Below are 69690 nucleotides of genomic sequence, written 5' to 3'. Positions count from 1 at the left end.
CTATATTTCGTCTTAACTTTGAAAATGCCCTCTGGCTCCCTCAAAGAACAAGCCTGGAGCGACCAGCCCTGATTTCTTCCGCTGAAATAGACCTCGTCGAGTTTACCGCAGAGCACTTCATTGACTTTCCGATACAAGAGCCTTACAAAAACAGATTCGCCGAACTCGGCAGCCGTCTTCAAATCGTAAGAGAATGGATTGAGCTCGCTGGACGAGCCTCAGGGGAAGAGAAGGAGCGAATACAAGTTGCGATCGAGGAGTCGATACGGTCCATGGTGCCCTTTATCACCAGGAACAAAAAAACGCAAACACCATTTCAAGACTTACAACAGAGATTCAATGAATCTAGAGGAATTGTCATTCCCACGGGTTCGAAAACATTCCGCTTTGCTTGCCATCTGGTCACCAATCTTCGCCGAGCCTTGAAGACGAATCTTCCAATACAAATCGTATACGCCGGGGATGAGGATCTGCCCGCAGAGAAACGAGAAGCAATTGCATCGTTGAATCTACCTGGCGAGGAGAAAATCGAATTCCTCAATATTTTGGACATATTTGACGATGCAACACTAAACCTTACATCAGGGGGATGGGCCATCAAGGCCTTTGCAGCTTTGGGAAGCCGATTCAAAGAAGTCATCTTGCTGGACGCCGACGCAGTCTTTCTTCAAGACCCTGAAGTCGTGTTTCAACAGCAGGCTTACATCGACAAGGGTGTCCTGCTGTTTCATGATCGAAAGCTTTGGCAGTATACATTCCCAGAGCGTCACCAATGGTGGCATTCGCAAATCATACATCCTAGTGCCGAGATGGGCAAAAGCTTGGCATGGACCCAGCAGTATGGAGAGGAGCAGGACTCAGGGGCCGTGGTTATCGACAAGGGGCGATTGGACGTGCTGCTAGGGCTGCTGCATGTAGCATGGCAAAACACGTATGCCGTACGAGAAGAGGTTACGTACCGGCTCACGTACGGCGACAAGGAGTCCTGGTGGCTCGGTTTCGAACTAGCAGGGTCGACTTACGCGTTCGAGAAGCACTACGGAGGAATAGTGGGGTGGCCGCCCTCGGGTCATGACTCGGGCATACAGAAGGTCTGCAGCTTTGTTATCGCCCACATTGACGAGAATGATAGGCTGCTGTGGTACAATGGCGGGCTGCTGAAAAATAAAATGACGCAGCTCAGGAACTTCGAGGTGCCAACGCATTGGACCATCGACGGCACCTGGGAAAAGGGGTCGGTTAAGGAGGCCATGTCTTGCATGGTTGGCAGCTCGGTTCACTCACTAACACAAGAGGAAAAGGAGCTTCTCCAGCGAGCCATTAACATGGCGCAGGAGGTTGATTCTAAACTTGGATTAATAGAATAAATGTATGTACGAATATAAGCGACGACATGACGACATTTCAAAAGAATTGGCCTCATCAGGCTTCATCTTCGCTACGATGTATGATAAAGTGCGATAGACTACGCTGTGGGGCATTTGCAACCTGATATCCAATCAGAGGCAGAGAATGATCGTAAGCCAACCCAATCAAGTAATTCGATTTTGTTGCCTAACAGGCAGGCATGTTTCTCAGTACTTTCGTAAGGCATAACTATTACAGACTCAACTTGATGCCTGCAATTCAGGGAGACATATCGACTGATTTCATGATATAATATGGCATATCTACTCCAAAATTCTAAGTGATGTTGACTGACTGACTGACTGACTAACTAACTCTTTGTGCATGCTACCAGGTGTTACCAACATAACAAGTGATTTCAGCTCCACTGATCTCATTCGTCATGGTGGTTACGGAAGTGGGGGTCATGGGCATCAAACCTGGTCTTGATGTTATGAATGATGACACTCCAGAGGGCCAGATCCTCACAAAAGTTTGGAAAACGGTCACAACAGCGCCAGGAGGACCGCAGAACGTTTGCTGGGGAATAGAGAGCGAAGACCCATCCAAAATATGGGGTTTCTTTGACTGGAATTCGGTGGAGGAGCATCAGCAATTTGCTAAAGTGTGGGTAGCACATTCTGACTAGAAATGAACATGATTGTAACACAGATGCTTTAGGTTAGGCAAAGAAGCGGTAAAAGACATACCGACCATAATGACTCATGGCGAGTTTACAAAGCATATTACGCTCACCCCATCTTCCGTGGCTTTGCAGTCTGATGTGACAGAAGCTATCGTGCTCTTCTTTCCTCCAGACTTATCACCATCTGCAAAGGCCAGTGTCACCGCACAGCTACAGCAGTTCATCGAGAAAAGCATAAAAGAGTTTGCTGATATCAAAGCTACGAGCTTTGGCTGGGGTGTCGAGAATGATTTCCCCATAAGAGAAGGAGACGGGCAGACAGGTTCAATCGTCGCGGCTTTCATAGGCTTTCCTAGTCGAGATGCGCACGTCAGATTCCGCGAAATGCCGGTCTACATAGAGAATCTAGACTCCATCAAGAACATAGAAGGGTTATCACAGTCTCTGGTCTTTCATATGAACTGCAGGAGTCTTGTTCGGGCATAAGGGTAAGTAATACTCGAATGGGCGATCAAAGACGAGGCGAAATTTTTACCAGAATGAAAGACTTAGGCAACGTCAGCTCAAGTCAAGGTATTGACTACGGTACATACCATAAAGATCTTTTATTATCCAGTTATGTGTCTACACATGCATCTTTTACTTTTCTCCGTGGGCTTGTAGTGCATCTTCATCTCAGGGTATTATGAATAGTCAAAGTTCGAAAGCGTACAGCTTGGAGAGGCCCCATGCATGTGGTCTTGCCGCGGACGGACTGATGGCAAGCGTCAGGACCCGAGAGAACAGGTGCAGGTTTCTCCCTTCACTGACGAATTATGGGTTACGATTAATCATGGGGTTACCCCACAAATCCATCTTCATACGTCTGACAAGCTCCAGGTTTCTGGAGAAACGAGCTAAATCGCCGGCTCAGAGGTCGATTCAGCACAGCTGATCCATTCTGGCTAGACTCGAAGAATGATGCATAGCACATGACGATGTCACTCCGTCTAACTTAGGCAAAGCCAAGCATCATTTATATTACATCACATACCAACCTTAGATGTTCATATGGCCTGTGTGTCTCAACTATGGTGTTAGCACTAAGATCTGCAAGCTTCGCGTATTACATCATTTAGAGTATTTGCTCACTCTCTGTAAACGCTAGGGAGAGAATATCGTCAAAAATAGCTCTATCTAGGGAACTAATCGCTGGACTGTTGGAAAAATGACATCAAAACAGCAAGTTGAGGCCGGTCAAACGCTTCATCACCACTGTCAACTCAGAGGGACAATCGGTCTTTTGCGAAACGCCCGGCGAGGAGCCTCCGAAGATGGTCACGCCACTTTCGATGAATCTCTCGTTCTGCTATGCTACGCAGCATTTCCCGGTCTATATCGGCAATGAAAGATACATCGGCAAATACAATGAATTTGCTAAAACTCCGATGGGAATAATCGTGCCTGACGGCACTACAGCGCGCGTCGTTGATTTCCCACCAAACTCCACCTCAGCCATGCATCGTATGATCAGTGTCAACTACAACTTCGTCATTGAAGGAGAGATTGAGATCATTCTCGACTCAGGGGAAACAAGACTGATGAAACAGGGTGACGTTCTAGGTACAGCATTCGAACAACCATGCTTGGAGGAACACTAGTGAAGACCAATGGGCCAGAATAGCGACTGTGACATTGCCAGCTTCTGATATAGGCCTGATGGAGGCTGGAATGGAAGCCTTGTCTGGATAAATTTATCCGGCCCTAGATTTATAGCTATGACTCAACTACACAAAATCTACATCTTCGATTCCTCGAGTGTTCCAACATCTCTTGTGTAGTGATGCTTCTTTCATATCGACCAACGGGTATACATTAGAGATCATGGGGCTCTGTCATGCATCGCTCTTCAATATTTCCTATTACAACTCACTTTAGAGTTTGTGCTTTAATGTTTCTCGTGCAAGACCATTTCATAGAGTAAATGACCTGCCGTAACAAAATGGTATCAAGTCTTGTATCAATTTGAGCTTGAATTCACAGAAGATGAGGGAAATTAATAGATATACACGGTATACTGCGTAAATTGTACAGAATTCCCTGTCCGGCAAAGAGTTTAAATGGTCAAGATTTGTTATAAAAGGATGTGAGATCTGATATGAGTCTGAACTCCGCCTAGTCAAGATTGAGTCAGTAATTTTGCCTATTGAGAAACAATTCCCTTACATCAAAGAGCTTCTTGTAGATGCCCGGTTCTTTTTCCGCAGCGTCCAGAAGTGTAAAAAATGGATCTTGGCCATTAGTCACAGATTTTTCTTCGCTCCTCACTCAATTCAAATTAGCAGTGGAGTTGGCATCTATAACCGAGAAGAATATTTCTCTCCTCACTTCATCATACTTATCTAGAGTATCCAACGTTGCTTTACCATCGTATATACCATAAAAGCAATCTACAAGACTTCCAATGTCTGAAACCCCTGTTGTCAGGCCCATACCGCCCCTTCCATTGGTTCAGTATCATTACAGTAAATAGACGTCTAGATTAGACTTACATTGGGTTGCACAGATGAGCTGCATCTCCGGCGAGCAGCACTCTACCGACTCTCATATTCTCTGCGCATCTTTGGTGTATAGAGTAGGGGCTAAATCGGGGTACCTGGTACTGATCAGTGCTAGGGTCTCCTGGAAGTAGTATCCTAAGCTTTTCATGCAGGCGTTCTCTTAGTTCCTCATATGAATATCGAGTGTCGTCTCCGTAAGAAACTCTCCAGATGCCCTCTTTGGTAATCTGGCAGAGCACCACGAAATGTTCTGGGTCAATGACCCAAGACATATCTTTCCAGCCGTACTTATGAAAGTCATAGACGACCTATGATAATTGTCCATTAGCATGGTATTTGGCCTGGAGACTATAGTGAAAGCCTTACATTCGTACCTACAATTACCTTGTCCCAACTTTTGCCGGGAAAGTTTTGCCCAAATAATGCTTTCCTGACCGCGCTAGAGGCGCCATCACAGCCAGCAACAAAAGTACCTTCAAGCTTCCTCCCATCATCCAGAAGACCCACGCACTGTCATCATTCTGGGCAACAGAGACAACCTTGTGATTGAAGAAGACTTTGACAAGTGGCTCTCTACACACTTCTTCATAGAGCAGACGGGTTAGGTCCTCGACCGGTAAAATGACGCCGCTTCGTTCGCCACTGCTACTCAGCCCTGGTAAAGTTCTAATCGGAATACCGTTGAGTTCTCTCCAAGTCATTGAATCCGGAGTGAGACATTGACTTCGAATCTTGCTTAGAACCTTGGCTCGTTGAAAACACTAGAAAGTCGATTAACAATACGGAATTGATGAGGAACTCGGGAACAGACGCTACAGCTGCAGGGCCGTAACCCACGCCCCGAGGCCTCTTGTCTAGATCGTTCAAAGCCCCCAATACTTGTACCTCTATGCCATGCTGTGCAAGCATTAGAGCTAAGAGGAGGCCACATGGCCCGGCACCAATTATTAGGATGTTTTTGATTCTTTGTGCCATGCTTAAAAAAAAAAAAAAAAAAACCTAAAACTAGGTAATTGACCAAACCTTGGAGATAAGTGCAAACTCCCCCTACTAATATCTTATTTTGTAGACATATCGGGTTGTATTCTTATGTTTTGTTAGAATGCCATTATCCCTTACCCACCACTTACACGATGAAACTACAAGGGGTCTACTACGCCTAGCAGACTGACGGTCCGGACATTGCTAGGGGTTCAATCTAAGCTAACTGAATTTGCTCGGCATAGGTCAGCCGAACAAAGTAGGCTTAGTGTCCAATCCCAAATGGAGCCTCGTTCCACAGGTCAGCCAATCATTCATGACCTCAACAACATCGGGATGTTCTGCAGTCCATTTACACCAAAGGCTTTTCCGGCTCTTCCTCTTGACCACTTCCATATTGCACCGGCAATCTCACTCCATGACCCTAAAACTTACAATCCCCACCGTTAGAGGGAATGCCTCTCCACTACCGCTCTGATGCCGCCAAAGACGCGTCGAGCACTCGCATGCAATGCATGTAGAGTACGGAAAATACGATGTCAGTCATCCTCCTTTGCTCCCCAGCTTTTGTCTGGAGCTATGACCTACAGAATCGTTCGGGAGATGCTTACCGGCCAACTTCGCAGGTAATGGGAACTTTCCATGCGCCAATTGTCAGGACCGCCTCGAGGAATGCCAGGTGCCGACCGGACGCCGTTCCCGCCGTCCTCGAGATGGCAATATCCATGATTCGGTGGATGTAGCCCCCCAGGGGCATGAGATTGAGATCATCATACCAAAGTCTGCCGGTGATTTATCTGTGGCAGCTGCAGATCAACGCGACGAGCCGTTGGGAAGTTCAATTGCGGTTGCAACCGCACAGCAAGACCATGGTTTTCAAGGCCTCGATCAACCAAAATCTTCTGTATGTAGTGCAGCCTATGTTGTAACCCTGAAGTATTCGGCGTATACTCCCTTCGATTTCAATGGGTCTTCCATAAACTTAGATGCGCAAGCTAAAGCTGATCGACGTAGCATAATCTGCTATACCAGTCACAATCCCGGACGACCCAGTTGCAACCGTTGACATTTGTTCACTATCAGCCAGATCAACCAGAAAAAATAGAGACCACTCCAAAACGACACCTAAGCGTACCTCCGCTTATCAATGGAGAAGATAAGGACCAAGAGGAAAGTAGCGTATATGCTACAGAAGCTGTGAGTAGCTCCAACTTGAACACTAATCTATCACCGCGCTAAGAACCTTGAGCTCAACCTTGAATACTATGGTAAATTTCCAAACTAGGTTTCATATGATAGCACGATACTTACGACAGCTACATAGGTCCTCGAAGCTTTCTGACGTTCTGTTCCCGGCCTGCTGTGGACTGGATCACGTCTCGAGTACGGTGTCCCGACTTCAGACCTGTAGCGAAACTCATCATTACTGATGTTGCCAAAATGCTCAAGCTAAGTGGCACCCCATCAGCTACGCGCGCACCAGATCCTTCGCCTGAGGAAACCTGGTGCTATGTCCAGGGCAAGTTACTCATCAACTCTTTCTCAACACCTAGATTCACTTCTAACATTATTTTCCTTAGCCTTTTTTGAAGAGGCCCCGGAACAGGCATTCTCTATTGTAGATTGCGACCGGTTTGAACCTCGCCTTCGCGCGCACTTGAATGGCGCCAAGACCGACGATAAAGCATGGTATGCCTTGCGCAATATCGTTCTTGCCTGTGGCTGTCGAATAGCTTTGTCGAAGACAGCCAGCTTTAGCGAGGCTTCGCGGTCCTCATGGTTGTATTTTGAGAATGCACTGTCTGTCTACACGGACCTGGTCTTCTTACGTGGCTCCTTCATGATAGTTCAAGCCTTGATTCTCATGGTAAGACATTGAATTAACATCATTATTCGCGCCATATAACATTGTGAATAGGCGTACTATAGTGAAGGAGTAGGCAAGACGTCGCTGCAATACATGCTATGCTCAGTAGCGATGAGATTCGCCTGCTCAAAAGGACTGCATAGGCATCCTGCCCGTTCGTGGAATCTCTCATCCGAGGACATTGCGCATCGAAACTGGATATTTTGGTCTATCTATTGCTTGGAAAAACAGAACTGCTCACGCTCTGGTCGCCCGTCAGTGAGTAAATTTCTTACAAGAGCTTAAATGACGGAGATAACTCATTACTAGGTTATGGATGATGACGAAATTAGCTGTCAAGTCCCACAGACAGCTCTGAGCGGAAAACCTGGCGAAACAACATATTGCCATATCTTGATTGACCTCATGAAGCTGACTTCTTCCGCCAAAAAGCAACTTTCTAGTGCCCGTGCTTTGCGGAAAACTCCAGCAGAGTTGCTAGAAGCTGTTCAAGCTCTCCAAAGGGAACTCGAGGAGGCGAGACGTTCAGCAGCTCAGAGAGGATTTCCTCTAGAATCAACACTCGTCGCCTCTCAACTCCCTAGCGGCCTTACCATGTGTCAAGCCCAGTCCCTCCACTATCATTACGTACTACTAGTGATGGATATCAATACTCCATTGGCGTACCCATGGTCAAATGTCAACGTATACGCAAGAAAGGATGGAGCGACTTTGGCACAGATCGAAGTTTCAGTCGATGCTGTAGCCCGAGCGTCGCGATCCGCTATTCTCGCGACAAGACAGATCCAGATCAATGCTAGCTGCTCATCGCTGTAAGCCCTGTTGAAGCCTTAGTGACCTCTTTCATATTCCACCCAACACAGAATTCTGACTAGATATTAGAATTGCGCTCTATACTCCTATATACAGCTTCATCAACTTATTTATCTGTATTCTTCGGAGTGCGAGCCAAGCCCAGTCCGATCTTGTGTTATTAGGTACGTCCTGCTATGATCATAGATACTCCTTCACATGCAAGAGCATGATTAATTCAGCAAAGAGATGTGATCACACTTTGCTACCTCCCCCTTTTGACAGACACCTGAAGCCAGCTCTCAAAATGGTTAACTCAATATTAGATATTGCCCTTGGATACTTCTCTACCCTCGCATATGCTACTGACTTCCAGTTGTCCATACCATTCGCAAAAGATCTTTGCAAACTTGCCCGAATAGCTGTGGAGGAGTACGATCGAACTGGCCCAATAGATTCACAAGCTGAAAACACTGCGCTGGACCAATCATTCAACCACCAGACAATAGAACCATTGCCTTCCGAAAGGACCTATGATTTTCCGTCTGAGGTATGTGCACCATCATAGCGTAATTTTTGTTATGGCCGCTGTTTCTATGAGTTCTAACTTATGCTTCTGCAGGAATTTGATTCTGTAGGTTGGTTTCTAGATGAGATGGAAGAGCCGTGGAACGATTTACTTCCCCCAACAACGTGGGAGGGAATTTTATAACTATGATCAAGAAAGAAACCTAATTGTGCCACGAAGTAATCGTAGATAGCAGTCAGTTACACCAGAGCTTCTATATCCTCTCTACGCTCAGCATTGATTTGTTGTAAGGTATTTGACTGTCTTGGCAAAGATCCATGGTCTTAACTGCAGCCAACACCTACAATGGAGGCTAGTACACTTTAGTCTGCAACTCGCCTAAGGCCCCTAAAGGTCGCACCAAGATTAGAAATGTCTGGTCAAATTGTCACTTCTAGTTTGTATAATGTCTTTTTACCGCAGCAAACTGACTACACCGACCATTTTTGAAGAACTTTGTATTGCTATATCTCGTAATGTGATTTATTGGGACAATAAAGCTAAGGGACCTTAATACCCAGCAACGTCTCTGCATTTTTGTAAGCAATCATGTCGAGCTGATCCGGGCTGACAAGGCCACTCTTTTCAAGTTCCTCAAACCATCTGAGACCATCCTCGTTTGTAGTAAATGGGTAGTCAATGCTATACATAATACGCTCAATCTTGGTATTGTTCAGGATGCAACGCATTGGGTTCAAGCTCCAAACGGCAGAGGTGGTTATCCAGATGTTTTCATCCCAGACCTGCTGAAATGGGCGCTCTCTTCTACCCATGATATATTCTTGGTTGCAAATGCGTTGGAGCATATATGGCATCATCTCGCCGAAGTGGCCAATAATGAGCTTCAACTTAGAAAACCTATCAAAGATCCCTGCAGCGTGAAGACGAAGTACGTGATGACCTACTTCACTATGCCAACCCCAGCCTGCCCCTCCAATGACTGACATTGCACGGGTAGAGTAATTGCCCGCATATAGTTGTCGAAACATCTCCTCGCTGGGCCAAGAAGGGTGCAAATAGATGGGGACGTCTAGCTCTTGTGCTTTGCCCCAAAGGACATCGTATTCTTGGCCTTCGCAAAATCCTTTTCTAGTCTTATTGTCAACCAGGGCGCCAACGAAACCTAGTTCTTTGACACTTCGTTCAAGCTCTTCGGCTGCAGCATCTGGGTGAGCCATGGGAAACACTGCAAATCCTGCAAAACGTTGAATTGTCTTATCCGACTTTCTTATCTCAGCACACAACTGATTATTACCCGCTGTGCAGACCTCGGGGGTCAGATCATCAGCTGCACAATGAGAGATGACTTGTAGAGACACCTTGCCCTTGTCCATTTCATTAAGTCGTAGATCACCCGCATCCATAAGCCTTTCAATCGCTCCGGGCCATTGTATAATACCAGTTTTCATGGCATTGTCGAATGAGTCGAAGACTGCTTTAGAATACCAATGTTCCTCTAAGGCAATGAGTGGTGGAGTCATCTTGACGAGAAAGGTCAGGGTCCACTTAAAATGAAGTACTATAGATTGTTGTCAAGTACGGCCAGAGAGACTTTGTTGCAGCCCAAGAGAAGCGATTGTTTTCTATTCTAAAGTGAATGTGTGCTTTGTAACTGGCGACAACACTGGTGTCGAGTGTCTCCCGTCTTCTGAACGTCAAATAAGTGACTTTAGGCAAATGGTTAACTCTCTGTTCTTCCAGAAGCCAGAATTCACCGCGCCTCGACTTCATATAGATTTAAAGATACAGCAACACTTTACCCGTCACCTTGGATTCCTGGGTATGGAGATCTCGGTGACTCAGATAAACCGTTTGCTCAACTACGATGGTTGCCTGTAGGCTAGTTCCCAAAAGGTTCGGCTCACCGGAAACGGCCCCAAGATGTGAGCCGAAGTCCGAATTTTCGAGAATTGGACCGATACTCAAACTCGACCTGATGTAGCCTTATTGGGGCGCGGGCATATCTGCGTGTAGAACATTGGTGAGCGTTGTTCATGAAGTAAGTATTATTATCCAGTCTAAATTAGGGTTAGCGACCAGTGCCTCTAATAAGAACCTAAATATAAATAATTTGGTCCTGTAGCCCAAAAAGGATACGTTCGAGTATCTACAGCTGATTTCGTGCTGTCGGGGGGCACAATCGTGTGATCTTTCTCTCTCTCTTGGTTACCTAGAACTACGTCAAAATGAGCTCGCCCGTGGCTATCGTGACTGGAGGCTCGTCTGGTATTGGCTTGGCTCTAGTCAAGCACCTTGTCTCATTGAACTGGAGGGTAGTGATAGCTGACCTTAACCCACCGAAAGAAAATACTTTGAATACCATCTTCATTCAAACCGACATATCATCATGGAATCAGCAAGCAAAACTCTTCGAAGGAGCTTACTCCTGGGGAAAGCGTCTGGACTTTGCCGCATTGAATGCAGGTCTTGATGATCAAGATGACATTTTCAGCTCCTTATCCCATAATATAGAGGTGCCACCCACGGAACCCAACACCAAAGTTTTCTCTGTCAATGTAGTGGGAACGTGAGTCATCGAGGTGGTTTCCAAGTGCGTCAAGCTGACGAAACATAGATATTACGGGATAAAACTTGCAGCACACTATATGACCCTTCCCAGTCATAAGGGCGGCAAATCAAAGCCAGGTGGCAAAATTGTCTTAACAATTTCTGGAGGAGGGCTTTTCCCTATCCCTCCAATTCCCCAATACACTGCCTCTAAGCATGCTCTTGTTGGTCTTACCCGCGCCCTCGCTGGAGGCAGGGCAGCCTTAACCGAGAACATACGTATCAACGCAGTTTGTCCCGCAATTGTAAACACAGAAGGGCTGCCAAGAAGCCTCGTGGAAAAATTACCGGCAGACCAGTTTACACCAATGAGTACCATTATTCGGTGCTTTGATGCTGTTGCTGAACTAGACAGTGTTTTCAATGATGACTGGGTAGAGCATGGCCGTACAGGAGAGACTGTAGAGGGCAATGGGAATCAGCTGATATGGCATCACCCGCTAACAAACGCCGGAGAAGGTGGCCAATTCGACAGGAGCAAAGGTGTGTTGATTGTAGCCCAAGCTTACGAAGAAAAGAAACGCCAGGCAATTGCGAAAAGTAATTGAGATTTAGACTAGTATATCGATAGATATCATGTAGAGTTTACAGTCGCAGCGGGTGAAGATCATCTAGTTAATGGAGTGACACTGGTGAAATGGGTTACAGCGTCCCCTTTCGAGAGACCAAGTTCAGTTTAGTATTTTACCGATTTCGCCATGTTCACTTTTCTAGCCTTTTCCTAAATGTTGACCTCTATTTCATGACTATTCCATAATATATCATGAGGCATCCACGTTAGGAATATGCAAGATGGATAATCCCTTCGAGGTCCATTGCTAGACCATACGCGTTCTGGTGACAAGGAACCTTGATTAAACCTGATATTTCAAGGGAGTTTTCAGTAGTGAACAGGAGCAAGTTTGTTTCACGGATGATTTGTGTCTATGAGAGGTCTATTACAACAGGTTTCCAAGTCCGATATTGGAATTTTCAACACCGAACTTAACTAATAAGCCAATGGATGAACAATAAACCCCCACAATCCAACGCTACTGGACGTTGTGGCAACATGGAGCCGCCAGTGGAAACGGCGTGGGTGGGTACTTCCTATTTGGCTCGGTCCGTAACTCGATACCCGAAACCCGGTGCTGATGGATTCGGCAAGAGATCAGGGGCCCCTCTACCTATCTTGTTCTCCTTTACTAACTTTTCCCAGTACATGAACTTTCACAGTACATGAACTTTCACAGTACATGAACTTTCAGCGGACTTACTGAAGGAGTAGAAACTGCTCAATGTTCATGATCAACGATGTCAACTGATCGGGAAAACCACTTCTTGAGTGGCAAGCGAATCTGCGTCGTTGGTAGCGGCATAGCTGGCTCTATGTTCGTGTCTTCCCTATATCATTCTTGGGGAGAATCTTTACCAGCACCCAAGATTACAGTATTGGAGCAACAGAGCAGAGACACCTTGCTTCAACCAAATCCTTATATCCATACGCTTAGAGGAGGCTCTCCTGACGATGGATTGGTTGCGGTACAGCGGCTCGGATTGCTTGATGCTGTATGTGCTCGTTCGGCTCCAAACAGCGGTGTGATAAGAGTCTGGAGCGACCACTGGAAACAACTAGCGACAATTGACCCAAGTCCCTACGGAAGCTTTTCTAGCGCCGCAAGGCGTATTGCCCGGCATGATCTATTGCGGATCTTACTTGAGCGCGCTGAGGCGTCTGCCGCTTCATGGAAATGGAAATGCACCGTCACTGGAGTTGAGCGCTTTGAGGGAGGGAAAATGAGGGTCACCTTTCATGATGAAGCTTCCAAGATGACGTTATCTCAAGATTTCGATATACTCATAGCCGCAGACGGGATTAACAGCAGTGTACTTGCGTGTCTACGGCCATCAGCTGCAGAGCTCTCCTATGCCGGCGCCACCCAGACTGGTGGCATCTCGCGTCTTCCTAACGGCGTCCCGAATCCAGTTCACGAGGATTACGGATTACAGATGTCTTCCGGAGACGGTGTCTGCTGCATCTATACTCCATTTGACAAGGAAACTATTGGTTGGGCGTTCAGCCAGAAAGGTCCGGAGCGAGCACCAAAAATCGGATCTGTCACGGATCTAGAGTTCGAGTCATTCAAGAAGGAGGTACTCAGGGCCGGTTCAATGTTTCAAGAGCCATTCAAAACAATCGTGCAAGCGACAGACCGAGATACAGCTTTTATTCGACCAGCTAAGGAAAGATGGGTGTTCCGACACAGCACACAATCTACAGGAAACATCGTCTTTATCGGGGATGCAAATCATGCTATCAATTCTTTTGTACAACTTGGAGCTGATTTGGCTCTCAATGACGGATGGAATTTGGCAACCCAACTCTGTAGAGGCTTATCTTTCGAGGCAGCCGTGTTAGCTTACGATGACTTAAGCTATCCGCATGTGGTACACGACATGGAGTTTTCGCACGAGCGAATCAGGTTTGGTCATAGCACTGGGGCCTTATGGACGTTATACAAGCATGGAATGGCCATTCAGAGAGTGTTCAAGAAATCATGAAATTCATGTCCGTGCCGATTACTTACTCGCATGAGGTAAGGACGAGCAAAGCGTCACAAAATGCACAATTCCTGGGTCATTACTGGTGGCTATGGGAGACGGATGATCTAGATGCACCATCAGTCGCTGCTGAGCATGAGGTGGGCGCTTTTTCCGGAACGAGGTTGGGTAACAAGTTGTTATTCAGGAGTTTGGATTGCCAAAAGGGTAATAAGACGTTGAGATGATAAATAAAGCTACAAAACTGGATCAAACAAAACGCTAATTCCGCTGCAACATTCTCCCGTTAGACCTCATATAGCTTGTATTCAAATTCCCGACTCCATCCCTGTCCTACACTCTTGCTCGTTTAGCCTTTCTGGTCCTCTCGGCTCTTGGGTTTCTATGACGGAGCAGGTGACTTTCATCGATCTCACCCTTTTTCACCCTCTCATCCTCCACCACCTCCTTGTTCATATGCGCCAGAAACTTTTCCTGTTCTTCAAAAAATGTTTTCATCTTGTTAGTCGCGAACTTACGACCGGTCGATTTCGCTTGACGCATTTCCTTCCGTTGCTGCCGGATTCGCTCTTCCAAAATTTCTAGCCTGTACTCGCTGAATTGAAAGTAGAGGTCTGATAAGTCAGATATTGGGCGGACGGTAGTCAGCACGGTGTCGTCCTTGGCTTTTGGGCTTGCTGGGCGAAAGGAGGTGACCATTGTAATCCGCTCAGTTGCACCAATAGCGGCGAGTGCTTGGTGTTCAATATAGCGGCCTTGGAGAACCACGCCGCAGCCCTATGTACGTAAATTATTATTATTTATGTCGAAGGAAAACAGGAGTCTCAAAGCCCGAGAGTCATTAGGCATTACTTACCCTCTGAGGGCCTCGAACTTTCAGAATCTCCCCTGTTCCGGTTCGAAGTGCAGTCTCTCCACCGATCATGTCAGTGCAGTCACTGAGCATCAGAACGCAAACAAATGGGTAGCTGTCAAAGTGCCAGCCAACAATAGGCTGTTCATCCAATCCTTTGTTGTACGCTTCCAACTCCCGATCTTTCTGTTCTTCGGACTTGACACAGAGGTTTATATGGCCGATTTCAAGGTCCATCTGGATGTCAAGATCCACACCAGCGATGGTGGAAATGATTTTCAGTGTCTCTGGATTCTTCCATGCGTCGTATATGAATGGGGTATATCTGAAAAGAAACAGTTAGAATATCATCATAGCTATGTCTTGGTGATACAAACTTACTTGTCAGCATAACCCCTGAGCTGGCACTGGGCTAGATTGCTAGAGTACTGGCAGTTCTTCATCACGCTTTCGCTGAGTACTTCGGCTCTCATTCTCATGACTGCTTCTTCAGTGAAAAGTGGAAAGGGCTCGGAAACAGCCACCGGGGAGATTCCCTTGTCTTCAGGCAGGCCAATATCCTTCATTGAATAAACCTTAGAAGGAGGTCTGAAAGCAAGATGCTTCTTTGGGTCGAAGTCATCGCTGCCATGAGTCTTGATAGCGGAGTTCTGTATCAAGGGGGTTCCTCGCCAGTCACTCTTGAACGCTGAGGATGGTGCGATAACATCTGCTGTCGCCATAGTAATTTCAAGATATGAGCGCCTCAGTGCGTTAAAGTCTCTAGACCCAATGAGGACCAAAAATTGTGTAGTCCAAACGATTATTGATGACTGTTTGATGGATTCCCAGCGGTTCTGCTCCCATATGTCCAGGAGCCGGGGAATGAACGTGGTCTTTTATCATCGGCACTGCCGATGCATCTCACCAACCACCGACATAGCTCTTATCAACGGCCACCTCCTTCCCTTGTTTCTTTAGTCTATTTGACCCCAGATTTGGAAAGAAATCACGACGTTCAGGGCTTACGCTCATCCAATGGTGAAATGTGGATAATGCTGCAGGTTGATCAACGACGATGAAGGCGTCCGGGGAAGAGAAATTACTTCCCGTCTACGATACATGCGAGCATCGTCACACTTCACCTTTGCCATTGTTCCTCTAGAAATTAATGGACAAAGTTTCCAAATCGGGTCTGGTGATCCAGCGATGGAGACCGTGTAAGGTGTGGAGGGGAAGCGCTAGTCTGTTTCAACGAGTCGGCTCATAACGGAGATCTATCATGGTCATTAGCACGAAGCCAAGTTTCAAGTAGCGCGCTCACAGATAAGAAGACTGGCGATGTGATGATCTGGTTTAGCTTGTGTTGCATCGTCCATTCGTATGTGCTGTATATCATCGATCTGCTGATGAGTAGTCGCGCCCGGTAACGGAGATAAAGGCTAGATGGACTAATATAATTTATGTACGCTTCAGCTTATCATGCAAGTCGGTAACTGCGGCTCTTCCCCACCCTTGGGCATGAGCAGCCAGTCTATGGTTTCAAACTTTGCTGAATCGTGACATCTATCCAACGTCAAATCATCCACAGAATTTAACTTTACGTCTTAATTCCATTCCACTCAATATCTAGACACGCGCAACTGATGATATTGAAGTAGGTGTACTCAGGTCAGGGACCAACCAGCCGTGCTATCATGGAGCAATTTATCTTTCACTTGTTCTCTATCTCTTTGAGTGCAGTTCATGGCTTCACTTGCCTATGGTTTTCTATCTACTTCCTATTTGGTAATGACGATCCGGTTATCGAAATCATTCGCCCTCATTCATTCATGTACAGTCCTGATGTTGAGCTGCATCTATCTATATCACGAATCATATCGTCCAGCCAAATAACAGAACCCGCGACAGTACAAAACATGTCACAGCACTTGTCTGATTCTATCTTGCAAGGTCTCGGTCAATGTCATTGAATGCCACATCTTATACAGATTCGATTGAAGCACATTCATCGCGAACTATATCTCTTTTGGTCGTAAGCAAGAGCCAGGTGACGATTGTGGCAATGGTTAGAACTCCTGCGATTGCGACGTAAGCCCAGAAATAAACGCTGATCACCTTCTCTCCCGCCGCCGGTGTCCAATTAAACACTCCCATAGAAAATATAGACTGTTTAAAGTCAGAAAAGTAAAAGCGCTATCGATTGGTGGACCTACAGCTACTGAGGTCAGAGGTAGAAAGATCATTGTCATCGTAGCAATTGACTTCATTTGAGAATTGTCTCTCTTAGTTGCCTTTGCGATTGAGTTGCTTATCTCGGTTTCCCTTCTAGCAATGTGTCCCATGACCTTCAGATTATTAACGTATCTATCCAGACATCGGTGGCGGCACTTACAATTTGGGTTGTCACGGTAAGATCTTGCAGCACTGTTCGACAATCCTCAATCTTACTGTCGTACTCTTCCATGATCTCCAATAGCCTCTCTCGGATTCTTAGCCCAGTTTGTATAAGTCGTCGTTTCTTACTGTTTCTCCCAGTCGATTCCTTATTGTTAGTTCTCCCAGACATCATTTGGCAGCAGCGTCTTTCGAAAATACTTGGGATATCCTCGATGTGATCGATTATCTTCGACAGTTTCGTTTTGACTTCTTGAAAGAGTTTCACCAAATCCCTACTATCGTCATAGAGATCTAATATATCAGCTGGTTTCTCCCATTTGGAGTTTAGGATATTTGCTCGATCTCTCGTGTCGTTTCTTAATGATTCAGTCCGATGGACGAATTTGTCCAGCAATTGCTCTACACGATTCATAAGACAATCACGTTCTATCTCAGCCAGCATACCGAAGACCAATAATGGGTGTTGAACGGAATCGCCAGCTTTCTGGAGGCTCTCCCTGATCTTACGTTCTTGCTGGGCGTTACAGCCGTATATTGTGGCAAATGTAGTACCCGTTTTGATCATACACGAAGCGGTTACAGCAACGTCGTCTATAAGAGATTTGGCCATTCTTGCATTGTAAACTTCATGCAGCAAAAGTTAGCAAGCCACTTGCGCCCACATACTCTCTATGTCTTACCGATTCTCTCATCAGCATGCTTATTGATACAGAGCTGCAGTTTAGAAAAGTGCGTAACGCCTCTCGAAATAGCGCGCTTAGATGACTCATGAAGTCCGAATTTTGCAGCCAAATCTCGATAAATAGCTCTGGAAAAAGGTAAGTGATGCACAGGTCGGCGCTGGATATTGTTCGTAGGCGCTCGAGCACAAAGTCTTGCCAAAAGTCAATTCAAGAGTCATTATGATGTACACAAGGGGGCAACCAACAATATGTATAGTCCATTCTTCGGGGCATCAAAACAAAGAGGATCCTTGAATCTATTAACTAAGTTTCGCGAAATTTTGTTGAAACCGCACGCACCTTCTCAAGCCAGTGCTCCCAATTCTTTTCCGTCAAAAGCTCCCATTCTCGAGGTTTCTAAACATTGTCAGCTGTTGATTATAAAGGCCAAAAACACACGTACGGTATCTGTGACCAATCTCCGAAGAATGATGCTTCTACCATTTCCATATTTAAAGTACTCAAAATAAGATTCTGGCAATTTCAGGTCCAAAGTAGGCCAATCCATGTTTGTGGTATTATTTCTAACATGTGCCTCGAAATACAACACCACATAGTAATAATAGCTTGTTGGGGATATTGAACTTTTGGTGGCTAGGCCGAAATGTTACACAACTTGGCACCGGTAGATGAATCAGAGCCCAATGTGTCGAGCATGTACAGTACAGTACATAGGAACTGTGGTGGATGCCGCACCTCATCTGCAGGATGATTTGTTTGCGGCTGGGTGCAGCACTTAGATGCATGAAACCTTACATTGTCACCCAATATTGCAGCACTGAAATCTGCAAGCAAACCAGACAGCACAGAACCAGCCACAGAGAGCGTATCATGGCCCTGGATGTCCAACACATTTGCGGCCTGGACGCTACTTAACTCCATGTCACAGATACAAATAAACAAGGTTTCGATGGTTTCGATATCATGGATCAGTCACACAAACTAAATGGATTTTCTCCCATATAAAGACCAGCCGCAACAAGTTAGAGACGTTGGGCGCCCGAAACTTCACAACAACAGACAGGACTAGGAAAAAACCCCGCCAGTTTTCATTGACTGAAGCCATGATCGCTCAAGACAAACCCCAGAACACCCAATCATATAAAGAACAGATACTGAGAGCGAGATACTTTGATGGCACGAAGCTGGTCGAGTATCTAGATGAAGTATACGGGAAAAACCGTTGGCGACTCAAGGTGGGCTATGTAATATTTGATTCACATCTTAGACTTTCTCTAACAAGGAAGCCCAGACGCGACTAGATAGATGGGTGCTCATGGCTGGGGAGCCGTTGACAGACGTAAGTAAGCTGGCTGTTGGTCCTCCGCTTGGTTGCTAACGACAAGTGTTCCTCGTAATAGGACCAAATGGACGAACTAGAAAAGCGAGCATATGAACACTACTAGTGCACCGTTTTCATGACAGTAATGAGGCGTATTATTCATAGGATACCTTTTAAGATCACCGCGTTTGATGAACATTCTCAGCCCCTTTTTTAAGCATGCATTTCGCCTTTGATATGGAGATTAATGTATAATTGCGCCATAACCAATTTCGAGCCCTGATACATAATACAGAATACAAGAAACAAAGAATGAGACATTGACGCCTTGAATCCAAATAACAACACGTCAAAAAGTCATCCAATGAGCCTTTCATTCTCCTTATTATGTTCCTCTATTGAAAGGCAACTTGAGATGTTTCCATCTCAAAGCCGCTCGACACGCATTGGTACAATGTGACGGTCTACAAACGTCTCTAAACTGACCATTCTGAAGATTTTTGTAGAGTTCCTCCATCTTCATTTTGACCTCTTGGGCAGTGGCTCTCGTGGTGCAATTGATATCCAGCATTCTTTCCTGTATAAAGGAGAGAAGATCATGAAGAAACGGACTACATCTTTCATTATGGTGTAGAAATGTGAGCCAGATAGTGACAGACTTCCTAATGTAAATCTTGTCCTTTGTCCTACTCAGGCTGAAGAATCTGTCTTGCGAAAAACTCGGGTGGTCCAGGTCCGGCTCATCGCGGAGGTCTGCAAACAGATCTAGAGGTGTCTTATGTTCGATGTTGATCTCAGAGAAGTCTTTGAAGCTGCCAAGACCTGCATTGAAATCATCGTCGACTATTTGTTTTAACTTTCCAACGAATTCTTCTAGCTCTGTAAACAACGGCGAAGCGATAGTCAAGGGGTTATTTCCCAAAATATACCAGGTCAAATGTTCGACTAGGGTACAGCCAAAGCTCCACACGTCAGCTTTACGCCCAATTCCAACTGGGTAATCCGTGTAAGCAAACTCCGGTGCTTTATAAGTCTCAGAGTGTCTGACTTTTGCTGGGAAGGAGTTGGATTTTGTCAATTTCTTGTGGCATTTTGCCAAGCCGAGATCAGTGAAGAGCAAGGAGCCAGCGTCTTTGCATCCGACATAATCAGCGAACCATAGAATATTTGCAGGTTTTATATCACCAAAACGCCCAAAATCGGGACTGCCATTGTCAGGACTGTCATTATTATCGTCATTGTGGACGAGAGATAGCGTATCGGCGAGTTGTAGTAGTTCGTTTGCCAGCCACTCAAATGTCAACGTTTGGCCATCACCGCCAGATGGATGTCGAGACCATAACTCTGGTAAAGGCCCTGTGGCCAGTGGGAAAATAAGGTAATACCTAAAATGATCGTCTACTTCAATCTCGAATGTGCAGAGAAGCGGGCAGATTCTTGTTTTACCCGGTCGTTTACTATCGAATTGTCCCCAAACATAAGCCTCTTGAACAAATTCAGTCCACGAAGTCGTCTGGCTCCGTTCTTTCATAGCTAGCCAGCCCTCTTTGTGTTGATACTAGGATTGTCAAAAGCTTGTTATCAAAAGGCAGCAATGATTATCTTACCGGGAAGGTGTCAAACTGACAGCTTGAGGGGTGGAGTTTGATAGCTGTAACTACCCCTTGGGCTCCTTCACCCAATGCCGCCGGAACTATGGCTGTTATTTCGTCTACCGACGTTCCAGTTGTTGCATTGATACTTTTGCGTTCGATAATGGGAAGAAACCATGGTGGTATTCCTAGCTTGTAATGACGAACCCTTCCATTTGGTCGCGCCAGAAAGGGGGTAAGGCAAGTTTGTTGAAACTCGATGAAACTTTGATAGTTGAATCTTTTCCAACCCGGAATACTAAAAGTCTTCTTTCCGATACAGAAGCGATAGTCCGAAATTTTGAGTGGCAAGGCTGTGTCATCTACTTGCTCCTCTAAAAATGCCGATATCGACTGGGGCTTCCCAATTTTGATGAGTACTGCTAGTATGCGACAATACTTTGAGCAAATCTGAACTGCTTGATTCTTTGCAGCTCTTCTACTTTTGCCCATCTCTATGAGCAATCTCTCGACTAAGGGTTCTCGTAAGGCCGTCCGCAGGGATTTGAGAGGGAAGATCGTTTTTCCAGAGCATAACATATCTTCGATGTCGTCAAGACTGTCTTCTAGGATCTGAATTGCGGGAGCAACACTATTGCTTTCGTCAACACCTGGATGATTGCTGGCACTACTGATTTTTGATGATTCAGCCGCTACCACCAGTTGTAGAAATGCATCGCCATTATCCTCAACGATATCTAAGTGACTCTGCATGAAGGAGGGGTATGAAGTCATTGTAAGACAAATATTTGTAGGCTTCGTACTATAAAATCTTCCGAACGGTCAACATGCGGTTGGGGAACTGTCGGGGTGCATCAAATACCGTTTCAACGCGTTTAATTCGATTCAACATTGATTTGACCCAAATTTCTGGACCAAAGTAGTCCACGAGGCTCAGATTGGTCCCACAAGTTGTACACGGCTAGTATTGATCCGAGCGTTGAAATTGGTGTTTGCAACCTAAGGCTAGGTTTGCTGTGTTGTACAGCTGGTTTCAAAGAATGAACAAAAGCTTGTACCGTACCTTGTCTGCAAAGAATCATGGAACAGAGCCTGTCTGCGACTTATATCTGGCAGTGTGCCGTGGAAGTGTGATTTGGGGGGCTCTGCACAAGAATCAGCGGCAGTGGAATTATGCCATGCTTTATATAGACGAGGCTCCGCGATTTCTTTGCGCGTTTCAACCGTGCTGGAACTGAGCAGCCTGCCACATTTAACTATTTTAACTGCAAAGCCAAAATGTAATTTGCTGAAACGAGGCATCCAGGTAGGCAACCCCAATCTTTCCAGCCTGACACAAACAAGGCAGCCAAAGGACAATCTTTCCGCCCAGCTGAATGTGAGCAAATCCATAAAGCCTGATTACTTCACCTTGTTCATGACCAAGGAGCACAAGGTCAACCAACTATCTCAAAACGGTTCTACTATGTCCTATCTCGTAGATAAATCAGCGAGTACACGACTAACAATCAGTAGAAAGCGGATCTGTAGCTCCTGTTGTCTTTCGAATAGTTCATGCTGAGAAGTCTTGAGATGGTGTGAAGAAACTGGCATGGGGCGCGACCTTTCCACCCCTCCTTTAGAACTGGCTAGCTGGCTTTGCTACACCTTCGCACGACCTACAGCGGTTCATGTTCTACGACATGTGATGGTTAGCCGTCGCTGACATGACACGATGTCACTTTCCCTACTTTGATGTCGCAGTTATGTGTAAGCACGTATTTTCTTGGATCTCATTCACCTCAGTCAGATACGATTCATCTGAAAGCCAAATATGGTTGACGAGACCCAAATCACACAGCCCTACTACCAGCGGTCAGCTAGTTTGGGCTGCCAGATACAAAAAACCTCTCAATCTAGTGACATCTGTCCCGTTCATGGTAAAGGTAGCGATGACTTGAAAGGGGTCATGATGAACAATGACCTGCAAGACAGGGGGTGCATCGCTGCCCAAAAGAAAAGTGGCGCTTCAGACCTATCCGAGCATAGCCACGTCGATAAATTTGCACCTGCAGGCAGAGCAATAAGAACAAGTACAACGTCAGCAATCAGCAAAGTGAGGTGTGTCGGTCCTCGAATCAAATTTCCGTGAGAATTTCGCCATTTGCTATCCGTTAGGTGCAGCAAACGGGCCTCATAACGCATTAGCCCGGAAATGGGCTAATGCATGGGTAGTACAGCAGGTGGAGTGTTGAACAGCAGATGCCACAAATTGATAAATGAGAATGCAGCAAACCGCCTTGCCGATATGAACGGATATGAATGGGGGAAGTCGGCACGGAGAAACAAGATAATATTGTGTCTTTTCTCCAGCACCTTGATCTACTCCTCTCCCTTTCTACTGAGTCTTCATAGTGCCAAGCCAAAAGTTCTCGACTTCATTCACAAACACACACCTCTGTGAGCAATGGCAGCATCAATATCTACCACTTACAAGATATCAGTGAATGATATATGTCAAGACAAGCTTCTCGAGATCCTGAACTACAAACTCAGAGGCAATTTTCGTCTTAAGGTGCCGCCAAACTTTGTCAACGCCATTGTCCATGACTAAGCAAGCATTAGTTGAAAGGGGATATATATGTCATACGACTGCCTGTTCACATAACAGTAAGTCTTAGAGTGTCCAGTCAGAACACGTCTCTAACAAGGGAAAGAATGACTTCCTCCACCAGTTTGGCTACCGGCTAGAAGGGGGAATTTGATCGGACGAGTCGATGTAAGAGTTGAACCTCATATTTCACTCTGCGTGCGCCCCTAGTCAACAGTACACAATTTTCGCATTAGCAATTGAACATCTGACACCTGCTTGAACGACGACACAGGGACGGATAGGTCTGCATGGAAGTGGTGTTATGTTACGTCTCCTATCATTGCATATCGGTATCATTTGCGAGGTCGTGTGTCAAGCTTGCGAAATCATTGAAGTCGGGCTTGCAGGCTATCAGTCACACCCCCACAGGCCCAAGTTTCGCCCAATTTGAACAATATAGGGTTCACTGAAATTTTAGTCTAGATTACTAGGCTTCCCGAGGTATCCAAGTTTCAAGTATCAATCGGTTAGAAGAGCGTGGTAATTAGATCTCATATCAAGTTTCGCAGAATTAATGGCCTGTCGTCCTCCCTACAATTAGTCCTTTTTTTGATGACTGTAGCCCCTAATTCTAGGTTTTTATGAACAGATGCTAGCATTAAAAGTTCTTCTCTTTCATCATTGGAGGAGGAACACTCTGGTGATCAGAGTATGGCAAATGAGATATAAAAATCAGAGACTTGCTCATCATATGGCTGCTCTCCGACTCAAATCTCTAGCATTTAAGCTCGTTCCGAAGTCTGCGAAAGAAATCATTCGAGTATCTTTCAGTGGTCACCAAATAAGATGTTCTCACATGTCATCAAATCAAGTCAGTAGAGGACTTTTGAGGAAGCATGTATAGAAATAGTGGAGATGGCGCATGGCGCATAACCCATCGCCTTGAGCTCTACAAGCGCCACTGTGGCATGCTCCTCTCCGCCCGAACCAAGTGCGTCTTTTCTTGTGAGTGAGTGGACAATGACGAGTATCCGCTAGCCAAGTCTGAACTTCCGGCGCATCGGTATGGGATATCTGGTCGAACCAGGGCCATGAAGCTAATCGTAATCCACGATTCGTTCAAACACTGCATTGAAACTGCATTGATGCCCAAGTACTGGTACATCCAGGACCATGGCCATGCACTCTTTACAGCCACGGGGCGATTCATGACATTGCCACTTAAGTTTCAAAGCATGGTCTTTCCATCAAATCGATAGTGTATTTTCCGAAGCTTGAGCCTGGGCCTAAGTCCAGTAGGTTGGTTCGCTCATCGCCATGCCTATCTAATTCGTTGTATTATGGCGTCCAGGCTATGCTATCGAATTTTCGAATTAAGATCAAAATGTTCAAGCTAAATTCGTAAAAGTGATTGCAACTACCACGTGATCGAGGTCAGTTCATGATGGCCATAAGAGCTTCACCAAGGACCTGCACGGACTGGTCACCACGGTGCACCGGTGGTGGGTCTTTCTTTAACCCCATGAAATGATACACCGCTTTTTGCGCAGCTCGAACCGAATACTCCATGGTGAAAGTCACATCTCGATCTATCTCGACATACTGCCCTAACAGTCCGAGGTTTCGACTGTCCTTGGGAATAACATCTGGTCTATCTCCCTTCTCTCTTGTCAAGAAGGGACTGCCGATAAAGGGCATGACACAAGGTATGGTCGTAGACTTCTCCAAAGTCGGGCTCAATGGAAACTTGAGGTGATGCAGTAGCTCCGTCAGAATCTCTTGCCCAGTACATTGCATCATAGGCTTCTTAACGAACGTTCCCTCTTGGTCAGGATAGAGTCCGTATCCCCACAATACAAAGACATTATCAGGCTGGTCGAGGAAATAAGGCTGATTCGGGATTGTTACCGACATCATCCACGGGCAATCTCGAAAAGTGATTAGAGGACAAACGCCGTTAGACGTTCCCGACCACTTTCTAAGATGGTCAAGGAAGCTTGCGTCAACTGCAGTTATGGTGAAGGAGAGCCACATAGATTTCGAAGAGCGATTGATAAAGGTCTCGGGCCGGCCGAATGTGTCAGCATGCGTGTTGAGCTGTGGATCTGCGAGTGACACCCAGAACTTCCACACAGGATCTGGATCACTCAGGATACTCTCCTGTGTTGGTAGTGGTGGCGGCGGTCTATCATCTCCTCCGATCCTGGAACTTGAGGTCATCGAACCGAGTGTGATTAGCACAACATCGGAAGACTTTACGTCCAGCGTGCTCTTCACACCTCTGCTCTCAACTTGAAGTTCCGATACACTGATCTCATCTCCTGGAAGGAAGGACACAGAAAGCACCTTCGTGTCTTGACCGCAAATGTTAGACATGACAGCGTTGGGACCATTGCTATTGACTTACCATACTGAAAATCGACCCCAAGATCCTTGAGATGGGTTTCCATGGGCAAAATGACAGACTGGTAGTCATTCATTGGCGTTCGCTCGATACCCGCTAGTGTGCTGATGTTTGTGAACTCGTGCAGAAAACGGTGGAGGTACCGACGGAACTCGATCGCACTATGCCATGGCTGAAAACCATACATGCTCGACCACATGTCCCAGAACTTCGTCTCAAAGAACTCTGGTCGAAAATGAGCCTGGATCTCACCACTACCAATCTTTTCCTCGGTCTCGATCACTATGCCTAAAAGGTCAAGCCGTTCTTTGGTGCTGAGACCGATGCTCGTCACATCTAGGATCTGCGGTCCGTCTGGCCGTGTAGCAACAAGCCGAGCCTTGAATTGGGCTTTTTCCTCGACATTCTTGTTGAAAGATTCAATCTCGTCGCGCAGTGTTACCTTTGGGTCCGTCGTGGATGGAATCTTGGATAGAGTGTCATAAAGACAGTGATAAGAGAAGTTGAGTTTCCGCGCCGCTCTCACAAGGTAGCCACGCTTCCAGTCCTCTCCAGCTCCTCCCATTGACCCCCCTGGAACTGGAGACGCTTCAATGATATGTATCTGGTTGGCGGGTACATGTGCGTCGTAGTAAAGATGAACAGCTGCGGAGAGTGACGCTATGCCTCCTCCAACGAGGTACACATGGGTGTCCTCAGGTCGCCTTGCAGGCTCCAGCTGAGAAACGTCTTCCATTTTGAAGGCGATAATGAGTCAAGATAGATCATAGATGTAATCATCATTCGCCCTTGAGAAGTGTAATATCCAATATAGAGACTGCCTTGGGTCTTGATAAACGCCAGCTAAATCGCCACTGGCGACAGATGAGTATTGGACGAGTAGACGGAAGATTATACAAATATGGCAAACAAACCAAGACTTTGAGTAAAAGCTCGATGGGTCACACACAACGAGAAACTCTTGTCGAGACAATCTGATTCGGACCTGCAGGGACAACAACACAAGGTATCATCACTTCCGCGCGGGATGTGGCCCTTCTCTCCGCTTTAAGGCATCACAGTGTAACAATTGTCCAATAGAAGCGTCCAATTACAGAATTGAGTGCCAGCTACAAGTGTCTCCAGTGCAACAGGGCGAAGTAATAGCTGTCGGATGGTAGCAGAGCGGAACTTTAGAGTAACAAACAATGATGTAGGAAGCGCCTGATGGTGGCCGGATCGTACGATTCAGCCACTGAAAATTTAGCGCAAAAGCCTCACCATTGGCCGGGTCCGATCTGGAATTCGGCACGTTCGCTAGGCCTGCCTGCAAGACAGGGGACTGCGGAGCCGTCCAGTGCGGGCCGTGAAACATCTTGACAATGCAGCTCCACGAGTTTGGCAAGTCCAAGAGAAAGTTTCTCAATAAAAAAGGTGACAAGGGTGAGATCGGTTCTAAAGAGTGTCGCCCAGATCCGATCGAAGATCTGTTGCTCGATCCTAGGGGGGTGGAATCCAGATGCAGGGTGTCTGAGACACCGCGCCGATTTCACCCTGACTTAGCCCGAATGGCTCTAGATAGGCGACATGACCGAACCTATGTAAGACCGTTTATGTATGTATGATATATATATACTCGGACATCTTGTCAAATTTGCCGACCTTCGCTCGCCTTCCACTTCCCCATTGCTGGCGAGACTAGATGTGAGTGCGGGGCCGAGCACGAAAAGCAAATGCGGGGTGGAATGACGGCATGCGGAAGAAGGCCGGCCCTCGGGTTCAGCCCACGGGAGCTACAGGATAAACTTACAAGCACCGCGATATCGCTCAACGACTTCTCGTTGCTTTGTAAGAGATAGTCCCACTGTATTCTGTGTCATAGAGCACAAAATCACAATATATTGTCATCAATTCAGCTGCTGAGGCAGTCAAATTAGAGAAACGCCAACTGACTGACAAAATGTCGACCCCCCTGAAACTCGCAGTGCTGGATGATTACCAAGGCTTCGCTGAGCCTCATTTCAAGGAGTTGGATCCAGCCAAGTACGATGTGACCATTTTTAGGGACACCCTCCTGCCTTACAATCATCCTGATACCCCTCAGGAGGTGAAGGATCAGCTCGTTAAAAGATTTCAGCCATTCGCCATCATTTGTATGTATCAGACAAGTTAACGTCTCCCCCGCACTAATATCTCCTAGGCACTATGAGGGAGAGAACTCCGTTTCCAAAAGAACTTATCGATCAACTTCCCAACCTGAAGTTATTGCTCACCACGGGTGTCCGCAATGCTTCACTCAACTTGCCAGCTCTCAAGGAGCGTGGCATCCCTGTCGCGGGGTGTCTTGTTCCTTCTGACAGCACAACACAACACACGGTGGCGTTGATCCTTTCTCTTGCCCGGAACTTGACACCGGATGATCGCTCTGTCAAGAGCGGTGGCTGGCAGACATCGTCTGCCATTGGTTTGACAGGGAAATACTTCGGTGTTCTTGGTTTGGGTAGACTTGGAGCGGCGACCGCCAAGATCATGCAACAAGCTTTCGGGATGAAGATCCTGGCTTGGAGCACGAACCTCACCCAGGGCGCCGCTGATGAGAAGGCTCAAAGCCTAGGACTCCCCATTGAATCGGAGGACGGTGAGAAGACCTTCAAGGTCGTGAGCAAAGAGGAATTGTTCAAGACGGCGGATGTCGTAAGCGTGCATCTCGTGCTGTCCGACAGATCAAGAGGTATCGTCAGTGCGAAGGAATTGGAGTTGTTGAAGCCGGACGCCATGTTTATCAACACTTCTAGAGGCCCGTTGGTCGTTGAGAAGGATTTAATCGATATTCTGAAGAAGGGCAAGATCCGAAGTGCCGCTCTAGATGTCTTTGAAATCGAGCCTCTGCCCCTGGATAGCGAATGGAGGACAACCAAGTGGGGAGAAAATGGCAGCAGTGACGTTCTCCTGTCACCCCACATGGGATACGTGGAGAAGAGTGTCCTATCTCACTGGTATACCAAGCAAGTTGAGAACGTTTTGAGATGGGAGAAGGGTGAGGCCCTAGCACAGAACTTCTTTTGAGACAGCGTTTTGATACAGCATCCTCATCCCTAATGTAGCATGTTCGATGTGATGCAGGGTGAAGTGTCTTTCAAGCCAAATCTCTTATCAGCTACTTTCAAGAAGTCTCCAGTGAAGATACAAAGCAATTTGCGTGTTATTCTCCTTCATGGTCAATGAGGACACCCTAGTCTGGGATGTCCTGAACTCTTATGTGAAATGAATTTGTCCATTCTCATCGACGTCTTTGTCGTTTCATTTGCATCTGGATTCATTTGGGATCACCGGGGAGCCCAGGCTATGTTTGGCGTCGTCTCGACGATATCAACCTCCATCGCTGCTTCCTAAACCAAATAGTACACACCCCGTTCTTTCCTCCGTATCTTGCTGCCCTTCCTGTTCCTAGTCGCTACCTTTCTTCCAGGTGGTTCATCAAATTCTCATTCTTTTCCCCCTCGTCCACGACCGTATCGACAACATCTCGCCCAATCCTCCACAGAGCCGTCATCCTCAGGATCGCTTCCTTAAACCATGTCTCTGCCAGCCAAACACGAGCCTGGTCTAGGAGAGACCAAGCCTGTCACTGACAAGATTACAAAACCCGAGGATGGGAAACTCGAGAGCTCATCCTTTGGCGGGCTGCCGGTCTCTGATCCCGCGACATCCTCGACTCAACTCATTGCTTCCATCGAGAGTGACGAGTTTCCCCGCTACTCTACCACCCCCAGCTATTCGGCCCCCCAACACCGAGCATATCCATACCAGAAAGCAGCAGCGCTGAATATTCGTAGCGGACCAGCTCCGCAGAAGGGAACGCCACAAGATCGCTTCAGAACTGCGGTCTTAGGCATCGATGAGGCTTCACAGCCTGTTTCCCGTACTCCTTACGTGCCAACCGCTCCAGTTCCAATTCCTTTCATTCCCCGCCCGTTCAATCCTACGATGACTTGGGGTGACTTCACTCCAGGCGTTCCTGCGAGGAACGATGGCGGCCCATATGGAGGTCCCGCGCCTCCTGCCGCCTTCGGGGCAAACTTCACGAACACAATGCCGACGGCGTGGGCAGCAACTATGCCCTTCAATGCCGCTCCAAAGACGAACACGGCTCACGCAGGTCCCCGGGCACCTCCAGTCGTCAACCAAACTGCGCGTCCGGGCCAGCCAAAGAGTGAGGAAGCTCCGACTGCGCGTCTGTCCACAGAATGCCAGGACCGCGCATTCAACCCGGAGTTCATCGAGTCCACCACCCCAAATGGTCTTTTCTGGTGCTCAGTACGCTTGAAAGAGCAGCTCATTCGCCCAACCAAAGCATATCCCACACCGTCCGCGGCAAAGCTTGCCATTGCTGAGCGAGCTTTGCAAGTAATCCGATCCTGGCCGAAGCCCACGAAAGCGGAAAGACTCCGACAGAAGAACGATCGGATTCGCTGCCTTGACGAGCAACTGCGCATGATCACTAAGGAGCGCAATGATCTCAAAGTAGGCAATATCAATGGAGACGACAGCTCTCAGGCTCTCAAAGTAGCAGTTAAAGGAGCAGAAAATGCCACAATTAACGTCAATATGAACAATCCCGTCGAGGCTCGCGCCTTTCTCGAGGGTATCAAGGTGGGACAGCAGCTGGCGGCTTCGGGAACTAAGCGCGACGACCATCGCAAGGATGGTCGAAGCCGCCGTCGTTCCCGTTCCCCAATCGAGAATCCTAACCGATCAGGCGGTATCAACTTACCTACTTATCGTGACCGGTCGGATCCTCGACGTCATCACTCCCAGCATAATAGCTGGCGCGAGTCCTCTGAGAGCTCGCACGGCTACTACCGTGCAGGGAGTCGAGATCCCGCACTGCCAAACACCGATCGGTATCGCCCTCACTCTTGCGAGGCCAGCGGAAGACTTCAGAATGCAAAATCATCTGAGGAGGCAGAGCGAGGTCGGAGCCGCGCGAGGAAGTAAATGTACCCTCTCCACCCAGGCAATTGTGCGCCAAGGTGTACCCTTCTTTCTCCATACTCGTATCTGTTGGCAGAGAACATCACGACACCAAGAATTGATTTCGCTGTCTAGTGCGTTACAGTCAGTATCGTCTAGCTTCCTCCTCTGGAATTTCCTCTGATTTTTAGTTAGGGCTTGGTTCGTCTTTTGGTCACTTCGGAGACTGTTGGCTTGTGGACTTTCCCCCTTCAAGAATGGGGCTCGTGCAAGCTTGGTTTAGACATGGATGGATGTAATACTATTGCAGATGTATAAGTTTCTCTTGCGCGGTCAGAGAGGGTCTGCTGGTGGAGCAATTTCTCCATTTTACGCTGATGGGAGAGGATGTCTAATACTCGCTCATACAGCATCTCGTCATCGGTATGGTTGTTAGAGGATAGTGACGATCGGGTCACAAATCCGCATGTTAGTTGTTTGGCTTAGTGTAACGACATTGTATCAATAAAATGGACCTGTAACAATTTCCGATCAGTGTGCTGAACTTGATATAATCACAAAGCTGCTTGTATGAAACATCAATCGACGGCTTACTAGATGATCTCGAAGCATCATTCAAAAGCACACTCTCAACAGCTTCCCGCACATGAGACTCTATTTTACATAGATAACCATATCATAACCTACTGGGCATTCTTGATGCTCCGTCTAGCCTTATGACTGTGCCGTTTAGCATAGGGTTTTCGATTGCATGCCTTACCGTGATGGCAAACTCCTCTGGCTTGCCCTCCCTCTGCGGAAACTCCATCGCTTTCTGCAGGCTCTTCCTGGTCTTCTCATTCATCATGGACGTCATGGGTGTTTCGAACGTTCCCGGCGCAATAGTCACCACGCGGATGCCGAACCGCGAAAGGTCCCGGGCCATGGGCAGCGTCATGGACGCCACGGCGCCCTTGCTAGCCGCGTAGCTGACCTGGCCCATCTGCCCATCAAAGGCAGCTGCTGACGCCACCATGACCACGACGCCGCGCTCGCCGTCGGGCTCAGACGGAGGAGTGGCGGCAAGGTGAGGCAGCGCCTGTCGGGCGACGTCGAGCGTGCCGCGGACGTTGATGCCCAGCACAAAGTCAACGTGGGCGAGCGAGAAGGGCTTGCCCTTCCTGTCGAGGATCAAGCCCGGATGGCCGACGCCGGCGGCGGGGACGATGCCGCCCAGGGCCTTGCCGGTGTGCTTGATCCACTCGACGGCGCCCTGCACGGCGGCGGCCACGCTGTCCGTCTCGAGCACATCAGTGACCCAGAACTTGGCGACGGCGCCGAGTTCCTTGACGAGGGCTTGGCCGGCGTCCTCGTTCATGTCAAGGATTGCGACGTTGCCGCCGTGCTTAGCGATGTCTACGGCGCAGGCGCGGCCCAGGCCAGATGCACTGGGAGGTGATGTTAGTGAGATTGATCGAGGGTAAGCGCATGTGATAATGGGTGTATATACCCGCCGGAGATGATGAAGGTTCGGTCGATAATCTTCATCTTGACTTATAGAATATAAATAGACTCTTTGAAACAAGCACTATCGTTAAGGAGGTTGAGATTTGAAGTAATAAGAGCTCATCCAACATAGCATTATGGAGGATAGATGGTTGGAAAGCAGCGTATAAATGGATGAAGTCAAGTTCGGGTCAAGCTGTACAGAAGCCTCGGTAGTGAAGAGCGAGCCACCCGGTCCACCCACCACTATTCCAATTGGCCTGATCCTTGCATACCCCGGACCGCTGCCGCTACGTTAGGCCCTGCTGAGCCACACTTGCACAGCGGGCGCTGCCAGCCTATCGGTGCCGCAAAGGCTCCCTGATAAGCACCTGAAAGCGTTTCGTTTCCAGGGCGGCGGCGTGTGACCTGTGCTGCTTGCATCAGCGAGCAGAGCAGTCGTGCGTATCCACCACGATCAAATTCCAAGATTCCCGCAACACCAAGCAACATTCCTTGTAACAGCGAATCTGCACGCGGCCACCGCGTACTGTCTTCAACAACACATGCATCGCATCGGTACGCTATAAAAGTCTAGGTCGTGCTCTCCCAAAGAGCAGACATTCAACATGACGAGACCGCGGGGCTCCTCCGCCGCGAGCGAGGAGAGCACCGGCACCGCGCGCGACCAGGTACGATCCGCGTCTCCTGACCCGGCGAGCCCTCATCGCTCGTTGCGCGGCAGACACTGATGCTCGATATACAGGAACTAGGGAGCATGTATGACTACCTTGCGAAGATCATTCTGCTAGGACCAAGCGGGACGGGAAAGTGAGTGTCTTGTGTTTTACGTGGTGTGGTGGCTCGGCGTCTTCGGCTTTGATTGTCTTACGATATCTGGAAACTTGTGGCGCAGGGTCAAGAGCTTGCAGGAGCTTGAGTTGAATCATGTGGCTGATACGTTGTCTTCCCCAGGTCATGCATATTACACCGCTTCGTGAAGAACGAATGGAGGGTCCTCTCGTCGCAAACCATCGGCGTGGAGTTCGCAAGCAAGATCATCAAAGTCGGCACCGGGGCACGGCGGAAGCGAATAAAGCTACAGGTACGGAACCAAACTGTGCAGCCTCTATGTCGGATGCTGCCCCAGGAAGGGGTAGATGCGGCACGGTGATGGAGATGAAGACTAACGAGCTTTCCAGCTCTGGGATACAGCTGGCACTGAGCGCTTCCGCTCCGTCTCGCGGAGCTATTATCGCGGAGCCGCTGGGGCGATTCTAGTCTACGACATTACCTCGCACAAGAGCTTCAACAGCCTACAACCGTTCCTAAACGATGCACGAGCTCTTGCCTCTCCCAATCTCACGCTCCTCCTTGTTGGCAACAAGCTCGACCTAGCGAGCGAATCACTGGTCGACACTACCGTCCCACCACCGACACCGAGCAGCGTCTCCTCCGCGTCGATTCCATACTCTAGCTCACAAGGCGCGAGCAGCAGCACTGGGCTTGGCTCGCAGCAGCGCGCAACGATAGCGCCCGATGGACGAGAGGTGTCTGCCACAGAGGCAAGCCGGTGGGCGAGCGGTGTGAACGTGCCCGTGACGATGGAGGTCAGCGCGTTCAACGGGGAGGGCGTGGACGAGATCTTTGGACGGCTGGCGCGGATGATCCTCACCAAGATCGAGCTGGGAGAGATCGACCCCGACGACCCCATGAGCGGAATCCAGTACGGAGACGCAGGCGGGACCTGGAATGCAGGGGCGAGCGATGGTGCCAGCATCAAGAGCTCGATGACGGCGGACGAGATCGGAGTCGGCACGCGGAGGAGAAGACGGGGAAAGCCACGGGGTCAGTGGGGCGGGATGAGAGAATGGGAGGAGGTGTTCACGCTGAACAATAGACGCAGGGGCGGGGGTTGTGAGTGCTAAATGATGAGAACGACATGTTGGAGTTTGGGCGCAGAGACTGGATAATTACTACACAGATGATACCTATTTCCCTTTGTCGCAATGGATATATCTTGCTCCATGCCTGCGTATAGATACAAGGAGAAGAGAGCTGGCACGGAGCAGCCAACTACAGCTTAATGGTGGAAGATTCAAGATTAGCATACGTTTAGCGAGCACCTCAGAACGAAGCATTGTAATTGTTTGGCTTTTAACCTAGTAAATGTCTGAACCAAACATGGCATTTGTCGTAGTGTTTCGGCTTAGTCAGATTTCTCAGATTGAGGGTCTGGTGAAGCTAAAATTGCAGTGAAAAGTTGGACAGTTCTGCACAATTTGACCGGCGGTTCGAAATTGTCATAAAGCATCTAGAGCTGTTAGTTAGCCGCTTGAAGATACATCACAGATTGCATACATGTCGGATCATCAAGCCATATCAAGGACCAAGGCAGGAGAAGGTTCGCACTTAGGTATAGACAAGAGGTGATCTAGCATTATCGAGAAGTAGTATGCCCACGAATAAGCTACCTTGTCTTTACTACAGTACAATGATCAGAGCAGGGTTCGTGATACGAATAATCATCGTGAGGCTGTTATTAATATAAGTGCAGTCGGGTAGTCTGGCAGGTAGTTAATCTTGCTGCAAGCCTCAGCCAACTTAGGCTAAATTGGGACGGCGGAGGTCCTCCCTCCGTGACGCTACCGCTGAGACGGGTCCCTACTGCATTGAAGACTGTCATCTGCGGCGTGATCTCTGGCGCTCTCGATGCAGGGATCATCATCGTTGGCGGCTCATCCTCGGGTTGTAAATGCTGTGTTTCGTGATGTTCACTGGTTCACAGGAGCATGGGCGTTGTTAGATGAGGGAAGGCTTCCCGATGTTCCATCTTGTTAAACCTCTTTGGTTAGCCTCTGGCTGTAAAAGCTCGAGTTTGGTCCAGCAGTCAACTTTTGTCGTGGGGATTGAACTACGAATATCAGAAGATGGCGGCATGTCTTGCTCAAAACCCCGACGTTCCATCGATCTAAGTTTCGCCGTATGTACATACAGACAGAATTGTCCGTAGTTCGCGGTAGTAGAGAGCCCTGGAGTTGCTGCAACCCTGTGGCTACAAGCCACACCTTCTCGATGACATGACTGACTTTAGCCGCCTTTACCCAGTGAGCATCCCTGAAAATACATTGCGTTGGGAAGCAAATTGAAGCAATGGTACCCGGCGAGCAGCATCTTGAATCGCATCCCGCGTGTCCCTACGGCATTACCCACAGTGGAGAGACCGGGGGAGCTTCGTGCGTGCATGGTGCAGCCCACTGCAGATGCATCTGTGCCCTCGGCGAATGTCCTCCCGCGCTCATTGACTGGCGCGCGTTGGTAAAAGAGGATGATCATGGGTTTAGGTTGCTTGGGGTTCGTTGTCTAGTCAAGTCAAGTGAACCAGGTTGTCCAGGCCCAAACTTGATAAGTGTGATGACTTATGGGATTGAGAATCAGTCCTCCTCGTCCCTACCTGCCTTAGATAGACCCGATCCCATCAACTATAAGAAGGCACGATCCACGTCAACTCAGCAACTTTACCAAAGCCTCATCTGCTACCCCAATTCTTGCTCTCATCAAATATCCAACTTTGATTATACCCCGCCATCGTGAACCCCCTCACCCCACAATGGCGCCCCGCACCATCATCCCTATCGACAAGAACTGGGAGTTCAAGCAGGCAGACAAGGAGGACAGCAAGTATCTTCCCGTCGGCCAATTCCCAACGAACGTTCACCTCGATCTGCTACATCACGGTCTTATTCCCGACCCCTTCATCGGCAAGAATGAGCTCGATGTGCAGTGGATCGGCGAGGCCCAATGGGTATACAGGACAACCTTCACGGCGCCGTCCGTGACCAGCGGTGCCAAAGCCATTCTCGCCTTCGATGGCCTAGACACGTTTGCCACGGTGCTGCTGAATGGAAAGACAATCCTCGAGACGGATAACATGTTCACGCCTGAGCGGGCAGACGTCACATCGGTTGTGAAGGAGGGTGACAATGAGCTAGTCATCACCTTCGACAGTGCATATCTAAGAGGCTGGAAGCTGGTCGAGAAGTTCCCAGACCACAAGTGGGGTTGCTGGAATGGTGACAGTTCACGACTAGCTGTCAGGAAAGCACAATATCACTGGGTAAGCTTGTTTGTGCTCAGTCCATACTTCCGAGGGCTAACACAACCTCGCAGGGTTGGGATTGGGGCCCGACTTTGATGACCTGCGGGCCGTGGCGACCCGTCAATCTCGAGATCTACGATAGCAGATTATCAGATCTATACTTTGACTCAACGGTGGAGAAATCCTTGGAATCAGCAACAGTGGTAGTGCACGCCGCGGTAGAAGGTGAGGCTGAGAAGGTCCGGCTGGATGTCACTTTGAACGACCAATCGGTCTCTTCTGAAACGGTAGAGGCCAAGTCAGGGGCTGTATCAGCGACATTTCACATCAGCAACCCTTCCTTGTGGTATCCCATCCGATACGGCAAGCAGCCGCTCTATACCGTCAAAGCGACACTCTTGAGCGGAACTGAAGAGATCGACACCATTACCAAGAAGATCGGCCTGCGGAGAGCAGAGCTGGTACAAGATCCCCTGAAAGATCAGCCCGGCTCATCGTTCTTCTTCAGAATCAACAACATTCCCATCTACTGTGGAGGTAGTGACTGGATTCCTGCGGATAACTTCATTCCTCGCATCAGCCGCGAGCGTTACTACGACTGGGTGAAGTTGGTGGCAGATGGCAACCAGTTCATGATAAGAGTATGGGGTGGCGGCATATACGAGGAGCAGGCCTTTTACGATGCTTGTGACGAGCTTGGAATCCTTGTCTGGCAAGACTTCATGTTCGGCTGCGGCAATTACCCTGCATGGCCAGAACTCCTCAAGTCCATCGAGCGAGAAGCGACGGAGAATGTCAAGCTTCTTCGACACCACCCTTCTATTGTGATATGGGCAGGAAACAACGAGGACTACCAGTACCAGGAGAGCGAGGGTCTGACCTATGACTTTGAGAACAAGGACGCTGAGTCCTGGTTGAAGACAGACTTCCCTGCGAGATACATATACGAGAAGGTCTTGGACGATGTCTGCAAGGAGCTAATCCCTGGAACTTACTACCACTTCGGCAGCCCCTGGGGCAAAGGAGTTGACACGCGGGATCCAACGGTGGGCGACATCCACCAGTGGAACGTATGGCACGGTACTCAGGAGAAATATCAAAACTTTGACAAGCTAGTCGGCCGCTTCGTATCAGAGTTCGGCATGGAAGCGTTCCCCTCCGTCAAGACGATCGACGCTTTCCTGCCCCTGGGCAAGGACGACCCAGACCGGTACCCGCAGAGCTCGACGATGGACTTCCACAACAAGGCGGACGGGCACGAGCGGCGGATTGCACTCTACCTGGTGGAGAACATGCGGTACGCGCCAGACCCGCTAGAGCAGTTCGTGTATAGCACGCAGCTGATGCAAGCCGAGGCGCTGGCGAGCGCGTACCGGCTGTGGAAGCGGCAGTGGAAGGGCCCCGGGCGCGAGTACTGCGGCGGCACGCTGGTCTGGCAGATCAACGACTGCTGGCCGGTCACCTCGTGGAGCATCTGCGACTACTACCTGCGTCCCAAGCACGCCTACTTCACCGTCAAGCGCGAGATGGCGCCTCTCAGCATCGGCATGACCAGGCGCGAGCACAGGCACCCCAAGGACAAGTACACGCGCGTCAACATTGAGGTCAAGACGCAGATTGAGGTCTGGGGCAGCAATTTGACGCTGGAGGATCTGACGGTTGACTGCGTGTTGAAGGCGTGGGATGTCGAGACTGGCAAGGAGACGTTCTCGAAAACGGTAGCTGAGGGGCTACTACTCCCGGAGAACAGATCGACTGAAGTCGTTGCGATGGATGTGCCTGTCGACAAAGCGGGAGATGAAGCGAGAACCGTTGTGGCGACTTACTTCATCCAGAACGGGAAGCAAATTGCGCGATACGTTAACTGGCCGGAGCCCCTTAAGTATCTTCACCTGCAAAAGCCGAAGCAGTTGAAGGCGGAACTATCGAGTGATGGCAAGTTTGTGGAGGTCAGCGCAGAGTTTCCCGTGAAGGGCGTCGCAGTGGAATGTGTGGATGACAAGGTGAAGTTCGACGACAACCTGGTTGATATTGTGCCGGGAGAAGTCGTGAAAATTGGTGTTACAGGGGCAAGCAGCTCTTCAGTTATCACGACGAGGTACTTGGGAATGCTCAACTGAAAGAGCCATCTCAATCAGAGTAAATATCCGACCAATTCAGGACTTTTTGCATGATTAGGGAGTGAGAAGAGCCTTTTTTCCAATATTAGATTTCATGAGCAGATCTATACATACTCAATAGACTCATCACATACAACCACATACAACCACATCCAGCCCTCGTGCAATCACATATGAAGTCCTTGTCAGCGCCTGTTTACATTATTCGATAAATTCTCAACCCGTTTTCATGTCATCCCATGCCCAGAACAACTCGCCTCCGACGCCCCCATCTTCCATTCTTGACGTTCAATTACAACAGCCGGCACGCATCTCTTACACAGCCAGGGTGCCCTCGACCTTCTCGTTGGGGCCGGCGATCAGGACCTTGATGACCTGGCCCTCCTTGACCTTCTTGAAGGCCTCCTCGGCCTGGCCGAAGGCGACGGTGCCGCTGATCAGCCTCTTGACGTCGACCTTGCCGGAGGCGACGAGCTCGACGGCGAGCTTGTAGTCGCCGCTGCCGTAGCGGAAGGAGCCCTTGGCGGTGACCTCCTTGAGGCACAGGGCCATGATGGGGAAGTTGATGTCGGCCTTGCCCATGCCGCCCTGGACGTAGGTGCCGCCCATGCGCACGACGTGCAGGCTGGTCTGGATGGAGGGCTCGGCGCCGCTGGCGTCGATGACGACGTCGGCGCCGGCGGGCAGGCCGATCTCGCGCAGGATGTTGGCGGCGTTCTCCTCGGCGGAGACGCGCTGGGAGACGTACGTGTGCGTGGAGCAGAAGGACTTGGCGAACTCGAGCTTGGAGGGCACGATGTCGACCGAGGCGACGGTGGTGGCGCCGAAGGAGCCGGCGACGGCCGCGCACAGCAGGCCGACAGGGCCGGCGCCCATGACGACGACGGACTGGCCGGGCGTGATGGCCGCCTGGCGGACGATGTGGACGGCGACGGCGAGGGGCTCGATCAGCGCGCCCTCCTGCAGGCTCACGCTCTCGGGCAGCTTGTAGCAGAAGTCCGAGGGCGCGGCCCAGAAGCCGGCGAGGGTGCCGTCGTAGGGGGGCGTGGCGGCGAACTGCATGTCCGGGCACAGGTTGTAGTGGCCGGACAGGCAGGGGATGCAGCGGCGGCAGGGGTAGCCGGGCTCGAGGGCGACGCGGTCTCCGACCTTCAGGTCCTTGACGCCCTCGCCGACCTCGACGACGGTGCCGGCGGACTCGTGGCCCAAGACCATGGGGTCCTTGACGACGAAGTGGCCGATGGCGCCATGCTCCCAGTAGTGGACGTCGGAGCCGCAGATACCCGTCCAGTTGACGGCGACGAGAACATCATGTGGCGTCTTCAGCTTGGGCAGCGGTCGCTCGCTGTATGTGACATCGTGTGGTTTGTTGAGGATGAAGGAGAGGTTCTTTTTGGAGGGGGAAGACCGTGTTAGTGGAGCTATTCGTGTAATTCCTGCGATGGAGGGGCATTAGAGGGGTTCTTCGCTTACCGACTGCGAACCCATTGTGACTGGTGGGAGAGAGTACGCTCTTAGCAGAGGAGATAGGAAGATCTAGAAGGATTGAATGAAGCTCGAAGGCTTATTGGTCGCAATAGAGGAATCAATGGCGTTGAGAGCTTCAGATCGGGGTGTAGATCAGACCTTGCGCGAGTAAGAGTGAGGAGTGTGTATATGAAGTAAGGTATGCAAGTGTACTATGCAGTAGAATGTAGAATGTGGGGTATCTAGAGCTGTCTTTGCGATCCACTTGAACAGTAATAAGCAACTATCACCAGCAAAGAAAAGACCCGTTTATCTAAGATTTATGAAGATCTCAAGAAGTTTAAGAATGGAGAGAGGGAAGAGAAGGAAGAGGAGGAGCTCGAGGGGGTCAGAGAGCTGCGAGCTTGGGCAGAGGTCTAAATAGGAGCTCCCCCCCCGTTGGCTCGCCGCTTGTCGGACGCTGTCGTCAAGGGCCACTCTGCTGCGGGGAGTGACGGCGCGCCCAGAGACACAGCAGCCCAGAACCACCAAAAGCAGCAGTTGGAAAAGGGTCTGTCTTTCTCTGCTCTTCTCTCTCTCTCTCCCCCCAGAGCCCAGTTCAACGGACTTTTCTCACCCTCTCAAACTACCTCCATGCACCATGCACCATCCTATACTTGAATTGACTTGTGCAGCGTTAAGGCATTGGCAGGCAGATCAATGCGGGGAGCTCATCGTCCTTAGCAGGCGCATGTATCTCGATGCAGCAAGAGACCGCCAAAAGCGCCTTATGCCCGTTAAGCGCAATGCAGCAACACCGCTGTCATAGCTCCCTGGCATGGCATTTCCCCCACTGCGAGCACTTAACGTTACGCCAATGCTCGGGAAGATCTAGAATCACGCTTCTCGATGCATTTCTGCTGCATTTCCACAACCTCGACTTTACCCAACGCATTTACCCGCGCCAATCACCGCTCCACACGGCACCGTAGCCTCTCGGTAGTCGGTGGATCCCCTACAGACCCTAGAGACACCGCTGAAGGTCAGGAACCGCAGCGCATCATCAGCTGAGGCGCCGAGATTTTTTTCTTGAAGCTACTGTCATGAAATGGAAAACTGGGGAAACTGGGGCAGGAGAGGGAAATCGGTTTGTTCGGCCACGATACCAGCGTACCCAGACCGTCTCTTCCTGATCTCTTTAGGCGCGCCTACTGGACACGAGCTACGCTTGAGGCTAAAGACGAGTCGAGGAGAGTGGAAGAGTCTCATGGTCTGACGGAGACATTGTTGTCGATGCCAGAAATAACTTCTCAGATGGCTGGCGGTGTTGGTGTTGAGACAGCCCCGGGGATATCTCGTTGATTCGGCCTAAGCACTTACATGACAGTACACGACAGATCACACGAGACGAGCCTGGATTTATCTGGCAGATCGAGTCCTCGACATTCCCATAACAGACAATGGCTGCATGGAGATGCATCAAGCCAAGGCAAGGGCCATAACCCGGTTACGGTTGAGTTCGACTGCCGCGTGGAGCTCCTCCAGAGCTCCTCAAGGCTACAATATCAGCTTTCATCGCTTTTATACCAGCGGCAATTGACTACATTCCGATTGGGACGGAATCGTCAACCAGCAGTCATAACATCTAAATACTATGCCACTCGCTGGCTGCAGGAGCGCACGTCACATATTATCGCCCGCAGACACGGTAGACGACGGTCGATTGATTGATTCAATGATTGAATGAGCGATTGATACATGGTGCATGCATGTACTGCCCAGCGTGTCTTGCACCGTAGCCGAATCGTCTGTCGGTCGCGGACTGTCGTTTTTAGGTCACGCAATCCATCCCAATCCATCCCAATCCATCCCATCCCATCGCGGCCGAACCCGCTTCTTTCCAGATCGCCCTTCTAGATCCCGACCCTGTGGTCTGGGACTAGCTTGTCTACTCCGGCAAGCACATGTTCTCCTGTTCACCTTCCCGCTGAATGCCAATCCTTAATTTATCCAGCTCTTTACCCGGGCAATGTCTGTTTGTCAGGCAGCACGAACTCGTGCGCAACCAGATGACTTTGCGTCTAGCTTCACCTGATCTTTTCGGTCCTTCAGATTCCCACCGTCACCCCCACCGCCTGGACCATAACTTCTGCGTGATACGGGTGATGCACAAGCCTGTACTGTACAGCCTCATCGGCATCCAGGCACCGGCCGGTGCTAAGCACCAGGACTTGTAGACAGCCGATTACACCAGTCTCAATGCCGCTTCAGCGTTCGCCGCTGCCTTTAATGACATGTCTAGCCCGCAATGACAGGCGCGGCCATCCAAAGGCCCAGGCAGTACTGTTGGATAACATCCACCGCCATGGTATCTTCACTACTGGTATGGCCTTGACGAACGACCAAAAGTGAAATGTCGACCAGAGGATGACGTCTACCAGAGGCCGTTGACACTAAGGGGGTCGACAGATCGCATGTCGAGCATGACTCCGTTTGGATCATGTATTCCGCTGCGAGCGCCAATATCAAGCCCTCTAGAGCGAATCGAGAGACATATTACATGCTCCTCCAGCAATTGCGAATATTATGCCAGCTGCAGCTGCGAGTATCCCCGATTGCAAAGCTATCCCTCTGCCTCAATTCCTAATGTTGTATCTGGATCTGCAACACCCGCATCTCGCCCTGCAGTCTTGAATCAGGGCCTGGCAAATTGGGCCGAATCTGCGCATGCTGAGCTTCAAGATCGGGTGGATCTGGCATTTACGAGCCGCCGTTGGCAGAAAATAAACTGTTGGAAGCTGTTTTGGCGTGTTGGTGAACCGCTCAGTCAATGGCCCACATGATCAGTATGCATTTCTGGTGCCACTGGGATGCCAGACTGCACTGGTTCGATGCTGGAGAGCGCTTGATGTGGCAGTCGGTGAAGGCGGGTAACAAGGTACAGCCAGCCCCATCAATGAATAATTTCTCGATCTGAGGTTATGATAGGGGTGCCGCCCAGTACTAGGTGAAGTGTCTGGCAATGAGGAATTTGTTGCTTGTAGGTGTTGGGGTGGCTTGGTAGTATGAGTGCAGAGACATCCTAAACACGGCGTCTGAGATTGTCAAACGCCCCAAACTTTGAGGGTTAGAGGAGGCATCTCCGAGATACCGACCACCTGCACTTACTTAGTTTAGACTTCATTGAGCCTCACCAAAGCTGAACCGACTACGTAACCCCAGGCAAGTCCAGTATAATCGCTATCCCCTTACTCTAGATCTGCTCCAGCGCCAAGAAGACGTGCCTCCAAAGATATCGGCTACTATTATTATATACAACCAGCATGATGTGGCTTTTCTAACTGTGTCTATTTATTTGAGAGTATTGATTCTAGAGTAGATCCATAAGATCCCTCAACTTTTTCCATAAACCGATATCTTACCCAGTGCCGTATTTCACAATGATGGACAATACAGTAAACCGTCCTCTTGAACTCATCCTCATGTACGATGTCTACGTGCGTTCTAGCGGCTCGAAGCCGAATTTTGAAGCGCTCCCACCGCAGAGCAGCACTGACAACTGGCGGGTATCTGTTGGCTCACAACACGACCATGGCAAAGGTGCAGCTATGCATCTATGTTAAGTTACTACCACAGGTCATGGGAATTCGACGGAACTCAAGCCCAACTGCCCTCACTCCAGAAACTCTAAGTCCCCAACGTTTCGCAGATGCAGATGCCAGTCGACCATAATGGCCAGTACGGTGCTACTGACCGTTCATCGATACTGCCGCCACACACAGACCACAATCGCCTACAGACCTACATTCGATCTAAATCACCCGCACACAAGCAATTACACAGCTCAAATCCTTCAATCGTCGTATCGCGCACCTGACCATACTCAATCCCTCAAGATCGCGAACCAACTGCCTAATTGATGGGAAGGGAGGTACCTCGGAAGGAGAGAAATTGTTCATAGCCTGCAAGACAGCTATAACGAGCGGTAGGTATATCTTCGTAGTGATTAGGGGTATAACAAGCCTAAGGAGCTAAGGGCAGCTGGCAGCAGCGGAGGCTACCAGGTTGGCAAGCCGTACAAAATTTAAGTTTAGAGTGTCACGGGTTGCAACACTAAGATATCTAGAATCGTATCTTAAGGCTGCCGAGCTTTGAATGCCGCCATTTGAGCGGTAACGCGAAATCCTCCAATTAGGTAATCACCGGTAATCACTATTAGGTGGCTGGTCCCAAGTTTTATAAGAAGCATTTAAATCCCCATCAGAAAACGGAGTGGTAGTTCAGTGGTAGAGTGAGTGGCCTCGAAATTCCTTTCCCCACCTTTCTAGGAAGGTGGTATCCTAAAAAAGCAAAATTTTCTAATACTTCTCCTCCTTCTAGACGTGAGATTGCAGATCTTAAGGTCCCCGGATCGATCCCGGGTCACTCCTATAGGCGATCTTTTTTTTTTTCTCTTTTCACTTCTCTTCCATGTCATTCTTATATTGATTTATATCTAACCTTTTTTCTGCCTACGACATGTTTAACAAGCTACGTGCACATAAAAACCTACTCAAGTACTGCCTCCGAACAGCTCTTAAAATAGATGAAAAAAACATCTTACTATCCCTTCAGATACCATTTCGATATACACCTATTGTCATACACTGAAGGACCAGCCAGCACCCCTACTATCTACAGTTACCTACTAGCACACCAAGCACTCCGCTTCTTGTCTTTCTCCCTAGGAATCAATGCGATCCTTACTCTAGGTGGTTTGTGTTTACGTCTCGTAGTAGATCAAACATCTATAGGTAGTGGATATTCTCATCGAATGACATTCATGAATCCGGTACTATGTACGAGATCACAGAATGTGAGTTACAGTGACTGTGGAGCTATAGTAATATTTCAGAAGTCGAAGAGGTCATGCCAACTATATATTTGTAGATCGTGTCGTACACCTATATGATGTGTTCATGTTGTGTCATCTACTCTCTCTAGTTATTCTTTGGGCGCAGCTCCATTGCTAGCTCGGTTGGTTATCATGTGGCTATCTTATTTCTCAGCAGTGACCTTGTTGCTGCTTTTCTGTTGTAGTCATGTGGCGGCAAAAGCAGTATTTACTCACTTTATGGTTTGTAGCTCACGCCAACGCTGGAAAATTGCCCCATCGATGAGAAAGTATGAGATCTAATAATTATGTGACGACCAGGTGGACAATGCACAAGACTACACAACCTCTACCTGGAAAACCCATATGATACTTGCCTATACTATGGGAATCGACGCTTTTGCACTCAATATCGCTGCGGGTAGTTCGACCAACGATGAACAAATAGCCATTGCTTTCGCTGCTGCCCAAGACCATGGGAGTTTTCAACTGTTCTTCTCATTTGACTATGCTGGCAATGGTGCTTGGGCCAAATCAGACATCACTGCTTTGATACAACAGTATGGAGGAAACAATGCTCATTTCAAGCGCGATGGCAAGCCCTTTGTTTCTACGTTTGAGGGTCTATCAAGCGCTGCCGATCGGGTTTTATTTATACTCCTGTCAATGATATTGGTGTCTTTCATGGATATACATACATCGGCACGCAGACTGGCGATGCTGTTGTCACATTAAAAAGACAAGGATCATCTATCGCTGTCATTGAAGGTCCTTCCATTGGCGGATGCACAGAGGATGGCTACGCCAATTTCAATCCTACAGTCGGGTCGGCATATGCTCAGACCTCCGTCTCCGGAACCACGTCTCCAGACTTGGACGAATTGATCTGTACACAGGGCACAGGAGCGGATGGTTTCGCTGCCATATGTGGCCTCACTTGTTCTTACGGATACTGCCCCATTACAGGTGAGCGCCCAAATACAATATATAACTGCTTGGTTTGCTTACGAAGGCCGCATCAGCATGTGTCTGCACCGAATTAGGTCTCCAGAAGAAGCTACCGGATACAACTAGTCTTTCGGGCTACTCGAAAATCGACACTAAATATATCGGTCTGTGCAGTTGGGCTTACATATATGGCTTCAAAGACAATGGCGCCGTATCTCCATATTGCAGTTCAACAGAAATAACATTGACGACTCCCACGGTGTCTCCATTCTTACCAGATGCCTGTACAGAAGGTCGTTCTAACGGGGCAGTCGTTGGGTCTGGCATCGACGCACTCTGCAGCTTTACTTGCAACTATGGCTGGTGTAAGTGCTCTAAATAACCTCGTCCCTGTTTGCACCAGACACATGCTAAGGTTCGTGATTAGGCCTCATACACATTTGCACATGCACGGCAAGGGGAGCCCTTGTCGACTTACCTGCCGCGTCTGAGACGTCAGACACCTCGGCAGCCCAGCAATACTCTGACCAAAGTTACATAGTGGATATGTGTAAGTTCTCCTGCACTTACGGGTACTGCCCTCTTGACATATGTTACACTGGTCTGGATCCCAGCGGACATGCGACGACCGGACCGTGGTCTTCCATTGATTGCAGTTATGGTTCGCTGACGAGTGATCTAAACCCGGCATATGAGCGATGGGTAGACGCAGACGCGGAAGAAGCATGGACTGCCCTGTTCAGTTACTTTGAGGCCTACAAATCCAGCGCGACTATTGAAAAGACTGACAGCAGCACAACCTACAACGGTTTTCAGTTCTCGCAAATCATTGCTGATCGCGTTCATGGTAAATAAAATGCCCTTGACTACACATCTTTGAACAGGATAGCTAACAGTCACGTAGCAACATCGAACAGATTATGCGAGTATGTTCCAGACGACAATTGCGACTCGATTGTACAATGTGACGATCAGTCCTCGGGCGGTGCTACCGGTGTTTCCAGCCCAGCAGGGTAAGCTCTTCATGAATCCTTTTCCAGAAATCGAGTCACTGACAGATCTACGTTGTATAGCTACATGATCATAAACTCAATCGCCAACATTCACGCCATGATAGATGAGCTGTGCAATTCCATTCAGGATGCCGTTGTTGACTATAATGGTATGACAACAGAGGTTGTCGAAGCTTTTGTCGATCTTACAAACTCCAAGGAGCTCAAATTGACCCTTGACGCCGTGGGCTTGATCTATGGTCTTGTTGCCGCACCGTTTTGGAACTCATGTGAGCTTCTCTCATGTTAATCGTTGTTCCTCGCATCATTATCATTACTGACATTGGAATTCACGTAGGGTTGAAGAAGATGATGGGAGACGCATTCAAGAACTTCGGAAATACAGCAGGAACACTGAAAGATTCTATGAGCGCCATGGTTTCGAGCAGCTTGACAATGATCAAAAATTCCCTATCCACGTAAGTCCTTCTCCAACAGATTATTCACGCACCGACAGGTTCTCAGTATTAAAATATCTTTGTGTAGTACTAAGGGTATTGGAACCAGTCTCGCTTTCCAAGCCTTGGCAACAACCATGGGAACAGGTGAGTTCCGCAATTGCATTTTGATTCCGCTCTTGATACCAAACACTCTATTACATTTGATTTGACTGAGATTGATAACGCCTCTTATAGATATGCAAGAGGCACTCGTTTCCAATGCGCACTTGCTTTTCAGTGGTGAAGACACAACCACGCTCAACGGGCTGATCTCTGGTGGTGTCTGGAGTGCCACCAGCCCTTCAGAGGAGACCAAAAATTTCTACAAAGCACTCGTGGTTATGACGCTTCCTGTAGCCTGGATGGAAGGGGCAAGCTCCGGTGTGGGTTCCTTCTGGATGACGGGAACAAGATTGGCCAGTGACTTTTCGGACATCACTTCATGCGATGGCGCTGTCGAGGCCGCGAATGAGAGATTCAAGGGACTGACCTTCGAGAATACCGAATCTGCGTTCATTTGCGACGATGCGGCTGATACGCCGTACTGGCTTGTCTACGTTGGCCGGGAGTGCGACATCCGTGACTCGCCTAGATATGGAACTTGTAATGGAAAGGGTTCAATCACTGCTTTCCCAAGTATCAGCAAGATCGATGGAACGAACTTTGGTGGCTTGACTAAGAAAGATCTACTTCTTAGGTAATGTCACATCTCCATTCAGTTTCACACAGCTAACATCAGGAGTAGTTCTCTCAATGCGTATACTGCCAATGGTAACTCAAACGGTTGGGACAGCGTCGATTTGTCGAACTGGAATGCAGTTGCTGATGTTGGCGATAACAGCGTCCAGGCTGCTGGTGTTTTCAGCAACCCATTCTGTTCCGTCAGTGAAGCTGCAGATAACTGGGCTAATTATCGCGATACGGCCAACTATCCTTGCAATTAGATAGCATGGAAGTGTCGAACAATGACAAATGTGTCGATACCATACGACGAAGAGGAAGACATTTATGGTGCTCCTGTTCCAGTCCATCCTACCTACAATGACACATATGTCCACTAGAACTATACCGCCGTCATCAGGCCTTTCATGACAGCATAGACCCGTGTTGGTAATATGGGAGCGAGAAAGGCGGGGCTATTCTTGGGACTCGGGTCATCGATGCAATGCTTGGGGGATGCTGGTGTATCTCGCATGCATAGACATTGCTTCATCAGACATATTGATAGAAATTGCACAAGAGCTCAAGGCAGTGGCAAGGGCTTCCCGCGGGTCTCGACGGTATGGCGGCTTTCAACTCTGAATGTAGAAGCATGGTCGAAATGTTGGTGCCAGAGGCGAGCTGCGGAGCGAAGCATATGCGGCTCACCACAGCTGAAGTTTCAACATCATACACCCCAAGATGAAGCGCCCAATATAATATCTGATCTTGCAATTCTCGGACGATTTGATTGAGAGTAATACAGTTAGTGTTCGTTGAGAAATGGGTGAGTCTCAGGAGGCTGTCTTAGAATGCAACCCGGGGGAGCCACGCGACATTTGCTTGTTCAGACGCGGCCAACGTTACGCTTTTTATGGTCCATTGTGATCAGTAGATCGAGGGCAATTAGAAACACTAAAAAAATGACAACTAGGGACCTGTATGAATGCAAAAATGAGACAAGATTGACAAAAAAAAGAGATCATGACAAGAGTGGGATTCGAACCCACGCCCTTTCGGACTGCGAATTCAAGAATTAGATCAATGAAGCTCTAAATGCCTGAACACAGCGCCTTAGACCGCTCGGCCATCTTGCCTTCGATGTAGAATTGCTGTTTTAATTGGAATTAAGCAGAGTTTTCCGACGGTGGCGGTGGGCGGAGCTTTGCAGATTTTGTTAGTGCTCCACACACACAGAGTAACTCTAGCCGCTCCAAACCACCTATCCATTAAACTTTCGGTCTTGTATCTAAACTTTTCAGTGGGATAGCCCTCAGGAGTCTAGAATCCGTCCAGGAAATTGAGCCTCTAGTAAGGGTAGTTCCCGGCGCCTTTTCCGAGCAACCACCATTCCGCGAAACTACAGAAATTTTGACTGCTGCGTAATGAGATACAGCTCACAAATCGTAAAACAAATCATGGAAGGTAGAATGGGCTCCCCGAAGGCAGTAGGCGGCGCGGGAAGCATGAGGCGCCTCCGTAGCGTAGAGGAACAAGCGGGGGCAGCCACTGCTCAGAAATGATAAATGACAATTACAGGTGTTTCACTGAAGCGAGCAAGCTGCATAAGGGATATTTTCTCCCAACAACAATTGTCATTGGGATGACTCTGCCTGCTCTAGATGGGATTTCAAGTTCCCAAAGAGACTTAAGCAACTAACTCAGTTGTGAAGAGTCTATGCTGTACGCAAACGCCTGAAAGCGCAGTCAGGGAAGGCACGACCGTACATGTACATGTACCCAAGCACCATTATCCACTAGACTTCCCACTAACATCGACCATTCATCCCACTGAGGGGGATTGAATGGCATGGAGGGGTAATAAACAGGTAGACAACTTATCAAACCCCCATTCTAACCAACGTTCATTACCAACCTGCAACCACACGACTCATCTAGGAGACCGAGAACGGCCGATTGAGAGAGGAAAAGGCTCCATTTACCTGCAGGTATTAGAAGAGTCCCAGGGAACAGGAAGCAGACTCGATTGGACACCTTACGCCGGACCACGATCCGCGGTGCTGCACTCTGCACTCTGCGCTCTGCGCTCTGCACCTGCCACGCTTCCCACGCTGCCTCCTGCATCGTCCCGGTGCAACTCTGCCTCCCACATCCCACTATCCCACAAGGAGGCCATACTCCTCCCTACGCAGTATATCCTAAGCGAAGGGGCTATCTGGCTGCCCCCGAGCAGGCATTCGCATTCGTTACCAAGGAACCCGGCGCGCAGCAGTTAGTTCGCTTCAGCATGCCAGCAATGAGACGGGCCAGACCTTGCCTGCCTCTGCCTTGATTACTACGGGATTTCGGCCGTATGTCTAGAGTCCTTGCGCCAAATACCTCATGCATGAGGGCTGCCCTACGTCTTGCGTCCCGTCTAAAGACAAGACGATTCGTCTTCGCACAAACAGTATCGCTATTCTGTCCCCAAACAACGTCGTGCTTAGTGGTACGGCAGACATTCAGGATGGCATCGTCATCGTCACCAACAGCCTCCTCTTCAGATCCTCCCTCAGCCTCTTCACGACTCACACCAACTTATGACAATGCACTACACCTACTTTCTCTTCTTCAATCCAACAAGTCCGTCGTCAACCTCTTCGCCGGTGAGCCGGCCGCTACCGCCGATCTCAATGCCCGTGCCATCCCGGAGGTCGTCGCCTGGCTGAAGCGGGCCGGTTACGTCCCCGCTGACTTGGCCCGCCTGCGCTGTATACATGTCGCGGGAACCAAGGGCAAGGGCTCAGTTAGTGTCCTCGTCTCCTCCGTCCTCGGCCGGTACCCGGACATCGCCGGCCGGGTCGGTCTGTACACGTCTCCACATCTGGTCTCCGTGCGCGAGCGCATCCTGATCGACGGGCAGCCTATCAACCGGGCCCTATTCACCCGGTACTTCTTTGAAGTGTGGAATCGTCTATCAGATGCTGCTCGGCAGGCCGGTGAAGCGGCCCCGGATGGAGATGAGTTGGGCCTGGATGGCCCGACTACGAAGCCGTTCTACTTCCGTTTCTTGACTATCATGGCATTCCATGTTTTCCTTAGTGAAGGAGTGAGATCAGCTGTTATTGAGTGCGGGATCGGTGGGGAGTATGACTCTACGAATGTTCTCCCTGCCGAGGCAGTCACCGTCTCTGCCATAACACAGCTCGGCATCGATCACGTAGGGATGCTAGGCGATACAGTGGAGAAGATTGCCTGGAACAAAGCCGGGATATTCAAGCGCGGCGTTCCGGCTTTGACACGTCGTTTGTCAAGCCAAGAGAGTGTTATGAAGGTGCTGCGAGACAGAGCTGAGGAAAAGGGTGCCATCTTAACAGATATCAGTGACGAGTCTGTTGAGAAATGGGAAGGTGTGCCCGGTGCAAAACTTGAGGGCGCCTTTCAGAAATATAACATGGCTCTTGCAGTGGCCATTGCACGGGAACACTTCATGAGACTTGGGCACACATTCGAGGGAGATTTCGGGGGCAACAACTACAGCCTACAGTCAATGCCTGAAGAGTTTAGGGAAGGGCTAACTACTGCAACTCTAAGAGGTCGATGTGAGACCGTGGTGAAGGATGGAATTCAGTGGTACCTGGACGGAGCGCATACCGCCGACAGTCTAGCTCAGGTTGGCGAGTGGTTCTCAACGAAAATTATGACAAAGGCAGAAACAGTTCGCATCTTGATTTTCAATCAACAGGATCGAGACTCTGAGGCCCTCCTTCGAACTCTATTGGAAAGTATACAGAAGGAAGCGAAGTTTGCAAACAACAAGATCTTCAACTACGCATATTGTCCAAGGAACGACCCTCCAGTCGTCGACATATTCGAGCCCCCTCGCGATCTTACCGTTCAGAGGAGGAATTGCAAGGTGATCAGGGACTTTTGCCCGTACACAACAGCTACGCCAGCCGATAGCATATCAACGGCTGTCGACATGGCGAAGAGCATCGCGGCGACACACATCAACAAGAAACATGCCAGGGTACAAATATTAGTCACAGGAAGCTTCCATCTGGTAGGGCCCGTCCTACAGATATTAGATCCCGGTGATGAACCTTAAAATTGGGTATAATGGTGTGTGCGTGTGCGTTGAGCACCTCTATCTGTATGTACGCCGATTACGAAGATTATCTGTACCATAGAATCATGATCACAGGGCATCTGCTCCCTCCAAGATACCCAGTGCACCTCCCACGAGGTGCAAACTGCCTGTAATAAAAGCCTGAATTGTTTCGTCCTCCTTTAGGCCCTTCTCGAGACTTCGAGCATAATTGATGGCCTCTTCAATGCTTGGCAGGACTGTGATAACAGCCTTGGGATCCAGAGTTGACCACTTCTCTGCGAACGCCCGTTGCACGGTTAGACGCTTGATGGCCTCAGGATCATATTGATAATTGACGAAGTCTATGCGTTGTTAGCTCAGCGTTGCACCGCAGTGTACGTGATCTTTTTACCTCTTTTATAGCCAGACTGCGCATATGTGACGTTCGTGCAGAACACCACATGGTCAAAGGCTGATCCATCTTCCCTCTTCGCTGCAGTATGTAAGCCATCTAAAAAGTCGATGGCCTCTGTACGGCCCTGTTGGTTGAAGATGAGGACTCTCGGCCCAGATCTACCCCAGTTAGTGTTCTGCTATGTTCGCAACTTCCCAATAGTCTTACCTCTTGGAGCTCTCATCAGCAAACCACCGGCCAGCCATCTTCAAGCTATCCGTCGTGTGAGCGCCGTCAGCATGCCACACTATCTTCCCCTCGACCTTCACTTCACATCGTCCTCGCCATACTACAGTTTCTAGTCCATCAACGAACTCTTCCGATAAAGTAGACGGATCAGGCTCAAAGTTAGGATCAAGCTTCTTGACTGCTGCTTCCGCCAGCGCAATAGCCAGCGACGCATTCCTTTTCTGAAACAGCGCATCCGGTCGAATATTGACCCCCTTGAGCCGCGGATCAACGCCAACAATCTTCAAATCAACACCCTTCTCCACCGCCCGGTCCTTCAATACCTGCTCCGCACCAGGAACCTGCTGCACCGCAAACGCGGGACTGCCTGCCTTCATGATTCCGGCCTTGTGCCACGCAATCTTCTCCACCGTGTCGCCCAGAACAAAGACATGGTCGATGCCCAGCGTCGCGATGCCCGTCGCGACGGGCCGGTCCACGACATTGGTGGCATCGTACTCGCCGCCGACGCCCGTCTCGTACACGGCACAGTCGACGCCCTCCTGCAGGAAGACATGGTAGCTCAGGAGCGTCAGGTAGCGCGCGTAGATGGGCTTGCTGCCGAGCTCGACGTCCCCCTCTGCGGCGCGCGACGCCTCGAGCCGGTCCCACACGTCGAAGAAGTACTTTGCGAACAGCGCCTCGGAGATGGGCGCCGAGTTGATGCGGATGCGCTCGCGCACCGCGATCAGGTGCGGCGAGATGAGCAGGCCGACCTTGCCTGGCACACCGTGCGCCTTGCGGTAGTGAGCGAGCATAGAGTCCACGAAGGCGCATGTGCTGCCCTTGCCTTTAGTTCCGGCTACGTGAACGATGTTCAGTCGGTCCAAGTCTTGTGACTATCAGCATGTTAGCAGTCCGGAACGATGCTCAGGGACTGAGGTCTTACTGAATAGCCAAGACGCGCAAGGTAGGCTCGCATCTCTTTGATAGAGGTGGCATCTGGACGTATACCAGCCTTCCGCCTGGCCTCAATGACGGCAAAAGGCGTCTGGAGTGAATTGAGCGCATCGATGGCGTCCTGGTTCGTCTCGTTAGTGACGGTGGTTTCTATATATCCCATTGAGGTAAAACTTACATTATATGTTCTCGATGACGTTGCCATAGTTCGTTGGAGCCGTCTAGGTCTATTTACAGATGGCAATGAGAATGATACGAGCCTACGAAACACATACTGCATCGCAAAAGGCCCCAGTCATCCAGCCGCCATAGCTTCTTGAAATGCGGTTGAAGGTGTGAGTGAGCTTCTGCATATGCGGCAACTCAATCTTTGACCTTCGGCGTTGCCCCACAATTTTTCAAGTTGACCGAACTCGGGCGACCGACATCATTGATTTGATTACGGCTGATTTGAAAGACCCATGTCACACATCACTGTTCAGACTTATTGATACTCAAATTTCATTGCATCAGCTCATGTCTATTACTTGCTAACTCTTACACTGAGCCAACGGCCCGTATTCTAGACACGTCTAGGTACAGATATACATGAACAAAAGGAAGCATCCAGCCGTATTCTACTCCACCTTCAAGCTCTGTAATCTAGCCTCCGTTTGGATGACCTGGCGAAGACGTTAGCAAACCGCAGTAGGGCGGATGTGAATGAGAATAAACATACCTCCAAAGCTTGTTGAACTTCCAGGACCTTCCTGACCTCGCCGAGCCAATCCCTGCTCAAAGTTTTAGCCCATCCCGTCAAGCCGTTCATCTCACGAGCCGCAGCATCCAGATTGCCTTCTTCTAGGAACGTTTGCGTGCGGGTCAGAATGCTCTCAACGTCATCACCAGCCGCCAGTCCCTGCTTCTTGAAGAGGACCTTGCTCAGGATCAAGCTAGAAGCATGGCTTGCCACGCCAGCATCATCAGGCAGTAGAGATGCCTTGCGCACCTCAGTAGCAACGCGCCGGAACCGGTCGATCAGCTCTGATGCAGTTGGGACGCCTTTTTGGTAAGCAGAGGGGTTGATAGAAGCGATGGCAGCGTTGACGACGGCATCGTCGTTGGCAATCTCTTTCAAAGCTACAAGCTCCTTGATAAAGGGCCGTGCATGTGTGGCATCCTCGAGGGAAGCACGGACAGCATCGACGGCAACATGGAGCTGCTGTGTGCGGAGGTTCGTGTCCACGACATCGTTCCATCCCGTAGTGAGCTTCTCGAGGTCGGAGACAGCCGAGGACAGGTCGTTTAGTTTGCCAAGTCTGCCATCGCGCTCCTTCTCAACACGGTCCTTGACCTCTTGGGCGAATTGTCGCTTCAGCTCAACAGCCTGCTCCAGCAGCTTGTTGTTCAGACGCTCCTCGTTGATCTTTTGCTCGCGCTCCGTCATGGTCTTTATCCGCTCGTCGTAACTCTCCTTAATTCTGCCCATCTCAGCCTCAAACTCCTTGCGCCATTGAGTCTCCTGGCTAGCCATGGCAGACTCGACGCGCGAGACAAGCTCATTGGCGGCCTTGTCGAAGTCGTCCACCCGAGCCTTGATCGTCTTGGCGGCATCCTTCTCAACGCCAGCCTTCATGTCCCTGATCTGCTTGCCGACCTTGTTCAGCTGGTCCTTCGCCTTGCCAATTGTTGCGCCGTACTTCTCATTAGCCTTGTCAGCATTGACAACAGCAATGATGTCGTTTAGCATGCGCACAAGTTCCTGCACGACAGGCTCGGAGGCATCGTTGACGGCGAGTGGGTCAATTGGCGAGGCGGGAGGGAATCGCGACGGCTCATCGACCTCAGGAGGCTTGAAGGCGGGATCCTCCTGCTTCTTCGTAGCAAGCGCAGCCGGGGGCGGTGCAGACTCCTTGGGAACCGGAACAGGAGCAGCCACTGGGGCCTTTGGCGGCTCAGGGGTAGCAGGTTTCGGTGCCTCCGCCTTGGGCTGTGCCTTCGGGGCAGACTTCTCGGCCTCCTTGGGCTTAGAAGCCGCCGCAGACTTGGCAGCAACAGTCTTGTCGACGGCGCTGGATTGTCTGCCAGCCGGCTCTCCGCTGTCGGCAACCCTCCATGACATTCCGCTCTGTGCTGGGATCTTCACGGCAGCTCCAGTGTCCCTGGGACGGCCAGAAGCGCGGTTAGCGATGTTGGGGAAACGCCTTCGGAAATCCATCTCTTCGAGATACAGAACAGCCTGTTCGCCGAACGGAATATACTCGGTAAAGAAGTCATGGAAATTATCATTGATCCGGGAGTACCAGACACCACCGCCAAAGGCGACAGCACCGAGGAGCACTAGAGTGAAGACATAGTTCCGTAGCCTTCTGAAGAAACCCTTCTTTGGGGCGGGTGGTGACGGCGGAGGGGGAGGAGTCGTAGTCTCAGTGGCAACCTTGGCAGGTGCTACATTCGTCTCAGGAGCCGGAGGTGTGAGCGGCACGTTGTCTGCTGGGATGGTTTTCTCTTTAACAGCAGCCTCGTTCGTGGGTGGAGGGGGCTGGCTTGAGACTGCGGTCGTGGTTTCCGATGCTGGGATGGTAGCCGGCTTCGGGGCGTCTGTCACAGGCTTCTTCTCATCTGCAAAGAATCTCTAAGAGACCAATTCGTGTCAGCAATGTGACCTTCATCGCAAGTCAAGGGTATGAGTGCCGAGGAGCTGTCACACGAGCTGAACAGAGCTTCCATCGTCGTGCGTGCGTACCTTGCCAATGACGCCAGCTGGGCGGGCGACTGCTCCGTGCCATTGGCGGCCGGCGGCAGCAGCAAGAGGCTTGCCGCCAAGCCCCCTCACGGATCGAAGTGAAGTCCGCAACATGAGGGATCGCGTTGGCCAGCAAGGCGCTGTGAGAATGTCGTGTGTTGATGATGGGGGCGCGTGGTCGTGGTGGTTCGGTTCAGAGTGGACACCAAAAAGCTGTGAGGGAAAAAGTTCGGCAAAGCAGCTGCGAAAACGTTCGGCGGCTTGCGGCTGGCAGGGATGCCGGTGCCGCCGCCCTCCAGTCCCAGGAACCATCAAAACGGCCTCATTACTGTTCAACGGTCATTTTTACCACAATGGCTACAGATGCATTTTCTATGATAGTTACTGTCTGATTCCATCCGAGATATCTCAATGATACAGATTGTTTAGGTATTTCCCTCCCATAGATTGAGGACTCTTCGTACATGCCTTTATGCGATCACCCCTATGGGACGTCATAGTTCGTTCTTGGAAATGATAGCAAGTGCATCATTGAAGTCTCGCAATTATCATCACAAGCATTTAACACTAGACATCAAGCATTGATTATTATGATTACGGAGCATTTGGTTGCAGAGCTGTTGCCTTTCTATTGCATACTATACAACAACAACACGACATGCTAGACGATGCCCAGTAAATCAAGCCCCCGTCCTCGATCAGATATGAAGAACTGTCAGGCCTGCGAGCTGAGACTTCGCGCCAACGATGCAGCCCTTGATAGACCAGGAAACGGAGGGTTATCACAGTCGGGTGAAAACCAAGCGTAACAACACTTCAAAACAAGGTATTAAAGTGGGAGCAAATACCGTCCTACCAGACAAACTCCCGTAATATGTTGACGTCCCCTCTCTCTGTAGGATCCGCCCCTGTGAAGAGAAGACGACTGACCAGTCTATGACCCCGGCCTCGCCTCCTATAATGTACTCGTAAGCACGCACCCTGACCCCCTTCAGAAGCACACCATTCTTCATCACAATGGTACTCGTTCTCTGCCATCCGCCAGCCGCTCGTCGATCTAGCAGGCGCATGGGCCGCTGACATTCGTGTTGGCGTTCTCCGGGGCAAGGCTGACGCCTGGTCGTTGGCCCGGTCGAGCATGTCTTGGGCCGACCTGGTCCAGGGGAAGCTTCTTGGCAATCGCCGTAAACAGCTCTCGGACATTCTCGGCTGTCTTTGCTGAGGTTTCGAAGAAGAGCAGGCCGGCTTCCCGGGCATACGCTTCAGCATCGGCGGTAGGGATGGCACGCTTATCGGGTTGTTCGGTCACGAGATCCAGCTTGTTTCCGGCAAGTGCGATGATGATGTTCTCGTTAGCTTGGCGTTGAAGCTCCTTCACCCATGCCTTGGCCTTATCCAGGGAAGACTGCATCCAACGTGTTAGAACCAAGTCCATATCGATCGAATGTCCAAAGAATAACATACGGCTTGTGTGATATCATAAACGACAACGGCGCAGTTTGCGTTTCGGTAGTACATGGGTGCCAGGGACTTGTAGCGCTCCTGTCCCGCCGTATCCCAGATCTCAAACTTTACTGTAGTGTTCTCGTCGAGGGAGATGGTCTGTGTGAGGAAGGCAGCGCCGATCGTCGATTCCCGGTAGGAGTCGAATTGGTCCTGCAGTCATGTTAACTTGAACAAGATACGGGAGTCTTGGGGATCGTATTTACCTTTACGAACCGCAGCACTATTGAGCTCTGTTAAATACGATTAGCTATCGCAAATGCGTTGATTTCTGAATGTAGTGACTACCTTTCCGACGGCGGACTCTCCTGTAGTGGTAATTAGCAAGGGAACGTCAACAACCAGCCATGATAATGGAGATGCCTACCCAGCAATACCAGCTTGAATTGCGCAAAGCGGTTACCCATGCCACGGGCACCAGGGGGGCCTCGAGCAGCCATTGTTAGAGGATAGGGCGAAAGTTGGGAGACCGAGTCGTGGTGGACGGGAGGATATGCCGGAGTCGATGATTGATATCACCGCGAGGCAAGCCTGATTCGGGGGTGACAGCCAGCCGAGACGATCACGATGCAAATAGAGTCGGTATTCAGGTGGTGAGCACAAGTTGACAAAAGGGCTTCTTGAAGGAAAGGGTTGTGGCTTCAGTTGATCTGGCTTGGTTTGGTTGGGAAAGCTAGGAATTCGACTGCCTGGACTGAGTAGTGGGAAAGACGATGAATGCAATGACGGCGGGAAGCTTGAAAGGATGTGAATGGCCGGGCTGAGCACTTGCACACGTCAGGCGGTGCAGGAGCGGCAATAGTGGACAAGACAGTGAAGAACAGTGGGTGCAGCCAGCCAGCCAGCCAAGGTGGCGGGCAGTTTCCAGTGTCTGTGTCTGGTCGCCCAGCTAAATTGGGTGCACGTGATCGAGATCTCCTTAATGAGGCTAGCCTTGGTCTGTGCGTTCCCAGAGAACCGAGATCACAAGCCTGGCTCGTCTGGGAGCCTGCCACTGGTAGACCTGGCCCGCCAACTGCCTGCCGCTTGGCAAAAAAGATACCTAGGTACATCGGCTCGCCAGGTAGCTCGGTAGCTTGAGAATGGCATGCTGCTCTGGGGGCAGTGCACGGTGACGAAAGCGCTGGTTGCTTGGTGCTGCAGCTGCAGATTACGGTACCTAGTTATCTCAGCATTGAGGAGCTACGTGTTGGATTATCAACTCCCATATGCTGGGGATAATATCATTCTTGGTCGCCATCACCAAATATTCCCAACATCAACCCCCCTCACCTTCAACTGGGAGGAGATGGTATAGCTCCTAATTACATACCTTCATCCTGTAATTAGTGCTTGCTCCTCTCACTGGCCACAATGGCTCTCCCATACAGGGACATCAACGTCCAGGTCTCCTCGGATAGCTACATCTTCACCTCGCCCTCTTCCCCGAACGCCCCAGCCTTGACGATCGATCGGCCGACTGGAGATATCCGGCTTACAGATGGCAGCTCCCTCGCTGGAAAGCGCGTCTCTCGGGTGACCAGCATCGCCGGTATCTTGGGTATCATCCAGCTACGACTTGGTGAGATGCTCCCAACACAAGGCTGCTGTCGCATTCGCAGCTGATAATCATAGATAAATATGTCATTGTCATTACCAAGATCCAACCCGTCGAGCGCCTCAAGGGCCATATGGTCTATAAGATCATCGCCACCGAGCTACTTCCCATGCGCGAGCGCCAGGTCCACGATCCCGACGAGGATAGGTTCCTCCTCTTGCTCAAGACCTTCATTAGATCCGGCCCCATGTACTTCTCTTACTCGATCGACCTCACGAACAGCTTCCAGAGACAGGCCCAGCATGGCAACTCAACGCCTCTGTGGCAGAGGGCCGACGATCGCTTCTTCTGGAACAAGTTTGTCTCCACCGATCTTATCGAGTTCCGCACCAGGGGCGGGCGAGGGCACCCTGGACCTCAGCCTAGTGTAGATGCATACATTCTACCCGTCATTTTTGGAATGCTCGAGATTCACAAGACTACGTTCAAGAAGACACGGTTGACCCTTGTGCTCATCACTCGACGATCGAGACATCGGGGCGGAACAAGATACTTCTCAAGAGGTATTGATGACGAGGGGCATGTTTCGAATTACAACGAGACGGAGCAGGTCGTCATCCTGAATGATAGCGATTCCGGACTTGGTGGTTTCGCAGGCAATGCGGACATGCAGAGCGGCAAGCTGGGTGGCTCGGACGGGCGCGAGATGCAGATCCTGGCCTATGTCCAGACAAGAGGAAGTGTCCCTGTCTACTGGGCCGAGATCAATACGCTGCACTACACCCCGAAGCTGCAGATCCGGGGGATCGATGCCGCCTTCCCAGCAGCCGCGGCCCACTTCAATGAGCAGATCCGCATCTACGGGGACAATTATCTTGTCAACCTAGTGAATCAAAAGGGCCGTGAAAAGAGAGTGAAGGATGCGTATGAGCAGATTGTGGAGAAACTGGTCACTGCACCGAAGGAGCGAGTCCAAGCCGACCAGCTCACAGACGAGAAGTTCCACACCATCGAGCCGGGTGCGTCCAAGCAGGCCTTCGATCGACTTCATTACGTGTACTTTGACTTCCACAGCGAGACCAAGGGCATGCAGATGCATCGCGCCCAACTGCTTGTCGACAGGCTTGAGGAGGCTCTGGTCGCGCAGCAGTACTTCCGTGCTGTCGATATGCCGGCCGGCATCGACGGCCGCATGGAAGTGCGGAACCACCAGACTTCCGTAGTCCGCACGAACTGCATGGATTGCTTGGACCGCACCAACGTGGTGCAAAGCATGCTGGCGCGGTGGACCCTGAACCGCATGTTCATCGACCTCGGTCTGATGCAACGCGGTACCACCTTCAAGGAGGAAGACCCGGCTTTCGAGCTTCTGTACCGCAACCTGTGGGCTGACAATGCCGATGTCGTCAGCAAAAGCTACTCGGGAACCGGTGCAATGAAGACAGATATCACGCGACTCGGCACGCGCACAAAGGCCGGAGCGTTTGGAGACGGTAAGGTTGCTGTTAGCCGGTATTTCCGCAACAACTTCCTTGACGGCCCGAGGCAGGACGCCTTCGACCTCTTCCTCGGCGTTTACACGCCCGGCACAGCCAGCATCGGCTCGAGCCTCATTTTTGCTGACCGCCGCCCTATTCTGATTCAGTCCATCCCCTACATCCTAGGCTTTGCCGTCTTTTTGGTGTTTGTGGGCATGTCCTCAAGACGCCTGCCCGACGCGGCCGTCTGGCCCATGCGGCTGTTCATTTTGTTCTGGTTCTTCGTGGCCGCCTGGTGCTTCCAGTTCATTCGGAGCAACGGCATGCTTTATGTAAGAAATTCATACGATCTACTATTTTTCGTTATCCGTCCCCCATGCTGACAAAGGCATAGGTAAACTGGCCAAAGCTGAACCCTCGACCATACGTTGCGGAGGGCTACCAGGAGACAATCAGCAAAGTTAGAAAAGATCCAGTGATAGGCGGTCTTGTCGCAAGACATGAGCGTGGCTTGAGCACCGCAAGATATCTCAACGCCGAGGAGGGCAAGAAGAGAATTGAATAGAAACTTGTATATATGTATTCCCACCTTCAACCATGGCCCTATACCAGGGCAATGTATCGTCACTTAGAAAAGAGCTTTTGGAGCAGTACTACCTCAAGCTAATATATTCACGCACAACAAAGGTCAGTCAGTCCACTTACAGGAGCGTGATGTTACAAGTGAGTTATTTGTTCTGTTCCACTCTTTTGAATGGCTTCAGACGCCTATCTGCCTGTCTAGACATACAAATCCGTCCTGCACAGTGCTATCCTCCCCCGTTTTGATACGTCTCGTGGGCATAGCAGGCCCAGGAGAAGAAGCCTTCTGGTAACTCCAGACGCCAAATTTTTTCCAACACAGCCAGCTCAACCGAACAAGTAAAGAACTACAACCCCGATATCTGCTGCAGCAGCTACTTGCAGCGCTTCTCAACGATGCCTGCGCCATTCTCCTCGTACTCCTTACGCGAGATCCACATCTGGTGGAAGGTGCCCAAGCTGGCTAGGATACTGCCGCCGATCCAGGCGCCGAATCGTCGCTCGCTGGTCAGACCCGCCGAGTGGATCTTGATCTTGAGTCCGGGGTACATCTGGGTAAGCTCGTTGTTGAGGCGGTCGTTGAAGCCGTTCAACAAGCTTGTGCTGCCGGTGACGACGACGTTGCCTAGTAAGTTCGGCCGGAGATCGACGTCCACGCCATTGAGACACGCCTTAATGAGCTCGGGGATCGTCTGGGCCTTACCCACACGAGCATCCTCTGCCACAGGGAAGGCGGCTGTCTCGTCCCACATGCCCTCGGAGACCTTGAATCGCTGCTCGCGCCACATCTGGTTGGCGCCATCGGGCATCTCGAAGACGCGGCCGGGTTGTGACTTGACGTACTCATCGTTACCTGGTGCGCTGTAACGCCCAGGACCCCTCCAGACCTCAACCACAGACTCCTTGAACTCGGTGAGAACACGCTCCTCCTCGTATGCACGGAACGACGGGTGGATCTCAAAGGGGAACTTTCGCAGCCTAAACTGTGCTGGCTCTAGGGCAGGCACAGGTGTCTTGTTCTCGATCATGAACGTAGGTACGAGGTCAACCTTGGGCTCGCTAGACTCCCACAGGCTGCGGATCTGCGAAGATAGCCACAACCCTCCTACCGGCGACTTCTGGATCGATCTCTTGAGCACCATGCCATCGTGAATCGCCGTGACCGTAGTGTTTGCGCCGCCAACATCGATGACTAGCGCTGAAGCCTTGCCTGCGGCGAAAGCAGACAGCACCGGCGTCTTGCTGAGCCAAAAGGCAGGGCAGCCCCAGTTCTCCATGACAATCTCGATGGCCTTCTCTCGCTTCTTGCCCGGGTTGAGCGGTGATTCTGTCATGAGGAGTGGATTCTCCGCCAGGGGCTTCTCCTCCAGCTCCTGGTTCTCTGCGTCCTCCATCGACACGTCGCCCTCGCCGTCCGCGCCCTCCTTCTTGTCGGTGTTCAGGCCGTTCTTGGACGGCGGAGTGGGCCTCTCGGGCTGCAGGCGCTTCACCAGCATGTGCTCCCAGATCTTCGTCGCGGCGTCCCAGTCCTCCACCTCGCTGTCGCGATTCATGTAGTTGCGCAGCTCGAAGTCGGCGCGCGGCACCAGGCACTCGTCGCCAAAGATGTCGCGCGCGGCGTCGCCCGTGCCAACGTGCCCGTAGAACGAGGGGAGGACAGACTTCGGAACATCTTCGCCTGCGAAGCCGGCGCGTGTGTTGCAGTAGCCCGCATCGAGAACGAGAGCCGAGACCTCATCTGCGTTGGAGACTTAGCAAGCTGTCCGAAATGCAGAGCGAAAGGAAGGGAAAGGGCGAGCTCCATTATGCTTACCTCCACCGTAGATGTCCGTCGGCTGAACCGACGAAGACAGAGGCTGCGACGCCATGATTCACACCGTTCCGGGTCGAATTGACTGTTTCCGAATGCCGTTGGCGCAGATGTGAGTGTCTCGTTGGGGATGCGAAGGACCTTTCCTGCTCGAATCGCGGTTTACTTGTAGAAGGCTGCTAAGCTTAAGAGGTGGCAGGGGCGCGTTACCAGTGAAGGGCGGGCCGAAGAAAATTCCGACCAAGCGCAGGTACGGAACGCAGTACCGGGGCAGTGTCCACAGCTCCAGCTAGCCATCGCCGTGTTCGTCAAGCCAGAAGCTCTCCAGCAGCCAATTGCGCATTTATATGTCAACACATAGAATAAATTTGATATGACGGGAGTGATGTTCTGTTCATCCTTGAGAAGAGAAGAGGCCACTGAGTAATTCATGGTATATCAAGCATCACCAGCCTTAAAATCGAATATATGGGTATGGTCAGTGTGATGAAAAGTCAAGGGGTATCAATTATTCTATGTCCGACCAACGCCATTTCATGCCTGTGAGCCAAGACCACTCTAAGCAAATGCCTCTCTGCTCAAAGCATCGCCATTCCTGATCTCCTCCTCCTCCTCTTCGCCATACAATATCTCGCAGACACCAGCAAGAGGCACGTCCATGACCGCGTCCGTGCCCTCATTCCATATGTTCTTCCAGTTGAGCTCCCCGTCCCGCCCAATGGCGCCCGTCTTACTGCCGCGCGACTCCTTGCCCGCCGCCTTCCTCTTCATGTTCTCGCTGCGCAGGCGGCCCTTGCTGTCGATGACGGCGATGCGGGCCGCGTCGTCGACGATCGTCTCGATGCTGCTGAGCGGCAGCGTCAGGATCTCCAGGTTGTAGCTCGCCAGCGCCACGTAGATGTACACGAGCAGCATAACCAGGAAGCTGGGGATGGCCAGCGACCACCAGCGATTCGGGTAGTAGTAGATGCCCAGCGCGTGCAGGAAGGGCGATGGCAGGTACGACCACAGCAGGTACATGAGGAAGGTCAGGCTCGAGAAGAGGTACAGCACAAAGCCGTAGTACTCGTAGGTCGGCACCTTGGGCGATGCCCGCGGCACCGGCTCGAAATCATCATCCGAGGCGTCTGGTGTGGTCGGTCGCGAGGGTCGTAGAAGTGAGGTCAAAGATGGTGATGGCGGTAGAGGCGTGGGCGGCCTGCCATAGAAAGGCGGCGCAAAGTTGTGTTGCAACGGCGGTGGTGGCAGCGCTTCATCGTCGCCGGATTCCTCTGACTCGTTGGACTGATTGTCCGAGAGGAGCTTCTCGTCGTCGTCTGAGCTCATAGACATGGTTGATCTCGGTGTTGTGAGAAACAAGGCAAGACTGCCTGTGCATAATCGTAGGTGGAATTGGGTTTGAGATTGGAAGTTCAAGAAACGCGCCACGGTTGCCAGCCATTTAGGGAGTGGGGAGGCGGCATCCCACCCCCTGCCTATATTACTGTGGCACCAAAATCACAAAAATGAAGCTTGACAAATGTAACAATGCCAGGAGGAGACCGATTCTTTTGAGATATCTGATCATAGATTCAGGTATATTCATACAGGTATACACATAAAATAATGGGCTTTCATGAAGAGGTAGTGGCCCCTCTATCCGTCAATGGGGCACCTATACTCCCGCTCTCTACCATACTCATCCACACGCCTCACCCCCCTTTGCTCAGCTTGGGCTTGCAGCGACTCCAGACAGCTCTGGTGATATATATGTCTGCAAGCCAAAACAACCAGAGGACCCAGGGCCTGGTTTCTATCATTGCGCCGGCCCAGAGCGTCCACGGGCTTCTGGTCCCCATCTTGCGCCTCTCCACTGTCGTCATTGCTTTCATAGGACTGCTCATCGCCTGCCGCAGACGACTTTCCTTTGCCCTTCCCGTTGCTGGTATAGTCCTCGTCCATGTCGTGACGACGGGGACTCTCCACTTCTTTTCCACGCTCTGCGGCTTTGCCTGACAAGAGCGCCTTTCTCTCTGCCCGCTTTAGCTCGTCCGTTGCCTGTCTCTCTTCCCATGCTTCAAAGATGTTGCCTGGTACTCCAGGTCCCCAGACGCGGCGACCGCAGGCCTCACATGTAGATCCCTTAGGCCGCCAGCCGCGCTGTCGCAAATTGACCGCCTGCGTAACATTGACAAACAAACTCTGTTCCAATAACCTGTTTGACAAGCGCAAGATCGATTCTTCATATGCATATGCAGAGAATATAGACGCCAGCACCGCCCTCAAGTCTGCAAGATTCGGGGACGTTGTCGCAGCTCGCGTGAGAAACGCCCGAAGAATGCGAAGGAAGGACAAGTTGCTCCCAGCACTGAAGGCTACCCGCGGGCCAGGCTGTGGTGCTGCGGGTGTCGAGGTTGATGTCAAGAGAGCTGTAAAGGTATGCTGTACTAGAGATCGGAGCAACCAGAGCAGCTTCTCCGTGTCCAAGTCATCTGGTGTAGCGCCATTAACTGCGTGAGCACCATTGACAGCCGGACCGTCAGGGGACACTTCCAGAGCCGATGATATGTGCCGCGTGATCTGCACTGTAGCGTCAATTAAGTCAAGCCAGAGGACCTCTTCCGGGGATAAGTTATCAGGAGAAACGCCCTTTTGCTTTTTCTGCACCGAATTGATCCTCTTCATAGTTTTCATTTGGCCCTGGCACAGCCAGATACCAACATGGGTATACTTCTGGAGGGCCTTCAGGAGATCTTCAGCAGAGTCTTGTACGTCGGCCGTTCCATTCTCGGTCTTCGCACCGGTCATCAGCCCCTGTAGTGCAGATTCAAGAGTTCTGAGATGCTTGATCAGGCGGCCCATAGCTTCTTGGACTTGTCCTTCACGAGCCATGAGGACAACTGCGGCATCAATAACGCCAGTTTCTTCCATTGTGGGAAGAAGCTTGTCAAGGCGAAGATTGGTTGCTTGGACAATTCCAACATAGTCGGAAACGTGCGAAGCGTCGAACCTGCACATGAGCTGGACATACCGCTCGATCAAGTCTCTGTCCGTCGATGGCTTCAGGTCATCACCATGCTCACTATCGGGTTCTAGTATAGCCCTCAGGTATAAATACTGCAGCTCAGGCTCATCTTCGATAGACTCCAAAGCGTGATAATGGAGCTCTGGTGCATAAGCGCCAAGCTTTGCGGCAGCTGTGCCAGGTTCCAGCTCGACGAGCTGCCTGGCATTATTCTTTATAACCTCGTGTACGTCGTGGATCTGACGCTTTGTGAGACCAGCCTGCGACCGGAGACATTCCGCGATACAGTTGAACACTTCTTCCTGATCATCGGGATCTTCAAAATACGTTTGCAGGAGTTTTCCATACTGCTGATCGGTCCTATATATACGTTTCAGGATCCGATAAAAGCCTGCCGTCTTGAATAACGGGATCAGGGACGACACGTCTGGAGGATGGTAGACCGAGAGCAAGTATTCCGCACTAAGTTGAGCATCTTCAGCCAAGTCTGGACCGGGGTAGTTGCAGAGGCCTGTGAGGACCTTGGTGAGAGATGAGCCGGGAATGAGCAAATATTGAGGGTATTTAGGCATGTTCCGAGCAATGAACATGTCTAAGTAGATGGTGTCCTCCGCTGCGAAGTCTGCAGGATTCATGATCTCCGTCAGTATAGACACAATGTACTGTCTGTCCACAGTAAGGCCGAAGATCTGTTCTTCTGGTAACTCTCCTCTTGCACCACCGTTGACTTGCTTATCAGGAGAATCGTTCAGAAAAGAGTCCTCGAACGCTTCATTGAGGGCACTTAGGAAACTTGGGGCATCAAACTTCAAGATCATCCGAAGATACGGGAATGATGGTTCCTGAGACTGGTCTGGCCTAGTGAGAAAGCGCATTTTGCTCCCTTTCGGCCATGTAATGCTCTTTCCCGAAAAGAGGAACCAATATATCTCAGCCTTTGCTTTCATAGCAACATCGTCTTCGATCCTCTCATCGATAGGGTAAATTCGACCAGTCAAGACGTACGACAGATAGGGAAATATTTTGAGGGCATTCACCCCGTATATTTCCTCCTCCATTACATTGGCAGATCCGAGGTATTCCCCGTTCTGCATCAGCGGAACCAAGAGCGCCAGCAAGTCAATAAGTGGCGTGATATAATCTCTCAGGGCCTGGTTCCAGACATAGATCAAGGCGTCGTAGAGCCCATGTTGCTTGCAGAGAAGCGTCAGTTGGTCCAGGTCCAGGGTGGCAGTGTCCATATGCACAATCATTTCTTCAAGTCGGCTTTCGAGTCCTTTGCCGACGAAATGGGTGATCATCGCTTTGACAACGCCCGGTGGAATGGCCGTGATCGTTTTCTCGAGAATATAGGGTTCTAAGGTTTCCAAGAATATTCCTTCAACTCCAGCGTCTTCATACCATTCGAACATTTCATCAAACAGGAAATCGCTATCATCAACACTTTGGCATGCAACGAAACATGTTTCGGCCAGTTCTTGAAGATGGGTGTCATCAGCCGTAGATCTGTTCTTTTGTCGTTGGCCAAAGGCATATTTCAAGGATGCGCTCATGATCTCGATGAGTTTATCTCGCACCATCTGATGTCTTAGCTCAGCATCTTCAGGGAGGCCTACTGTAAGTTTGTCCGCGTCTCCCGTGTAGTAGGAAGTCGCCAGCTGTATGGCGCCAACATAGTCCCCATTTTCCATAAGCGCGATCAGACGATCGGCCCAGTTTGATAACGCGCCAATGGAGACGTCATTGAAGCCCAAGAGGAATATTCGACCTTTGTAAGCTTTGAAGCTCATGTAAAATGCATCAGCCACCACGCCATGCATTGATGTGTCCTCCTCATCCAATTGCTCTACTAGGCTGTGGAGCTGTTTAGAAAACAAGTCAACGTGATAGATATGCTTGTATATAAGATCGAAGGCCTCGGTCATCCGCATTGTCCGGTCCTCGAGGACTATCAATCTTTGCGAGACAGTTAGGACTGTCAGCACAGATCGGCTTAACCACTGCACAGCGGCAATCGCTTCCTCGCATTTCCACCGGCTCCGTGCTTTGAACTTCAAACTGGGTGATTTGTCTTTGTCGTCACTAGGAATCTCCTCTACGTCCAGCACCGTGAGGACGTTAGACCAACAGTACACCAGCTTGGCTTTTGATGTCTGACTTCCCGTGCTCGGATCCGGGACTTTCAGTTTCACAGCGGGAAACCATGCCAGGCATCCTGTCATCGCGCTGTGAGCGACAACATCCTTAGGCCTTGCAGATTTGTGTTGAGTCTGTGCGATCGGAGTTGTTGATACAATGACCAAGAGATAAGGCGTCAACATGGCAGTGAGCCCCAGAGTATCTGTAGCTCGCTCGATATTGCCAAGCGGTAAAGGGGCAAAGGCCAGGACGGTGCTAGGTTTTAGTGGTTTGCCAGATACGGGCGGCTTCGTGTCCGGGTACCGCCCCAGGATTCGAGTGGTTTTTACCGACCGGCCAAACGCTCCTGTGCCCCTTGTAGCGAGATGCGAGAATGCCATGCCGCGATCGTCTGCAGATACCAAAGCTGTGTGTCTAGTCCCAAGGAAGCCGAGATGAGTGATTGCTACGTTAGGGAGATGCCCGTCCAGTGTCCGATTTTGCATCTGTGCTGCGTCCAGATGTGGGATCTGAAGAAAAGGCCTCGCAGCCCTTGTTGTGTCCCATGTAAAGATGTTACCGCTTGCATGTCCTCCCGCAACTGTGGTATGGTCTGCCGAGACAGCAATCGACGTGATAGCCCCCGATTCCACAGCTGGCCTCTGTTAGCTAATCCCGACAACGACCACCCCCTGGTCGTTACTCACCCTTTGTCCCAGGACCTATGATCATTTTCAGGTTCTGGTTATAGTCAAACATTAAGATTATTCCCTTCGACGTTCCAATCACTATAGACGCTGCAACAGCAATGCAAGTCGGTGAACCAAAGTTCCTCTTCCCAGCTTCTGAGAACGCCTGTCCATTCAACTTCTTCAGTTTCGTCCATCGTACAACCTCCCACGGCGGAGACGGGGTTTCGGTGTCGCCGGAATCTAATAGAAAATTACTGCTCAGGGACACATTGCGACTGTGGCTAGAGAGAAATGCGGGCGAAGAGGGTCGTGGCGAGAGAGGGCTGGGTGACGATATTCGCGACTGGAACCTCCGGTCGAACGGTCTAAACGAAGGCGTCGGGCTGCCTAGGCCTGGTCGCGAGGCTAATGAGGGGAGGACGCTGCTTCCAGGTGAGGATAACACAGAGCCCTGGAATTGTTAGGGTTCATGCCAACATAGACGAGGCACCACAGAGCTTACCTGGATCGACGGGGAATCATCCGGCACAGAGAGCATAGAATCCACCGGGCTCCCCGCTCGTCTTGGGATGGCATCTGTGGTTGATCCATCCTCGGACGCAGTATCTGTTCCGTCCTGCAGAAGCTCGCGATATCTATTGGCAATCACCGAATTGCCCTGCGCAACCGGTGTTGAGGGCGACTGCATCTCCTCCTCCAGGATCTCAGTGATGTGATCCTCATCGTGGCCTCCTTTCACAGTCTCCTCGTCGCTGTCTGCATGATCACCGGACGGAGAGAGCCCGGTCATGTCCCCCATTTCTTCCCCCACGGGATCCTCCCTCTCCTCTGTTGGTGCGCTC

At 50.3% G+C, this 69690-nt stretch overlaps 13 protein-coding genes across 13 annotated transcripts; 6 read left to right on the top strand and 7 right to left on the bottom strand.

Moving 5' to 3' along the window:
- Positions 1–27632: 27632 nt before the first annotated feature.
- Positions 27633–28738, top strand: UCRPA7_8487 (putative glyoxylate reductase protein; the record flags this gene model as incomplete). Its single annotated transcript, XM_007921000.1, has 2 exons — positions 27633–27825; positions 27873–28738. 2 exons carry the CDS (start codon positions 27633–27635, stop codon positions 28736–28738), a joined length of 1059 nt encoding a protein of 352 aa, XP_007919191.1.
- A 2591-nt stretch (positions 28739–31329) lies between these two features.
- Positions 31330–32173, bottom strand: UCRPA7_8486 (putative 3-hydroxyacyl- dehydrogenase protein; the record flags this gene model as incomplete). The annotated part of the gene is made up of 3 exons (XM_007920999.1): positions 31330–31359; positions 31407–32073; positions 32136–32173. 3 exons carry the CDS (start codon positions 32171–32173, stop codon positions 31330–31332), a joined length of 735 nt encoding a protein of 244 aa, XP_007919190.1.
- A 566-nt stretch (positions 32174–32739) lies between these two features.
- UCRPA7_8485 (putative gtp-binding protein ypt4 protein) lies at positions 32740–34038 on the top strand (the record flags this gene model as incomplete). Its single annotated transcript, XM_007920998.1, has 4 exons — positions 32740–32802; positions 32877–32941; positions 33086–33215; positions 33313–34038. The coding sequence occupies 4 exons, from the start codon at positions 32740–32742 to the stop codon at positions 34036–34038; spliced, it is 984 nt and encodes a 327-aa protein (XP_007919189.1).
- A 1682-nt stretch (positions 34039–35720) lies between these two features.
- Positions 35721–38329, top strand: UCRPA7_8484 (putative glycoside hydrolase family 2 protein; the record flags this gene model as incomplete). Its single annotated transcript, XM_007920997.1, has 2 exons — positions 35721–36227; positions 36281–38329. The coding sequence occupies 2 exons, from the start codon at positions 35721–35723 to the stop codon at positions 38327–38329; spliced, it is 2556 nt and encodes an 851-aa protein (XP_007919188.1).
- A 315-nt stretch (positions 38330–38644) lies between these two features.
- On the bottom strand, positions 38645–39817 carry UCRPA7_8483 (putative xylitol dehydrogenase protein; the record flags this gene model as incomplete). Its single annotated transcript, XM_007920996.1, has 2 exons — positions 38645–39718; positions 39803–39817. 2 exons carry the CDS (start codon positions 39815–39817, stop codon positions 38645–38647), a joined length of 1089 nt encoding a protein of 362 aa, XP_007919187.1.
- A 6186-nt stretch (positions 39818–46003) lies between these two features.
- UCRPA7_8482 (putative glycoside hydrolase family 18 protein) lies at positions 46004–47789 on the top strand (the record flags this gene model as incomplete). Its single annotated transcript, XM_007920995.1, has 7 exons — positions 46004–46011; positions 46501–46522; positions 46572–46609; positions 46670–46878; positions 46947–47067; positions 47135–47193; positions 47284–47789. 7 exons carry the CDS (start codon positions 46004–46006, stop codon positions 47787–47789), a joined length of 963 nt encoding a protein of 320 aa, XP_007919186.1.
- Positions 47790–50254: 2465 nt separating this feature from the next.
- On the top strand, positions 50255–51835 carry UCRPA7_8481 (putative tetrahydrofolylpolyglutamate synthase protein; the record flags this gene model as incomplete). Its single annotated transcript, XM_007920994.1, has 1 exon — positions 50255–51835. The coding sequence occupies one exon, from the start codon at positions 50255–50257 to the stop codon at positions 51833–51835; it is 1581 nt and encodes a 526-aa protein (XP_007919185.1).
- A 90-nt stretch (positions 51836–51925) lies between these two features.
- UCRPA7_8480 (putative folylpolyglutamate synthase protein) lies at positions 51926–56238 on the bottom strand (the record flags this gene model as incomplete). The annotated part of the gene is made up of 6 exons (XM_007920993.1): positions 51926–52179; positions 52230–52390; positions 52440–53338; positions 53389–53520; positions 54118–56013; positions 56125–56238. The coding sequence occupies 6 exons, from the start codon at positions 56236–56238 to the stop codon at positions 51926–51928; spliced, it is 3456 nt and encodes a 1151-aa protein (XP_007919184.1).
- Positions 56239–57181: 943 nt separating this feature from the next.
- Positions 57182–58067, bottom strand: UCRPA7_8479 (putative rab5-like protein ypt5 protein; the record flags this gene model as incomplete). The annotated part of the gene is made up of 5 exons (XM_007920992.1): positions 57182–57529; positions 57589–57780; positions 57834–57860; positions 57916–57935; positions 57995–58067. 5 exons carry the CDS (start codon positions 58065–58067, stop codon positions 57182–57184), a joined length of 660 nt encoding a protein of 219 aa, XP_007919183.1.
- Positions 58068–58980: 913 nt separating this feature from the next.
- On the top strand, positions 58981–61207 carry UCRPA7_8478 (putative phosphoinositide phosphatase protein; the record flags this gene model as incomplete). Its single annotated transcript, XM_007920991.1, has 3 exons — positions 58981–59188; positions 59242–60974; positions 61037–61207. 3 exons carry the CDS (start codon positions 58981–58983, stop codon positions 61205–61207), a joined length of 2112 nt encoding a protein of 703 aa, XP_007919182.1.
- Positions 61208–61598: 391 nt separating this feature from the next.
- On the bottom strand, positions 61599–63092 carry UCRPA7_8477 (putative actin-related arp4 class protein; the record flags this gene model as incomplete). Its single annotated transcript, XM_007920990.1, has 2 exons — positions 61599–62962; positions 63038–63092. The coding sequence occupies 2 exons, from the start codon at positions 63090–63092 to the stop codon at positions 61599–61601; spliced, it is 1419 nt and encodes a 472-aa protein (XP_007919181.1).
- A 500-nt stretch (positions 63093–63592) lies between these two features.
- On the bottom strand, positions 63593–64366 carry UCRPA7_8476 (putative pig-p domain-containing protein; the record flags this gene model as incomplete). Its single annotated transcript, XM_007920989.1, has 1 exon — positions 63593–64366. One exon carries the CDS (start codon positions 64364–64366, stop codon positions 63593–63595), a length of 774 nt encoding a protein of 257 aa, XP_007919180.1.
- A 1186-nt stretch (positions 64367–65552) lies between these two features.
- Positions 65553–68888, bottom strand: UCRPA7_8475 (putative vacuolar assembly sorting protein vps8 protein; the record flags this gene model as incomplete). Its single annotated transcript, XM_007920988.1, has 3 exons — positions 65553–65598; positions 65745–68253; positions 68864–68888. 3 exons carry the CDS (start codon positions 68886–68888, stop codon positions 65553–65555), a joined length of 2580 nt encoding a protein of 859 aa, XP_007919179.1.
- Positions 68889–69690: the final 802 nt, after the last annotated feature.

Source organism: Phaeoacremonium minimum (genome assembly GCF_000392275.1).
Source record: "Phaeoacremonium minimum UCRPA7 unplaced genomic scaffold PA7_03_scaffold_597, whole genome shotgun sequence".
In the NCBI taxonomy this organism is placed as follows: Eukaryota; Fungi; Ascomycota; class Sordariomycetes; order Togniniales; family Togniniaceae; genus Phaeoacremonium; species Phaeoacremonium minimum.
The sequence above is the reverse complement of the archived record's forward strand: the minus strand, read 5'-3'. Positions and strand labels throughout refer to the sequence as shown.